The 72,089-nt window shown below is 37.4% G+C and overlaps 5 protein-coding genes across 13 annotated transcripts; 3 read left to right on the top strand and 2 right to left on the bottom strand.

Moving 5' to 3' along the window:
- Positions 1 to 29,877: 29,877 nt before the first annotated feature.
- LOC110898833 (histone-lysine N-methyltransferase, H3 lysine-9 specific SUVH1) lies at positions 29,878 to 32,943 on the top strand. Its single transcript, XM_022145679.2, has 2 exons — positions 29,878 to 30,072; positions 30,332 to 32,943. Exon 2 carries the CDS (start codon positions 30,516 to 30,518, stop codon positions 32,697 to 32,699), a length of 2,184 nt encoding a protein of 727 aa, XP_022001371.1. The 5' UTR covers positions 29,878 to 30,072; positions 30,332 to 30,515; the 3' UTR covers positions 32,700 to 32,943.
- A 2,537-nt stretch (positions 32,944 to 35,480) lies between these two features.
- LOC110898834 lies at positions 35,481 to 36,910 on the top strand. 2 transcript variants are annotated; one of them, XR_002569653.2, is made up of 4 exons: positions 35,481 to 35,639; positions 36,206 to 36,422; positions 36,511 to 36,668; positions 36,750 to 36,910. XR_002569653.2 is itself a non-coding variant. In XM_022145680.2 (3 exons), exons 1-3 carry the CDS (start codon positions 35,516 to 35,518, stop codon positions 36,581 to 36,583), a joined length of 414 nt encoding a protein of 137 aa, XP_022001372.1. In that variant the 5' UTR covers positions 35,481 to 35,515; the 3' UTR covers positions 36,584 to 36,822. The 2 variants fall into 2 exon arrangements, 1 of the variants encoding a protein (XP_022001372.1); XM_022145680.2 differs by having other exon boundaries at positions 36,511 to 36,822.
- A 2,172-nt stretch (positions 36,911 to 39,082) lies between these two features.
- Positions 39,083 to 42,295, top strand: LOC110898835. Of its 8 annotated transcripts, none has more exons than XR_002569657.2 (5): positions 39,087 to 39,813; positions 39,997 to 40,161; positions 40,243 to 40,300; positions 41,513 to 41,838; positions 41,937 to 42,295. XR_002569657.2 is itself a non-coding variant. In XM_022145682.2 (4 exons), exons 2-4 carry the CDS (start codon positions 40,072 to 40,074, stop codon positions 42,186 to 42,188), a joined length of 315 nt encoding a protein of 104 aa, XP_022001374.1. In that variant the 5' UTR covers positions 39,084 to 39,813; positions 39,997 to 40,071; the 3' UTR covers positions 42,189 to 42,295. The 8 variants fall into 8 exon arrangements, 1 of the variants encoding a protein (XP_022001374.1); XR_002569661.2 differs by having other exon boundaries at positions 39,088 to 39,813; positions 39,997 to 40,076; XR_002569655.2 differs by having other exon boundaries at positions 39,089 to 39,813; positions 41,499 to 41,838.
- An 8,790-nt stretch (positions 42,296 to 51,085) lies between these two features.
- LOC110898837 (fructokinase-like 1, chloroplastic) lies at positions 51,086 to 54,401 on the bottom strand. The gene is made up of 2 exons (XM_022145683.2): positions 53,625 to 54,401; positions 51,086 to 51,959 (listed from the first exon to the last, which is right to left on the bottom strand). Exons 1-2 carry the CDS (start codon positions 54,285 to 54,287, stop codon positions 51,264 to 51,266), a joined length of 1,359 nt encoding a protein of 452 aa, XP_022001375.1. The 5' UTR covers positions 54,288 to 54,401; the 3' UTR covers positions 51,086 to 51,263.
- Positions 54,402 to 62,830: 8,429 nt separating this feature from the next.
- Positions 62,831 to 63,330, bottom strand: LOC110901409. Its single transcript, XM_022148240.1, has 2 exons — positions 63,108 to 63,330; positions 62,831 to 63,033 (listed from the first exon to the last, which is right to left on the bottom strand). The coding sequence occupies exons 1-2, from the start codon at positions 63,328 to 63,330 to the stop codon at positions 62,831 to 62,833; spliced, it is 426 nt and encodes a 141-aa protein (XP_022003932.1).
- Between the last annotated feature and the right edge of the window lie 8,759 nt (positions 63,331 to 72,089).

Below are 72,089 nucleotides of genomic sequence, written 5' to 3' on the forward strand. Positions count from 1 at the left end.
TTTCCTCAAAATCTTGTTTAATTGCTGAATTGTCAATCAACTCAATTTTATCGGTTTTCAAGTGGAAGCACAAGACATAGAAGTGGTCACCTTGACGTACCGGAATAAACACGAGGTCAACCGATTCAAGTCTTTTTACCTCATATTTCAGTAATATGTCTTCAAAATTTGAGGTAAATACGTTTAGCCGTTGGTTGTCTGTGTAACCATCCTTTTACATGGCATCCGGCTGTATGTTAAGTAATTACAAACAATGTTAAGTAATATATTACAAGGTAATTATACATGTGAAATTATTACATGCAAAATAATGCCTAAAAATATATCACATGCGGATTGCTTATATTTTGTATGCGAAATCTCTTAGTATGCATTTTTTTTATTGGACATGCGAAATGCTTAATTGTTCATGCGAAATGTTATTTTGTTCATGCAAAATGTCTCAACTGTTTTACATGCAATTTGCTTATATTAGTATGCGAAATCAGTGAATATGCATTTTTTGTTTGATATCAAATGCGAAATGTTTAGATAAACATGCAAATGCTAAATCATATTGTTCTAAATTCAGAAACATATCATCATTGTGCTAAACAAGAAGAGTCTGTATGGTAATGATTTTCTATCCCTCTTCTTCTCTTCAAGGTTGAGCACATCCACAAATGCATCGATTCCATTTGATTCTACATACTGACCTCTGAAGAAGCTTTCGAAGATACCTTTGAATGTTCAAACCTCAGTTTTTGATCGGTAAAATACTTCTCTGCCAGGCAAACATTAAATAATTAAATATTTTGAGCAGATATATAGATGTTTTTTAGTTGATCTAATTGTTTACTTACTCTATTCCCTTAAATGTAGCGAATGTGTATCGAATCACACTCAATTCACGATCTAGTAGTGCCTCATGCATATTAATCACTTTGTTGCAGAATGGGGAACAAAATGCATCTCCAAGGTCTACATACCTTTTCTCATTTCGAACCTTTGCCATTTCTATTGTCTTATAAAGAAGTTTATTTAACCCCTTTGGTTCCATTTTTTTTTTGTTCTTCACCTTCTTTTTACCGCCTTTTTGTTTTGCAGGGGTTGTTTTTGAGCTGGTTTTGAGTTTTTTCCCCTATCTGGGTTCCTTCCCTTATGTACTACCAGGCTGGGTGCCAGGCTCAAAAGTGACTCAACCGATTGCAATTCTTCAGCCGTCACCTCAGGGCATACCATTTCTGGCTCCTTTTCAATTTCGATACCTGAATCGGTTTGTTGTGGTTCCTTCTGTGCAGTTTCTTCTAAATTAACTGCTTCCACTTCAGTTTTAGATTTATCCTCATTGTTTGGCCCAGAATCTGCAAGTGTGTTTTCGAATGCTTTTTGTCACACCCCAATTTTCCACGTGTCACCGGTGGGCCCGGTGGGGAGTATAGTGACGTAGTTGGCCTCATCATAGACAAACAACACAATATATAAATGCACAGCGGAAGCAAAAGATAAATATATTACATTCCGAATATAAGTAATGTCAAAGTATTACAACGGATGGTAAAGGATCCACAGGCGGATCAATAAAAGAAAACTGTTCAATAGACTTTAGGCATCTAGAACTTGCAAGATTCCTTAGTGACGCCCTGAGCTCCCAGCCAATTACGCATAGTACCTGTCACTTAACCTTTTTGGAAAATACGTCAGTTTACACTGGTAAATACAATTAACTGACTCATTTTGGAAAAAGAGTTTGAAAAGTGATTCGAGTGCAAACGGCACAAAATATCTTGACACATTGATTAAAATGCACAGAGGCAAAATTAATCTTTATACTTGGGACAATTTTATTAATAAAAATCTTGTATCCGATTTACATGGTTGTCCAACATTTAGGGCCGGTGATTATACAATACAAGCCGGACAAGATTAATCGACACACCACAAATATAATCTCACAAGAAGATAATCTCACGAGTGAGTATACGTTATACATATGCAACAGGAGGTGTTTTGCCTACACCTTGTGCTTACGTCGTGGCCATTCACTTTTTAAAATGAGCCAAGGATATCCAGGACACGATCATTAACCCCCAATGTTATTTGTTATCAATCAACGCAGATTAAAACGGGATTATGCAATTTAATCATCTCCGATTAAACAGTTTCTACACCCGACCAAGCGGTATTTTTATAATACCGTATCCCAAGCCCGTATAAGGGAAAATAAGTTAAAAGTATTTACCTGAGCTAGCTCCTGTCTTAAATAGCAAGAATAATAACTCAGCCGTATTCCTAAGTAAGCGTAGGTACAATTTACCGGAAAGCTCTAGTCTGGAACGATGGTATAAATAACCAATTAGAATACTAACGGGTCTTTAATTAAGCCTAAGCTTAGACCGGTTAGTTTTAAGGAAATATACGGTTCAAGCGCACGATTAAGCGAAGACCGGATAGAACGTGATCTAGACCCGACAAGTTTGAATACTTGTATAATATGGGTATACTAAATACATTCTGGATTTTGAGACCAAAAATGATAACGTTTGGCACGATTCGGTTAATTTATGCAAACTAGTTACATAAACCGAACCGAGCGCTAAAAGAGCGTTACGGATAGGCAAAAGAGTCATATGCAAGTTCCCTGAGATAATACGCTTTAAATATGATATAATATCAGTAAGTTATGTTCTATTATGCCCCGAATAAGTTTAAACTCAATTTATGCCTTGGAAGGGCATTTTGGTCATTTAAGAGATTATAAAAGAGTTAAATTGGAAATCTGAGTTATAGGTCTGATTTATACAGTAAATATACTTACTTTGACATATTATAACAGTAGGGTATGACCCATATACCAAATTTGTCATTTAGAATCAAACTATGCACCGTAGGGGTATTTTGGTAATTTCACAAGGGCTAAAAATGCCAAAACTGGAAATCTGAGCTCAAACATTTATACTTACTGTTATTATATGAAAATATACTAAATACATCAGTAGGTATGAGTCTTATATGTTTAAAATGAGTATAACGCTTACTATGCGTTAAAAATGCTAAAAATGCGGTTTAGAGCCGTTTCCGGGTTTTAATAAGAAAGCTGAGATTTTTACATTTTCAGAAGGCTCAAAATAATTTAATTAACATATAAAATCAATAGAAAAAGGTTTCGGGTCAAAAGAATGTATAAAACTCATTTTATGGCTTAAACGGTCAAAACCGGCATTAACCGAATCGACTTAGCGATCTATGATCCGATCAGCCAAAAATTAAATAAAAACCATCAAAATTCCCAAAATAATATATAACATCAGTGGGTAAAAAGTTTTGTATCAAAACGTGGCCTGAAATGGGTTATACGCGAAGTGCGCCGTTTATGTAATAATAAGATATAGTTTTACGATATCGGTCATAACTCAAATTCTGGACCACCAACTGATCTCAAATTTTCGGTGCAAGTTTATATATTAGAAATAAAGATTTTTACTCTTTCACTTTTCCAAAAATCACGTTTTATATCAAAAAGGGCAAAATAGTCAACTTTAAGCATAAATCGGAAACATGCAAATGAATCGGCTAAGTATAGACTCAAGTAATAAAAATTCCAGGGAGTTTTACCAAAATAAAAATGGTTCAAAATATGCTCTAATACAGATCTCAAACATGCATGTACAGATCCGAATCGATAGTCTACGAAAAAGTCGTTTTACAAGACTTTCGGTTCCGATTCGTATTTATACTATAGATTGTCGAGTTGGTGATGATAAAACTCATTCTTATATGTATTACAAGTTATTTATGATGATCAAACAGATTGCATGTCTATTATATTAACATTCAAGCTTATTTTCGCAAAAATCACTTCTGTTGACTTTTTAGAATCACGTTTGACTCGACAATTAACATGCATTTAGTGGGAATTAGATAATACCCTTTTGAGGGTTTGTTCCCCACATAATTACCAACATATTTGTGGTTTTAATTCGAGAAATGACTGAGAGAAATTCGTTTAATCAGAAAGTCAAAGCGTAAGAACAACCAGTTTGACTTTTACTAATAATCTATGAAAGAACGAATTAAAGATTGAATTGGAAGCTTACAAAGGTCCTATAGATGCTTAGTTACTTCTAGGAATCGGCCTTGATGTTCAGAAATGCTCCAGGAAGTTGTCTTGAGAGTTTTACAAGTTGGATGTTCTTGATCACAATGTATGAGCTCAAAGAAATGAGCCTTTGATCTTGTTTTATGGATGAAATCAGAGGTTATAGAGAGCTTACTATTGTCCTAGGCATGCAAGGGATTTAATTGGTGCAAAAGGAGGTGTTGCAAGCTGTTATACACTCACCAAACTGACCCAAAGTGCAAAATTCGCATTTTTCTGTTACTGGGGGTCTCACGCGGCCCGCTTGGGGGTGCCAGGCGGGCCGCCTGGCTTTGTCTGATCCCCAAAACTTTGTTAAATGTTGCAGTTTGGTCCCTGCACTTTGGTTACGAGGTTTTGGCAACTTTTCTTGACTCGTAAACCCCCAAACTTGGTTTCTAGGAACCTTGGGACATTTACCAACATGGTAATGTCCTCGGATAACTTTGCGCTCAATCCGAAAAGCCATGAAATTCGACATTGACGCTTTTAGTCCCTTATGTACGGTTTTGGCCATAACTTTCTCATACGTTGACGAAACTTCATGAAATTTTAACCACATATTCTAGTGAGTATATTTTAGCTTCTCAAAGCTTCGGGTCGGCCAAAAGTTCACTCAGAGGTATAAATTAAACATGTTGACACTTTTGGCCCCTATAGTTTGCAATACATCACTTTTGTGCAATTTCCGCGTCGTATGATCCATGAACCATCCGTTTAAGGTTATAAACATTATGTGGGGTTATCATAGAGCCTATTTATCCATTGTTGACACTTTGGACCCTTACGTTCCATAGTTTTCACTGTTTGTCACTTTTAGTCCCTCTAAAGTATGTTTTCACATACCGGAACCTTATGACACGTGTCAAGACATTATTGGACGAAATTTTTCGAGGTGTCACATCCTCACCCCCTTAAAAGAAATCTCGACCCCGAGATTTACTGAAACAAATGGGGATATTTGTCTTTCATCGTGGATTCCACTTCCCACGTGTATTCAGGTCCTTTACGGGCATCCCACTTGACCTTAACAATAGGCACATGCTTCCTTCGAAGCTTCTTCACCTGTCGATCCTCAATCGACAAAGGTTTTTCCACAAACTTTAGACTCTCGTCTATGTGTATATCTGTATGCGGTATAACCAGTGATTCGTCAGCGAAACACTTCTTCAAATTACAGATGTGGAACACATTATGAATAGCGCTAAGTTCTTCAGGCAAGTTTAACTTGTAAGCAACTGCTCTGGCACGTTCGACAAATCTCGAAAGGTCCTTCGTATCTCGGGCTTAGCTTGCCTTTCTTACCAAATCGCATCACCCTCTTCCGGGGCGATACCTTAAGTAACACTTTTCCACCTACTTTGACGTGAAAATCTTTGCGCCTTGGATCCGTATTCGATACGGGTTTATCATTATATCACAAGTCTTCCAACCGTTATGTGATAGTGCTTCTTGGCTCATTGGCGAAACATATCCCTTAATCCTTAGGGTGTAATACATTGCGAGTTCCACCAAGCTCCTTAAATAGGCTTTTAGCTCATAAGTTATATGATCTATGATACATTCGATTCCTTCGAATCATTTTTATATATAATCAGAGTTTAACTAGCCTGATACTTATTAATTTGGCACACCCTTCCAGAGTGATGTCTTTGATGAACCTTATTTCTTAACAAGGACTTAGGAGGGTTGCTATTTTCACAACTCTTTGATTTTTCTGCCAAAACCGGCAAGCTTACAGATGATCATGGATTTGCCTGATCTTATTCGTTGTTTCCAAGGCAACTATCAGACCGGATGATTGGACTTACCAATCTTCTATTTAGCAATAGATAATTTAACATCCCATCTAAGCAAGGTCTCCAAAGGAGCAGCCTTGATACTTATACATCAACTATTATAGAAAAGCTTATCTTAAATGCAAAATGGTTATTCCAACCATTACTTAAATCTAATCTTAAGGGATAGTTAATTCTCACAGTTAGTCGAACAATCGACGATCCTGGGCAGCTGATGGAAATTCTTAATTGTTGCCTAATTTGGGTTGCGGTATTCAATGCATAAGCAGAATGAACCTTCTTTCTTAATTAACAATACCGATTTCTTCAGGATATCGAGTTAGGCTATATGAATCCTTTACTTTAAAACTTACTTAATCGGGGTTTCGATTCTTCCAATGATGGTACTAGCTACCTTGAAGGTTTCATAATAGAATAACCCGAAATGGGATATAGATCTTAACTCTACTTGCCTCTCAAGAGGTGAACATGGTAATTCTTATAAAGAAGCTAATTATGACACATAAAGATGTCAGAGATTTCCGTATTCTCAGGCTTTGGCTAATCTATCGCTGACGGTGTCAGATAATTGACACATTCCCTTTACCATTGCAAAGATGCCCTAAGTAGAGATACTTATAAGGACATTTTTATATAGGATATCTTCTTTGAATACTACTAGTCGACTTTAGTACAATATGACTATTGGGATATCTTCGGGGATCCCATGCATTAAACCTCCATACTGATCAGGCATGGAAGCAATCTATGGGACACACCAGGATACGCAAATCCTCATATGGCACTTTTATCAAACATAGTTTGGCATTCGCAGGCGATATAAAACAATGAGAAGAAAAAGAGAAAAATAATAATTAAAATAACATATGTTGTCGTATTCTATGCGAAGAAAGAGTACTCTTAGATCTTTCGGAAGGATCCCTTGCCGATACGAGAAGAATCGGTTACTAAGGTTTCCTTGGTAATTTATACCTTGTGGCTAATATAAGGTTTACCAGGCTTATGGTTTATGAAGGTTTATTATTATACAAGTGCTTATATTTAATCGAAATGGAAGTTTTCACAAACTAGGCGTCTAGCTCGGTTGGCTATGCGCGCGAAAGGGTGCGGCCTAGACCCAGATTCGATTCCGGGGACGACCGGTTCTACCATTTTTGCGACTTATCGATTTCTTGCAGGAACGGAAAAATAGTCCTGGTAAATTTTCTACTTGTAAGTTTTACCTTACACTTAATACATATATATATAGTCCTTATGAAGAGTTTTAAAAATTTGATATACTTATAGTTTACGAAGGATTTACTGGTATCCGAACCAAAATAAAACCCTTAGCATTTAAATTACTAGTAAAACGACAAGGAATTGTACCTGATGTCATTATTTATGGGCCAACTTAGACACTTTAGGCGCTTTCAATTTTTTTTTTTTTTGGCTCTACTTCCTCCGCCGCATTTCCTTCGACATATTTAGGGCACGTAGTCTTGATGTGGCCTTTCTTATTACAGCCAAAACAAACTGCATTCTTCATGTCCTTACAGTCCAATGCTTTATGTCCCTTAGACTTGCAGATCCCACAAGCCCTGGGCTGTGATTTGGATCTTAGTTCGAACCTGCATTTCCCATAATGGCGCTTCTTGCAGGTCTCACATACTGGTTTCTTGTCAGACTTTTGTTTGTTCTTTTTCTTAGAACCCTGGGAGTTATCCACCTCCCTTTTCCTTTTTAGTTCATCCTTTGCATCCGAGGCATGAACGAGATCCTCCTTAAGAGCAAGGAAATGTGGTCCTAGATAAAACTTGGACCGAGTAGCATGGGGCTCCTTTAACTTTTTCACAGCCTTCTTCACAGCTTTTCCAACGGCTGCGTCTATCATATTTTGAAGAACATCTTTGGAAATTCTAAGGTTTACAATTTCAGCATCATTAGCATGTGTCGCGTCATCAATGGCGCGATTGATTGTTATCTTACCCGAGTTTGCCATACTCGATATTGGTTCCTAATACCAATAAAACAATTTCTTAGTTGAAATCCAACAACTGCTATTTTTCACACTAATGGCCTTAATATATACTAACCATGGTGTCAAACACCTATACAGGCTATTATAGCACTAACATTCTTAATGAACGTTATTTAAAATATATTAATATTACTTAGCCTAGGTCGCAAATTACCATCAATGGCATTAAAGGTTTGGACCTAGTCCATTACCTTTCTGACAGAGGATCAAAACGTCACATCTGTCTTTATTATATTAAAGAATTTAAGGAGCTTGAAAGCTTGCCATAGGAATATCAGAAAAAGGTGATTCCTATTTAGATATAAAATATCCATCTAAGGTTTGTTGGAGCATTTTCTAAAGTATCATCGGCCAGTTCCTTCTTCGTATAAAATGACCGAAGTCCTACTAAAACGGAGACAACAGTTCTCAACAGTGATCGTTCATTATTGAATCACATGTGTCAGTATCAATTAAATTTCTGCATAAACTGCTTGATAAGGAAAAGTACCTGCTATATAGTTATCCTTCCTAGCATTCATCCGGAAGACTCATGCATTTGCTTTTCCTGGCCTCTCCGACTTCTTTATAAGCTTTGGGCAGTTGGTTTTGATGTGCCCTTCCTCGTTACAGTTGTAGCATGTGGCGTTCTTTATCCCCTTGCAGTCTAAGGTTTTGTGGCCTTTGGTCTTGCAAATTCCACACAATTTAGCGCGTGGGTCTATTGTACATTTTCCAAAATGCTGCTTTTTGCAGTTATTGCATTTGGGTCTGTTATCAGACAGACTCGAGTTCTTCCTAAACTCGGAATCTTTCCCATGCTCCGAGCTTCCCTTCTTCTTCTTGTTAGCTTGATGAGAGTTTTCCTCCTCTCTTTCTCTTCTTCTCTCGCCAGAAGCCTTAACGGACTTAAGTCTGATTGCATCTAAGGTGAGAGATAAGGATAAGTCCACCGCGGACCTATATGTGGTTGGCCTAGATGCCTTAACATTTCCTTTTATCTCTGGTGCTAGGCCTCCAATGAAACGCGCTATGCGTTTGGGTTCAGGGGTGACTAGATAAGGAACTAGGCGGGACATAGTGTTGAAACTCGTCACATATGCCGGACAATTCAAATTTTCCATGACCAAAGTCAAGAAGTCTGATTCTATCTTTTCTACTTCATGCTGAGGGCAATAGTTTTCCTTGACTAAAGCAACAAATTGGCCCCAAGATAAGTTGTAGAGTAGAACTTTCCCCGTGGCTTGGAGCAATGATCTCCACCATGCCAACGCTTCTCCTTTAAATGATTGTGAAACAAATTTCACAACATCTTGCTCCGCACAACCGCTGATGTCAACAACAGCGTCCATCTCATCGAGCCATGTCATGCAGTCGATGGCCCCATTTTCTCCTGTAAAGTCTCTGGGCTTGCACGAGATAAAATATTTATATGAACAGGTCTTAACTGGTGCCTCTTGATGAAACACAACTTGTCTAGACGGAATACTCCTTTGATTTGACAAGTCATGATCATCGTCCTCCCTTGACTCATATGTTTTAGGAGGGGGCTTACTACGAGCCATAGATAGAGTCTTGGAGTGGGTATCATTCGATTCATCATTCTGTCGATCAAGAGCTCGAGTAACAGCATAATCTATCATTGCCTACAGTTCTGCTCCAGTTACATTAATTCCGGTAGTATCATTGCTCTCCTTCAAACGACTGTTAACTTCATCCAATCCAGCCATGTAGCTTGATTGCTACATAATTATTAACAATGTTTTATTCAGAGATTGTTATGGAATCATCGTCTTTGACGATTTATCAACCATGGTAATATAAACCATATCGGTTAACTTGTTAGTTATATTTAATTAGTATTTTCCATTACAATTTATCCTAGTTATAAAACATTAAGGATATTAAAGTGGCGCATAAGGCCTAGTCACAAGGACAGCTCTAAATTTTTGTAAGCCATAATTTCAGAGAATCGAGGCATTTAAGGTTCGAATCACGTTCATTACCTTCTATTGACAGGGAGTTGTAGACTTCAACTGTCTTTTGTCCTTTAGGATAATAGGCATAACCCGTGGGCGTTCCCCTCTTGAGGGATGGTTATAATATGATCATCTTCTCAGATGCTATTAGTCGAGATCGTATGGATCCTACCGACTATTATGCTTGGACCTGGTCCAACACTTTTAGACAGGAGGTCAAAGACCACTACTGTCGTTGTCTTATCGGACAACAAGTTTAGCCCGGAGGCACTTCATCACTATCGGATGTTTATAATGTGATCATCTTATAGGATGACACAAGCCATGATTTCTAAATCACTAGGCTAGATAAGAAAATTGGAAGAATCCAATATAAGTTTGATTGTTGTGATTTATCGAATCACATTTGTCAGGAGTGCTAACACGTTCTTAGGCGTTAACAAGGATCTGAATCCCTTGGGTAGGTTTCACCATCTTGGCCGCGTAGGCTAGATTTCACCTTTAAGATTCTTTTTTAAAAAAAAAATGCCTACTGGCAGGGAAGGAAGGATATTTATTTTATTCAGGACTTTATCATAAATCCTAATTTATAAGTTAATAATAGCACAAATGGCCTAGTCGCGTAGACAAGTTAATTTATAAGCCATGATCGTCTGGGATCGAGGCATTTAGTAATAGCACAAAAGGCTTAGTCACGCGGACAAGTTTAATTTATAAGCCATGATCGTATGGGATCAAGGCATTTAGTAATAGCACAAAAGGCTTAGTCACGCGGACAAGTTTAATTTATAAGCCATGATCATCTGGGATCGAGGCATTTAGGTGTGAATCAAAGTTCATTACCTTTTCTTGACAGGGAGTCATAGACCACCACTGTCTTCTGTCTTATATGACAATTAGTATGGCCCGTAGGCACTACATCACTACTGGATGTTTTAATAAGTTTGGCCCGTAGGCACTACATCACTAATGGATGTTTTAAATAAGTTTGGCCCGTAGGCATTAAAAGATAATTATGTCCTTATAAGGACTAATAAGGAAAACGATTTTCAGTAAAAGGAGTTTCTTCTTCATCTTATTTCTGAATGCTTTCTCCTTGGATGTTCGTTCCATTTTAGCCGCGGTACGAGACTCAGCATCACGGGCTCCAGTGTGGAGAACTCCTATTACGGCTTCTTCGCTTGGCGACGTATCCAATATAAAAATAATCGGAAGCAGTAAATTCCAGATTAGAATCGGGAGTATTCCTATGTTAAGTCTAGACTCAAGTATGTGCAATTGTGTCACTGAGATTAAACACATTAGGATAGTGTTTAATTCACTCAATGTTGGCTCTGATACCAACCTGTCACACCCCAATTTTCCACGTGTCACCGGTGGGCCCGGTGGGGAGTATAGTGACGTAGTTGGCCTCATCATAGACAAACAACACAATATATAAATGCACAGCGGAAGCAAAAGATAAATATATTACATTCCGAATATAAGTAATGTCAAAGTATTACAACGGATGGTAAAGGATCCACAGGCGGATCAATAAAAGAAAACTGTTCAATAGACTTTAGGCATCTAGAACTTGCAAGATTCCTTAGTGACGCCCTGAGCTCCCAGCCAATTACGCATAGTACCTGTCACTTAACCTTTTTGGAAAATACGTCAGTTTACACTGGTAAATACAATTAACTGACTCATTTTGGAAAAAGAGTTTGAAAAGTGATTCGAGTGCAAACGGCACAAAATATCTTGACACATTGATTAAAATGCACAGAGGCAAAATTAATCTTTATACTTGGGACAATTTTATTAATAAAAATCTTGTATCCGATTTACATGGTTGTCCAACATTTAGGGCCGGTGATTATACAATACAAGCCGGACAAGATTAATCGACACACCACAAATATAATCTCACAAGAAGATAATCTCACGAGTGAGTATACGTTATACATATGCAACAGGTGGTGTTTTGCCTACACCTTGTGCTTACGTCGTGGCCATTCACTTTTTAAAATGAGCCAAGGATATCCAGGACACGGTCATTAACCCCCAATGTTATTTGTTATCAATCAACACAGATTAAAACGGGATTATGCAATTTAATCATCTCCGATTAAACAGTTTCTACACCCGACCAAGCGGTATTTTTATAATACCGTATCCCAAGCCCGTATAAGGGAAAATAAGTTAAAAGTATTTACCTGAGCTAGCTCCTGTCTTAAATAGCAAGAATAATAACTCAGCCGTATTCCTAAGTAAGCGTAGGTACAATTTACCGGAAAGCTCTAGTCTGGAACGATGGTATAAATAACCAATTAGAATACTAACGGGTCTTTAATTAAGCCTAAGCTTAGACCGGTTAGTTTTAAGGAAATATACGGTTCAAGCGCACGATTAAGCGAAGACCGGATAGAACGTGATCTAGACCCGACAAGTTTGAATACTTGTATAATATGGGTATACTAAATACATTCTGGATTTTGAGACCAAAAATGATAACGTTTGGCACGATTCGGTTAATTTATGCAAACTAGTTACATAAACCGAACCGAGCGCTAAAAGAGCGTTACGGATAGGCAAAAGAGTCATATGCAAGTTCCCTGAGATAATACGCTTTAAATATGATATAATATCAGTAAGTTATGTTCTATTATGCCCCGAATAAGTTTAAACTCAATTTATGCCTTGGAAGGGCATTTTGGTCATTTAAGAGATTATAAAAGAGTTAAATTGGAAATCTGAGTTATAGGTCTGATTTATACAGTAAATATACTTACTTTGACATATTATAACAGTAGGGTATGACCCATATACCAAATTTGTCATTTAGAATCAAACTATGCACCGTAGGGGTATTTTGGTAATTTCACAAGGGCTAAAAATTCCAAAACTGGAAATCTGAGCTCAAACATTTATACTTACTGTTATTATATGAAAATATACTAAATACATCAGTAGGTATGAGTCTTATATGTTTAAAATGAGTATAACGCTTACTATGTGTTAAAAATGCTAAAAATGCGGTTTAGAGCCGTTTCCGGGTTTTAATAAGAAAGCTGAGATTTTTACATTTTCAGAAGGCTCAAAATAATTTAATTAACATATAAAATCAATAGAAAAAGGTTTCGGGTCAAAAGAATGTATAAAACTCATTTTATGGCTTAAACGGTCAAAACCGGCATTAACCGAATCGACTTAGCGATCTATGATCCGATCAGCCAAAAATTAAATAAAAACCATCAAAATTCCCAAAATAATATATAACATCAGTGGGTAAAAAGTTTTGTATCAAAACGTGGCCTGAAATGGGTTATACGCGAAGTGCGCCGTTTATGTAATAATAAGATATAGTTTTACGATATCGGTCATAACTCAAATTCTGGACCACCAACTGATCTCAAATTTTCGGTGCAAGTTTATATATTAGAAATAAAGATTTTTACTCTTTCACTTTTCCAAAAATCACGTTTTATATCAAAAAGGGCAAAATAGTCAACTTTAAGCATAAATCGGAAACATGCAAATGAATCGGCTAAGTATAGACTCAAGTAATAAAAATTCCAGGGAGTTTTACCAAAATAAAAATGGTTCAAAATATGCTCTAATACAGATCTCAAACATGCATGTACAGATCGAATCGATAGTCTACGAAAAAGACGTTTTACAAGACTTTCGGTTCCGATTCGTATTTATACTATAGATTGTCGAGTTGATGATGATAAAACTCATTCTTATATGTATTACAAGTTATTTATGATGATCAAACAGATTGCATGTCTATTATATTAACATTCAAGCTTATTTTCGCAAAAATCACTTCTGTTGACTTTTTAGAATCACGTTTGACTCGACAATTAACATGCATTTAGTGGGAATTAGATAATACCCTTTTGAGGGTTTGTTCCCCACATAATTACCAACATATTTGTGGTTTTAATTCGAGAAATGACTGAGAGAAATTCGTTTAATCAGAAAGTCAAAGCGTAAGAACAACCAGTTTGACTTTTACTAATAATCTATGAAAGAACGAATTAAAGATTGAATTGGAAGCTTACAAAGGTCCTATAGATGCTTAGTTACTTCTAGGAATCGGCCTTGATGTTCAGAAATGCTCCAGGAAGTTGTCTTGAGAGTTTTACAAGTTGGATGTTCTTGATCACAATGTATGAGCTCAAAGAAATGAGCCTTTGATCTTGTTTTATGGATGAAATCAGAGGTTATAGAGAGCTTACTATTGTCCTAGGCATGCAAGGGATTTAATTGGTGCAAAAGGAGGTGTTGCAAGCTGTTATACACTCACCAAACTGACCCAAAGTGCAAAATTCGCATTTTTCTGTTACTGGGGGTCTCACGCGGCCCGCTTGGGGGTGCCAGGCGGGCCGCCTGGCTTTGTCTGATCCCCAAAACTTTGTTAAATGTTGCAGTTTGGTCCCTGCACTTTGGTTACGAGGTTTTGGCAACTTTTCTTGACTCGTAAACCCCCAAACTTGGTTTCTAGGAACCTTGGGACATTTACCAACATGGTAATGTCCTCGGATAACTTTGCGCTCAATCCGAAAAGCCATGAAATTCGACGTTGACGCTTTTAGTCCCTTATGTACGGTTTTGGCCATAACTTTCTCATACGTTGACGAAACTTCATGAAATTTTAACCACATATTCTAGTGAGTATATTTTAGCTTCTCAAAGCTTCGGGTCTGCCAAAAGTTCACTCAGAGGTATAAATTAAACATGTTGACACTTTTGGCCCCTATAGTTTGCAATACATCACTTTTGTGCAATTTCCGCGTCGTATGATCCATGAACCATCCGTTTAAGGTTATAAACATTATGTGGGGTTATCATAGAGCCTATTTATCCATTGTTGACACTTTGGACCCTTACGTTCCATAGTTTTCACTGTTTGTCACTTTTAGTCCCTCTAAAGTATGTTTTCACATACCGGAACCTTATGACACGTGTCAAGACATTATTGGACGAAATTTTTCGAGGTGTCACACTTTTATTAAAAAATGTCAAAAGTTTATCCTTTTTGTGTCGAGTAGATTTGTTGTACCTGTGGAAGTATACGTTTCTGGAACTTTTTCCAGATGTTTTTGTGTAGATTCGGCTAAGTTCACTGCTGCTTCCATCCCAGTTTCAGTTTCACCACTTTCTGCAGGCCAGTTTAAGTTAAAAAAATATAAGATTTTGTTTGTTTATTTTATTTTCTAATATAAAGTGTTTACCTTGGACAGGTGGTTTGTAAGCGTATACACCGGTTCCAGACTTTGAATATTTGCAAAAAGGGTGTCTGTTATTCCTCCATCATTTGTCTTGTTAATCCTTCATCATCTGGTTGTAGTATCCCTATACACAAATTATTGAGTTTTAATAACTCAAAATCAAAATCGCATGTTATACATGACATGGCATGCGAAATAAAAAATCAATTGTATGCATGAAATCACATGTGTATTTAAGAAATCACATATGTATATGAAATCCAATGTTTATATAAAATCGCATGTTTTAGTTTGAAATCGCATGTTTGCCTTCTGATTCCATTTGTCTGACAGTGTCCACAACATTGGATATGATTTGTTGAGCTTCTTCCTTCTCTCCACATTCTTCATTTGTTTTATCTTCTTGATGAACATCAGAAGGTGCAGTTTCAGGCTCTTGAACCGCATCAGTCGGCACACAAACTGGATTATTCCGAAGGGTGTCATCCCACTGCTTACAGGCTTCCATAATCTCCGGATCCCAAAAACACTTGGTTTTTGCATCTGAAACTAAGTTGTTCATCTCTTGAATAATTTGAACCATTTCAATGTATTTTTTTGACATTGATCCTCATTCTTTTCAACAGATTTTGTAATATTTTTAAGTTAAAATACAATCAATCTAAATGTTAAAATAAATGGATAAAATGAAATTAATATTTGATGGGCTTACCTTTTTATTGATGTTCGAAGCCTCTCGTTTTTGTTGTTGGTCTGAACCGTAGACTACAGTGGGTGAAAGTGGAACAGGAGTGCTGCAATAGTCCAGCATTTTCTGTGTTTATGTCCTGAAGGGATATGGTCCCAAAAACCTTGCGCAGGCGCATAGGACCATACCACAACCTTATTCCAAAAACATCTTGAACAAGACCCTGCGCGGCCGCGCAGCGGTCCTAAACAAGATTTGGAAAGAAACATATCAGTAATGAAGTATGGTCCCCAAAACCTTGCGCAGAAGACCATACCATAGCCTTATTTCAAGAACATCTTTAACAAAATCGTGCGCGGCTGCGCAGCGGTTCTAAACAAGATGTGCAAGAAAACAGTCTTCGATAACCACGCGTCGGAGAAAAGGAGAAACAAACATTCAACTAACACCCTTGTGTGGGCTCGCGCAAGGGAACAAGTTAGGCTTGAAGATAAAATCCTAAACATCTCCGCGCGTCTGAAATCAAGACTTGAACAAAGGAACCTTTTCTGATACAACAAGAAGGACACGTGGCATAACGGTTTACAGTTGTAGATCTTCTAGAAGCCTTAAACGCTCATCGTGCATGGCCATTCGGTTATAACTAAAAATGATGTGGCATAATCCTAGACACTCATCTAAATCACGATGATGGCATTAAACTTGGAGAAGGATCTACCCAAAACCACTTTCCACGTGGCAACTCCCCAACCGTTGATCAAGATCCACGATCCATGTGCAAAGATTAACAGAAGGAAAAATAACCAACAAACTAAAAAGCACTTTCTGTTACTATCTCCGTCGCACCAGTTTCCTGCCAAAAACCGGCTATAAATAAGTCACTGCAAGTATGATCTCACAAGTTACTTTCAATTCACTCTCACTATTACTACTTCTTCTTCTTACTTGAGATCAAGGTACTTGTTCTCACGCCGGAGGATGGTCACGGAGAGAACCCCCATTCTCCCCGTGGCGAGTCTAACGGCTTTCTGTTTTGTAGTGATCACCGGAGAAGGAAACCAGCCTAACCCCCGAATCAACGAGAGGATTAACCCTTTTATGCAGAGACTAAACCCCTGATCTGATAGATTTCGGTCAATTCTGATCACTGTCTCTTCATTGGTGCCCACCGATTCTTCAATTTTCATTTTCAACTCCTCGTTTGATTCATCTCTTCTCTTCTGTTTTCTATGGCAGAAGCTCCGTCAAATCATCCACCAGGCCTTCGACCAGAGAACAGGGGCAATTTTGCTCATGCTTCCCGTGTCGAGGGGATTGTGGAGGAAGCATCCGATGATAACGATGTCCAGAACAACGTTAATCATGTGAATGATACACCGTGATGAACAGTACTCTCACAAACGTCAGTCGGTCCATTCACGTTTGGGCCCGCGTTCCTCTCAGAAGCGGGACACCCAAACCGATGAATATGACAGGACGTATAATGAAGACGACAACACCAGCGTTTTCAATCGAATACAGAGAGATCATGCAAGTTATAAACCAAAAACTCGTGCGGTCTACAACCCAGAAGCGGAGTACGATTACAACCTGATTTACCGACCAGCAGAAGTTGCTGAAAACTCAAAGTTTGTCAAAGAGATTGCACTGGCTCCCCTCGAGCAGGAAAAACTACCTTCAAACATTGGAAAGTTCAATGGATTATCAGATCCTGATGATCACCTACGCGTGTTCACTAGTGCAGGACTAGTCGGTGGATGTACACTACCTATGTGGTGCCATTTGTTTGTCCAAACCCTAACAGGCGCAGCACGTCTGTGGTTTGACAATCTACCTGTGGGTAAGTTAACATCCTAGGTCGATCTGAAGGAAAAATTTCTGGTCCATTTCAGCCAGCAACGCAGATCCATTCGAGACATCGCAAATGTTATGAACATCTGGCGGAGGGCCGATGAGAGTTTGGAACATTTCATCAAAAGGTACAACAAGGAGGTGTTAGAAATTGGTGATGTACACGAGCACTTAATCCGCGCCCAGCTTAAGTACGCGGTGAGATGCGATGATGGCAGCTGCTAAATTCTACGCTCAAACAGAGCGCAATTTGAGTTCCAACAGACCACCACTGCCCCAGAACCGCCCTCAAGACATGAGCGGAATCAGTGGTAGGAAATACAAGAAAGCTGGAAAGACTCAAATCCAGGCGCATACTCTTCAGATGACGCTCGCGCGACGATCAACAAGATCACAACGCAAAAAGAAGCCAAGCAAGAAAACCGCGAAAGGCACTGGATGCCTCTTACCAAGACACCGGCGGAAGTACTTATGTAACACCCTTACTGTTATAAAAGGGTTTTTGTACTAATAACGACAATTAAATGTGTACTTACAAATACACATACATATAAAATACACGTTTACTAAAACTTTTCTAGATTTTAATATATTACAACATAATGTAATTGAGTTCGTCGTTTAAAAGATACGACGAAACGCCACGAGGAAGCTTTTAACTTTATCGTGTTCGGTTCTTCTTCGAGCTTGATCTTCATCTGGGCACTCTTGGCATTCACCTATGATCAAAACCAACTTAAAAGTTAGTTTTGATAGTTAAATAATAAGTTTAAACAAGTTCCATGGGTCAAACAAACAAAAAATAACATTTTTCCGGAACTAGGGGGCGTCGCGTGACGCCAAGGGGCGTCGCGTGACACCAAGGGGTGTCGCGTGACGCCTAGCCCCCTTTTCAGCAGAATGCTGCTTAAAATTTGTTGTACATTCCCAGCATAACCCGATTTCACGGAAACGAGCATAACTCTCTCATTTTTAATCCGTTTTACCCGATTCTTTTTCCTACGCGTCCGTAATTTATTTCTCCATCTTATGGAGTTAAAATCCGACATCCGGATTAACAAAATTTCAGACTTTTAAGTCTTCGGCTTACTACCCTTTTTACCATATAATGACCCGTTCATGATTTTATCACACCAACATGTTTAACCAAAAGCTTATTTATACGTACCTGGCTCGGGTCAAAGTATTGACCCGTTTACATAACTTTTGCTTTAAATCTTTCTAGTTAAAGCAACGCATGCTTATGTTATTTCCTGTGATTACAAAACTCAACAAGCGATTGTCAAATGTTATTGTCAAATGGTGTTAACAACACCATTTGACCCATTTAGTCAAATTGGCCATTTGTCCGCATGAGATGGTATTTAATTACCATTTCACCCCTTTAAACCTATCCTGGTATTCCTTGAACTTGTTTTACTTAAAACCGTTTTTTTATTTATTCGTCATTACATGACTAATTTACCATTTTACCCCTTTTACCATAATTTTTGATTTCTTATCATTTTCCCTCATTCCGACTCTCATTGAATCGTGTCGGAATATCATATACCCACCACTTAGTAGCATTCATGTCAATACTTGAAATTGAGTAACTTTGCAAATAACGTAAAGGGGCGTAAGCTCTACTTACCTCGCATTCGAATACGCTTTCTTCTCGTGCTTTATTCGTTTGACTGCTTCTTTCCCAAGCCTCCACCTAGCTCGTTAGGCGACAAACTATCATCATTCACAAGGTGGTTAGATTAGTTATTTCAATTCACGACTATTCCACCTTACGTATTTTCTATGTCGAAACCACTATTCGACTTTATCATTGGCTAGTTTGACTTTTATAGGTCAACTATCTTAAATCATACAATAGGCATAATTAAGTTAAATCAACATTATGATTAGAATCCGTTTTAACCCTTATTTCACGTAATTAGTCAAACAAGGAAATTACGCGTTTCATTCGAAATTTCAACATATAAACATTCACTTAGGCATTTTAACAAACACCTTGGGGGCATAATTTCTCACAATTTATTATCAAGCCCAATATTTGTCATTTAGCCATGGTTAACATCAACTAGGCATGTTTACATAAATTTTCACATTAACAAAATCTGAATTTACTTCCTAGAACTCAAATTACACTAGAACAACAATTAAAATTCTAGTGTTTAACATGTTCCTACAACACCCACTTATCACCTTCAATGGTGATTGTGAATTCACAAGAAATAAGCATGATTTCAACTTGTATTTGTCTAGGGTTTGTCCCTATACACTATATTGTTCCTAATTCATCATAAAACAAACATGCAACCATAAATTTCAGATTTTCCTAATTTCATGAGAATTTCGAGTTGAGAGTTTTCATTAAATTTTACATACCTTGTAATCCTCTTGTGATGAGGATCACTAATCTATGCTCTAATTTCGATTTCAGCCTGGATTGAGGCTTCAATTTGAGAGTTTAGTGATGTTTAGGGTTTTGAGAGTGGGGAATCGCCCCTTCCTGCTTCTGTACGACCAGACATCTCAATTGAGGTGTTTGGTTTTGTTTTTAATTAAAACTAATAATACCACTTTCAATTTTAACAACATTGGCCCTCCTACTTTTGTTTAACATATAGTTTTGGTTATTTTAACCCTATTTCAGTTATTTCTAGACTTGTAGTTAACTAGGTTAAAATTCCTAGTTAGTAAATTCTTGTGTATTTATACTTAATAATTCTAATATAAAGTTTTTTTATATTTTTCGGGGTAACTTTATCGGGTTAATTTTTACCACTAACGGTATTTTACCCGTCTTTACTATACGTGGTTTGATTACCAAACCCATTTTTGGGATGTTACAAGTCTACCCCCCTTAAAGAGGTTTCGTCCCCGAAACCTTATTTACGTAGTTCTTTTAATTTTAGACTAAACGAACTTAGCTTCGTTTTCTAGGCATTCTTACATTCTTTTTGGATCTAAAGTTTTCGTTTACATTGACCCGTACGTCTTCCATGTGTAAGGCCTCGCGGGCCGTTACTTTTAGCTTATATCTTTTATCTTTATTGACCGAGTTGTTACTTGACCACTCTTTCGCTTTAGTCTGTCAACATGTTTATTTCGCGCTTGTCTTATATTAACAAGTGCTTTGTATTTGTCATGACAATATCTTGACTTCAAATAGTTTTACCGGCTAGACTAATTAGTCGTCGTCACTTTATATCCCGTCACCCGGGTATACTATTTTGCCATCTCCGGCCTTATGTGTGTATAAGATTTTCTAAATCACTTCATACCACTAATTTTTTGTTAAAACGTTGTTTTTGACCAAAAACTGAATTTTTAGTTTACGTTTCCTCTTTGTCTCACATCTTTCTCTCATTTCTAGGAATGTTACTCCCGAGGATCTATTGCTTTCCGTTAGTATTTAATGCGGGGAATTATAACTAATTCCCTCGCTTAACCCATATGATCCGTAGGTTCTTTCACTTAGCCTCATATGCTATTTCTTTAGATTTCCACCTTTTAAGGTGAGACCCAACAGTTTGTTTCTTTCTATTTATGACCCAAGGGTCTTCTTGGTCTTGTAGACCTTAACACTATGTTTAATCCCGTAGGTTATGATAATTCCGTAGATCATCTTTTATTCAAGTCTTTATTCAACTGTGTGTATATATATATATAGGGTAAGGTTATTGTAAAAAAGACCAAAAGTGTGAGAAAGGTAAGAAAGAATCTCAGCCATTAGATCTAAATTAATTGAAAAGGGTAAACAAGTAATTTTATCATTAATTCAATTAATTAAAAACTTCCCATAACCGCCACCTTAATTATAGGAAGTATATAACACCATTCAGCAAGTATATAACACCATTCAGTAAGTATATAACACCATTCAGCAAGTATATAACACCATTCAGCATTCAGCAAGTATATAACACCATTTAGTAAGTATATAACACCATTCAGCAAGTATATAACACCATTCAGCAAGTATATAACACCATTCAGCAAGTATATAACACCATTCAGCAAGAATATAACACCATTCAGCATTCAGCAAGTATATAACACCATTCAGCAAGTATATAACACCATTCAGCAAGTATATAACACCATTCAATAAGTATATAAACCATTCAGCAAGTATATAACACCATTCAACAATTATATAACACCATTCATTGACTAAACATCTGATCGAAACATATTTTTTCTCTATATAAGTGTAGCAATATGGTACTCATATTAAAGATAAAAAAACGCTCGTTATTATGGTGTAATTTTTTTTTAAAAAAAGTTACGTATAAAAAGTTATTGACGTTTGAAAAAGACGGGGGAAAGTTACATGTGCATTACCTAATTTCTAGTGGGTTTAAAAGACTATATTGTCCCTAGATATTTCAAATCAGTCCAAATTAATGAAAATATTTTACAATTTGGTCCCTATTGATCTCAACCATTAGATCAAAAGATCTAATGGCTGAGATTCTTTCTTACCCTTCTCACACTTTAGGCCTTTTTTACAGGATCCTCTACCTATATATATATATATGGTGTCAAGGCACCCCTTTTATGTCTAGAATGATTTACTTTTGCTTTTTGGATTTCATTTGACCTTGACCGTAGTCTAAGGCTACATTTGTTCTCTTTCGAATTATCTTTCTGACTTTATGACTTCTAACGTCATTTACACGTCGGTTTGTCCTACACTTACCGTTGCCCGGTTCTTACCTATACTTCTTTACGACCCATTACCCGGGTTCTTTATCTTAGTGTTTTTAACATTTTTGTTTCGCTAGTTTGCATTTTTTATACCTTATTCATCTCGTTTGACTTGTTCGTGTGAAATTTCATCACTTGTGAACATCAAACTCCATCCTTTATTCGACCCGTTCAACTTTAAAATAGTTGAGCGTAGTTATTAACATTTCTGTTTGTAAATTCTCATTGTCTTTTAGTCATGACTCATATTCCGAGTCTTTTGACTTTCTATTTCGCCTTCCCGTCTCTTAGTTTACGCATTCTTTCCAAATCCTACCCATTCATCGGGTATCTTTACCGTAATCATTTTCAAGTAACCATTCTTATATGGTTTTAGACGTTATTTTAATTTATTTGGTCGTCTTAGCGAGATCCATCGCTTTTATTCAATCATGTCCTTTATTCTTTATTCAATTCGTTTGACTTGTCCATGTGAATTTCATCACTTGTGACAGTCAAACTTTTATCCCTACGCCTTAGCATTCCTATTGGTCGGTCTATATTTTCTTTTTACTTGATCCTTGTCCCTTCTCTCGGACTCGTTATTCTAATATAATACGCTTCCGTTACTCGGCTGTGCGTTTACATTATGATCAGATATTTTTCTTATCTGATTCATTTGGATACTTTTTAATTTGTCCCACTCACCCCGTCCTTACTACATCGGGTGTAAGCATGTCCATCATAAAAAGTTCATGGTATCATGTGTTCACTACCTACTTGGCCAGAGTAGGCGATCAACACATGACATACATGACCCTTTTATAACTTCCACATCACACCCCATGTAAGTAACACCTCTATTTATTTTTCTTGGAAACAATATCCTGGATAGGTATTCTATTCAGGTTTTTCCAAGTTTTCAATCTACATATGCAACTATCAGTTTCTACGTATTTGTTGCATATTTCTATTCATGCAATAATTTAAACGTGCACCTGGTAAATGCTTGCCCTAACGGGCTTTCTTGCCATTACTTATTTGCGACCGTTACGCGATTTAGGTCCTTGATGAGTATGCTCTTCTTGTCATATCTCGGACCGTTCCATCATCATATCCACAATTTGTTCAACTCTCGTCATCTTCAGACGCGACTGTCCTTCAATTAAAACATTCACAAGAGTTAGTAATGTCAACTTCAATAATCGCCCGTATTATAATACAAGGCTTTTTCTACTATACGCGTCAACGCGCATATTTTTGTCAACCCTATCATTCATTTTAATTGGCGTAACGTGTATCGCACGATAGCCCTATTTGTTGTTTACAACGCTTTAGCATGCTAAACTATTAACATACTTGTACTTACCGGATTTGCGATCAAGCCTCGAACCGAACACACTTTACTTTTTAACCATTAGCTCTGATTACCAACTTGTAACACCCTTACTGTTATAAAAGGGTTTTTATACTAATAACGACGATTAAATGTGTACTTACAAATACACATACATATAAAATACACGTTTACTAAAACTTTTCTAGATTTTAATATATTACAACATAATGTAATTGAGTTCGTCGTTTAAAAGATACGACGAAACGCCGCGCGGAAGCTTTTAACTTTATCGTGTTCGGTTCTTCTTCGAGCTTGATCTTCATCCGGGAACTCTTGGCATTCACCTATGATCAAAACCAACTTAAAAGTTAGTTTTGATAGTTAAATAATAAGTTTAAACAAGTTCCATGGGTCAAACAAACAAAAAATAACATTTTTCCGGAACTAGGGGCATTACGTGACGCCAAGGGGCGTCGCGTGATGCCTAGCCCCCTTTTCAGCAGAATGCTGCTTAACATTTGCTGTACATTCCCATCATAACCCGATTTCACGGAAACGATCATAACTCTCTCGTTTTTAATCCGTTTTACCCGATTCTTTTTCCTACGCGTCCGTAATTTATTTCTCCATCTTATGGAGTTAAAATCCGACATCCGGATTAACAAAATTTCAGACTTTTAAGTCTTCGGCTTACTACCCTTTTTACCATATAATGACCCGTTCATGATTTTATCACACTAACATGTTTAACCAAAAGCTTATTTATACGTACCTGGTTCGGGTCAAAGTATTGACCCATTTACATAACTTTTGCTTTAAATCTTTCTAGTTAAAGCAACGCATGCTTATGTTATTTCCGGTGATTACAAAACTCAACAAGCGATTGTCAAATGTTATTGTCAAATGGTGTTAACAACACCATTTGACCCATTTAGTCAAATTGACCATTTGTCCGCATGAGATGGTATTTAATTACCATTTCACCCCTTTAAACCTATCCCCGTTTTCCTTGAACTTGTTTTACTTAAAACCGTTTTTTATTTATTCGTCATTACATGACTAATTTACCATTTTACCCCTTTTACTATAATTCATGATTTCTTATCATTTTCGCTCATTCCGACTCTCAATGAATTGTGTCGGAATATCATATACCCACCACTTAGTAGCATTCATGTCAATACTTGAAATTGAGTAACTTTGCAAATAACGTAAAGGGGTGTAAGCTCTACTTACCTCGCATCCGAATACGCTTTCTTCTCGTGCTTTATTCGTTTGACCGCTTCTTTCCCAAGCCTCGACCTAGCTCGTTAGGCGACAAACTATCATCATTCACATGGTGGTTAGATTAGTCATTTCAATTCACGACTATTCCACCTTACGTATTTTCTATGTCGAAACCACTATTCGACTTTATCATTGGTTAGTTTGACTATTATAGGTCAACTATCTTAAATCATACAATAGGCATAATTAAGTTAAATCAACATTATGATTAGAATCCGTTTTAACCCTTATTTCACGTAATTAGTCAAACAAGGCAATTACGCGTTTCATTCGAAATTTCAACATATAAACATTCACTTAGGCATTTTAACAAACACCTTGCGGGCGTAATTTCTCACAATTTATTATCAAGCCCAATGTTTGTCATTTAGCCATGGTTAACATCAACTAAGCATGTTTACATAAATTTTCACATTAACAAAATCTGAATTTACTTCCTAGAACTCAAATTACACTAGAACAACAATTAAAATTCTAGTGTTTAACATGTTCCTACAACACCCACTTATCACCTTTAATGGTGATTGTGAATTCACAAGAAATAAGCATGATTTCAACTTGTATTTGTCTAGGGTTTGTCCCTAGACACTCTATTGTTCCTAATTCATCATAAAACAAACATGCAACCATAAATTTCAGATTTTCCCAATTTCATGAGAATTTCGAGTTGAGAGTTTTCATCAAATTTTACATACCTTGTAATCCTCTTGTGATGACGATCACTAATCTATGCTCTAATTTCGATTTTAGCCTGGATTGAGCCTTCAATTTGAGAGTTTAGTGATGTTTAGGGTTTTGAGAGTGGGGAATCGCCCCTTCCTGCTTCTGTACGACCAGACATCTCAATTGAGGTGTTTGGTTTTGTTTTTAATTAAAACTAATAATACCACTTTCAATTTTAACAACATTGGCCCTCCTACTTTTGTTTAACATATAGTTTTGGTTATTTTAACCCTATTTCAGTTATTTCTAGACTTGTAATTAACTAGGTTAAAATTCCTAGTTAGTAAATTCTTGTGTATTTATACTTTATAATTCTAATATAAAGTTTTTTTTATATTTTTCGGGGTAACTTTATCGGGTTAATTTTTACCACTAACGGTATTTTACCCGTCTTTACTATTAACGTGGTTTGATTACCAAACCCGTTTTTGGGATGTTACAACTTAGCACTGAAGATTACCAGTTCAAAACATGATCACTGTTTCTTCGTGTCCCAACTCCCATCACAAGGTTCAACTGAGACGTTTTCGGAATGTCAAAACTGAAATCCATGATATCATTAGTGTGCTCGTTAGGGTCCTCCTCGGTTTCTACGTTTTCTATTGCAGGTGCAGTTCTTCTTCTGTAGCTTTTTGTGATGTTAACGCGTCGTATTGTATACTCCTCCGTCGAACGACCCTATTCATTTTCATTTTCATTTGTCCATAGAGGTCCGTTATCCAAAATATGTTCTTCGACTTTATCAATCTCCATAGATGTGATATAACGAGTAACAGGTATCTCCACGACTTTCTCGAACAGTCGATGCCTCTTGTTGTACTCATGTGTGTATAGAAGTTGTTTAAATATAAAAAGGAGTTAATTTTTACTTAGAATATGTATTTATTTTATCTTCTTATATATATGTTAACAAATGTAGTAAAGCATACCGTAAGAAAGGCAACAGGTCCCACGTACTGTATTTTTGTGTTCTTCCAGCCTGCTCTTGTTCGACGTAACGTGTCCAGTAGAAATGAGCACCAATCTAGATGCGGTATATCCTCAACAACCTCTACCCCAAGCAAACATCTATCATTTGCGGTTGTAGCTTTTGTAATCTCTGCAAAAAATGTCATCCAATACACCAGGAAATTGATTCTAAACAGGCTTCCCCTATCTCTTTGATTTTCCATTGCTGTTGCAATTAAGCCATGTGTAATTCCGCGTTGTTTCCCCATTGACCGATGAATTTATCCATAACACTCTCTCCACTTTTTGGTTCTTTACTCTTTTCAGTCTTTTCAACCTTTTTAATTTTTATTTTATCGACTATTATGACAACTGGCTTAGGTTCTTTTGGTATTCCAAATACCTCATAAACTGTGCCCGATGTAATTTTGATTTGGTGTTTACCTATGTTTAGCTTATCAAACATCTCGTCAAAGTTTCTGACTAGCCAATATCCCAAACGTGTCGAAATATGGTTGATATTCAAATTTAGAATAGCCCCAAAGCCCATATTTTTCACCTCATCAACTTGTTCTTTTGATAAATTTTTCACACTTTCCATATATGATGTAGGTTGACATCTCAACAGTATTGCTTCGTTGTGGTATTCAAAAAAAGCCCTAGGTTCTGTTCTAGGTGGTTCAGGCTGGCTTGCTTTTTTTCCCTTTTCCACTTTTTTTGAAGGATTATTTTTCTGTATTTTAGATCTCTTGTCCTGCTTCAGTTTCTCACCCTTTTTTTTTCTTTTTTGGTAGTGGCTCAACAAAGTCATCATCATTAGAACTTTCTTCTACAACCCTCCTTTTTTTGTTCACATTCTTCAACGTTGATATAGGCTCTTCAAAGTCATCATCGGACCCTATTTCTACAAAATCGCATGTTACACAATTAAGACTTCGCATGTTATCGGACAAAAATCTTATAAGTTAACCATTATCAAAACTCCTTAATCTTATAAAATCGCATGTATCAGTTAACCATTACCAAAACTCCCTAATCTTATAAAATCGCATGTATGAGTCAAATCCCTTATATAATCGCATCTATCAGTTAACCATTACCAAAACTCCCTAATCTTATAAAATTGCATGTATAATCATACAAAATCGCATATGTCATACAAAACCCTTATAAAACCATTATAAAATCCCTGATCTTATAAAATCGCTTGTACCAAACAAAAACCTTACCAAAATCGCAGTTAACTATTACCAAAACTCCCTAATCTTATAAAATCGCATATGACATACAAAACCCCTATAAGACCCATTATAAAATCGCATGTATAAGCAAATACCCGGATTCATCTTCTTTAATTGTGGTCTATCGTTGTTGGCCTTGCTCCGTTGCTCAAAACTCATCAATCCTCGTTGAATCACACCGGTAAAGTCGAACGGAAGTTGGGGGAAGAAGAATGTAATGTTTTCGAATTTTGGTTTTACGGTATGATTGTGAATATGTTTGCTGATTTTCAGGGATTATGATTTCGCAATTGACGATTTTAACCTTGGCGGTTTGATATATATATATATATATATATATATATATATATATATATATATATATATTTTAATTTGATTAATTTAATGACGTAAATTAGTTAAGCACAAGGTTTAAATGAGGATGATCCGACGGTTGTGGGTATAACGTACATAATGTACGACTAGGGCTATTATACAATAACCGCCCTCTCTCTCTATATATAACACAAAACATATTAGTTAGTTATTTTAATCATGATTTTATATGTAATAATAATTATTATATAATTATAGATTAAATAAAATCATATAAAAATAACTTGTTTAGGTTTGTGAGCTACTCAAGCTTGATAAATAAAATTCAAATTCAAGTTTTTTTTAATTAAACAAACTTATTTTTAGGTTTGGTTTCAACCTTTGTTTAACCTAACTTAATTCAAACTTCTAATACACCGCTCTCGAGTAACCCAAAAACTTTTTTTTTCTCATTTACATTAAAAAAATTTTATTAAACAAACTTATTTATTTTTAGACTTGATTTTAACCTTTGTTTAACCTCAACTTAATTCAAGCTTTTAACACACCAAATCTCGAGTAACCCACAAACTTCTTTTTTTTAACGGCTAATTTCTTTCAGTTTGTTTCGTCTGTAAGACTTGAACCCAAAACCCACTCCTTCTAAACCAAAGTGTAAGGGTCTGTTTGGTATGGCGTAATGGAATAGATGAGGGAATGTAATGGACGAGGTAACGGAATGGACAAAGGAATGAAATGGATCATTACATTCCATAGTCTTATTTGGTTACCATACCGGAAAGGAATAAATCATTACCTTATGTTGTTTGGTAGGTAAGAAAAGAGGAATGAATTAAATTGGCGATGGGTGGTGATCGGTGGTCGGTGGTAGCGGTGGTGGGTGGCGGTGGTCGGTGGGTGACGGTTGTTAGCGGTGGTGGTGGCGATGGTCGGGGTTGGCGGTGGTCTACGGTGGCAGGTGGCGGCGATGGCGGTCGATGGTGGTGGTGACGATGGTGGGTGGTGGTGTTCGACGGTAGCGGGTGGTGGTCACGGAGGATGGTGGTCGGTGGTGGTGGCGACGACGACGGTGGGGTGGTGGTCGACGGTAACGGGAGGTGGCCGCGGAGGATGGTAGTTGTCGTCAGGGTGGCGGTGGTCGGTGGTGGCGGGTGGCGGCGATGGTGGTAGATAGTGGTGGTGGCGACGGTGGGTGGTGGTGGTCATCGGTAGCGGGTGGTAGCGGAGGATGGTGGTGGTGGTCAGCGAAGGGTGGCGGTAGCGGTCGAGGTGGCGGTGGTTTACGATGGCGGGTGGCAGCGATGGTAGTCGATGGCGGTGGCGGCGGAGGACGGTGGTGGTGGTGGTTGGCGGAGGTTGGTGGCGGGTGGTGACGACGGCAGGTGGTGGTGGCAAATGGTGGAGGTGATGGGCGGTGTTTGTGACGTCGGCTGAGAGATGGAATGGAATGGAAAAAAAACATGGGGAGTGGATGGAATGAATTTGAGGGAATGGAATAACTTATGTAATGGGTGATTCCATTACGTTAACCAACCAAACACACTTTTTTTCATTCCCTTGCAATAGTTAATTCTATTCCACCTCCCATTCTTACATACCAAACAATACCTAAATCTTTTGCCTTTACCAATAAACCAACGCGATATTCACATTAGTAACCTAAAACTTCTTTTTCTCATTTCCATATAATGATAGGGTGTATCACAATTAGTAAAATGGGTGGTGATTTTCTCCATTTTTATATTTTATATCTAGATTAGGTTGTGACTCCAACTCTAGATTAAATGTAAAATTGTAAACAACAATCGATGTAAAATCAAAATCACTTTCCGAACAAATTCTCGCCGGAACTCACTCCTTCAACCGCACAAATCGCAGGTAATCTCTCACTTCCGGATCTCACCACCCTTTTCTTCATTTCATACTTCAAATCTGTCACTCAAATCACACTTTTTCATCCTTTTTTTCCCACGTAATTTCCCCCTTTATTCATTCATTTCAGATCTTTAGGGTTTTATTGTTTTAACTTGTGTTAGGGCTTTTTTTTCATGATTTTTAGGTTAATTTCTGTTTGGGTTGTTAAAGTTTTAGATCCGAATTGGGTTTTTAATTTTGGGTTTTAACGTGCATGTTTCAGGACAACTTCAAGATTTGATTTTTTGGCGGTTTATGGGGGTTTTAGCAGACAATTGTGACTTTGAAGGCATAAATTAGGTTAAAGTTTGAATCTTTTTTGTTTATTAGTTGGTGGGTGTGCTTTTGTTTGGTGGGTTTTGGTTAAAGTTTGAAGACTATTGTGTTTGTTTGAGAATTTGAGATTGATGGAAGGGAATTTAGGTTCGGATTCGGTTCCGGTTGTTTCGACCCCTTCGGGTCCGATTGATAAATCTAGGGTTATGAGTGTGAAGCCATTGAGGTGTCTTGTTCCGGTTTTCCCGCAACACGCAGGTTCGTCTGGTGCACCGCAAGCTCCACCATTTGCATTTGGTGCTCCGACCGGCCCGTTTCCACCTGGGACTGCTCAGTTTTTCCCGTTTGTTGGTTCAAGCGAGCCGCAGAGGCCCGCTAGTGTGCCGGACCAAGGAAGGCCTACCCCTACCGTTACCGCTACCCCTACCGTTACTGCTACCGCTACCGCTACCGCTACCCCTACCGCTAGTGCTATCCCGTCACCAGTCCCTTTGAATTCGTTTAGAACACCACCCTCAGCCCCGCCCCCTGCCCCAGCGCCAGTGACTACTAGCGGCAGAGGGAGGCCGAGAGGGAGCACGAAAACTCGTGAAGTGTACGATGATGGGTATGCGCAAACTGATAGTTATGAGAACGGGTTCACTATTGATACGGATGACAGTAGTGATGTTGGTAAGCGAAAACGTAAAGCCCGGAAAATTGTTAAGGGCCCACAAGCCGTAGCGGTTTCTAATTCTGAAGTTGACATTGATCATTTGGTTAACGATATTTTACGATCTTTTAACCTTGTGGATATCAACACATCTCTTCAAGCTGATAGTGATCATGATTTGGTTCAACGTGTGGTTATGGTTTATAATTTACTTCGGCGGAAAATCATGCAGCTCGATGACGCAAAAGGTGTTATTCCTGGTATATCACGACGGGCTGATTTACGGTCGGGTACAATCTTGATGAATAAAGGTGCTCGGGCTAATACGAGACGACGTGTTGGTGCAGTTCCCGGTGTGAACATTGGTGATGTTTTCTTTTTCCGAATGGAGTTATGCTTAGCGGGACTTCACGCACCGATCATGGCTGGAATCGATTATTTAAGTTTCAAGGTTAGTGGCGATGAAGAGCCGATTGCGGTTAGTATTGTTTCATCTGGAGGATACGAAGATGATGGAGATGACGGTGAGGTTTTAATTTATAGCGGTCAAGGTGGTGTTCAACGAAACGACAAATTAGTGATGGATCAAAAGCTCGAAAGGGGTAATCTCGCGTTAGAAAAAAGTTTGCATAAAGGTAATGAGGTACGGGTCGTTCGCGGTATTAAAGATGGAACGAGTTTAACTGGGAAGATATATGTTTACGATGGTGTTTACAAACTTCACGAATCTTGGATCGAAAAAGGAAAGTCGGGTTGCAATGTGTTCAAGTATAAACTGATTCGGGTTCCGGGTCAACCCGAAGGGTTTATGTTATGGAAGTCTATTCAACAATGGCGAGACGGTGTTACTAAACGGGTTGGTGTTATTCTACCTGATCTTACTTCCGGTGCAGAGAATACACCGATTTGTCTTGTGAACGATGTGGATAGTGAAAAGGGGCCCGCTTATTTTACTTACGCTTCGAGTTTGAAATATTCAAAACCGTTTCGTCCGGCAAAATCTTCAAGCTGTAAGTGCTCTAACGGATGTCAACCCGCCACTAACTGCCCTTGTGTTGAAAGAAACGGTGGGTATCTTCCGTATTCGAGTGGTGGTGTTCTTTTAAGTCATAATTCGGTAATTCATGAGTGCGGGCCGTCCTGTTTATGCCCTTCTACGTGCAGAAACCGTATTTCTCAAACGGGCCTTAAACTCCGTTTGGAAGTATTTCGAACAAAGAACAAAGGTTGGGGACTTCGGTCGTGGGACCCGATACGGGCTGGAGCTTTTATATGTGAGTATGCAGGTGAAGTGATTGAAAGTGGTAGCGATAGTGACGATGATTACATACTGGATACAACCCGTTCGTTTGACCCGTTGGAGCCCGTTCCGACTGACGAGTACGTTAAGCCTCCATTTCCGTTAATCGTCAGTGCGAAGAACAAAGGAAACGTCGGTCGGTTTATGAACCATAGTTGTTCGCCTAATGTTTATTGGCAGCCGATTTTGCGTCAAACCGAGGAGGAAGCACATCTTCATATTGGATTTTACGCAATCAAACACATTCCTCCGTTGCATGAACTAACGTTCGATTATGGAACACCACGGTCGGAGAAGAAAAGTGGGCCCCAGAAGAAAAAGTGTTTGTGTGGATCGACGAAATGCAAAGGTTACTTTTACTAGTTTATTCACATGAAGGTGGTGAAGATGATGATGCATGTCATATGTTGTTCTGTAAAAGGTTAGGATTCTGTTTTTTTAACCTTTAGTATGATGTTATTTAGAGCATGTTTTTTTGTGGTTTTGCTATTTTTGTGTGTTCTAATTGTAGGTGATCTGAATTTGGAACTTAATATGTTGCCAGTTATTCCTAGAGCTGAATTCTTCTGTAATTTAGTTACTTTTTACAGTTTGTTTTTTTATGCTGTGATAATGCATTTACTATAGTTTGTTGCGGTGGAATTTGGGTGTTCACGGTCCGGTTTGGCCTACTTTGACAAGAAGGGTCGGCTGAACTGCTAACTATGGTTTCGAGAGACGGTTTGACAAAAAGGGTCCGGTTTGGCCTACTTTGATAAAAAGGGTCGGCCGAACTGATAACTATGGTTTCGAGAGACGGTTTGACAAAAAGGGTCGGCCGAACTGTTAACTATGGTTTCGAGAGATGGCAAACTAAATTGTCTAGGTTGTCTTTAATGCTCTAATGTAGTGTATTGAAACGTGCCCATGACATTATAGCCTTGTGGCATTTGGAGGTGTGATTAGGGATCATTATGTCCTGGGTTCGATTCTCACAGGAGGGGTTTTTCTAGATTTATTAGGTTTTCTGCTGAATTGGTGAATATACATTATTGCCTAGTGGAGATGGATATGATCGGATGGTTCTGCTAGGGGTATGATACTAATTCAATGGTGTGTCAATTATTAAAATTTGCCGTTAAAAAAGTGTATTGAAACATTTAGGGGTGTTTGGATTAATAGTGTGATGGTAGGTGTTTGGTTGGACTTTGGAATCACATCCATGCAATTGAGATTCAGATTTTATTTTATTTTATTGTAAATTTTAATTTTATTTTAAATTTTATTTTAAATACAAACAAAGTGCAACTGTGTTTATAAATGTGACTTCCCAATAAATTACCATATCCTATCATTTATTTTTGGTGGAATGTAATGATGACTTCTGTGAAAGCAAGTGGGATTCTACTACACGCCAATTACGTTAGAATATAAAAGTTAAAAAGCAACCTAACTAAACATTTATTATTGTTTTGAGCTAAATGTCATTTTACCAGTTTTTATGCTAGTTTAGTTCAAATGTTTAATTTTTCGTCTGTGGGTTAAAAAAAGTTTCATCATTGCCATTTTAGTTCATTGGGTTAACTTCATCTGTTATTTCTGTTAACAAGAATGATAATTCAGCCATTTTATATGAAAAAGTTTTAAGTTTTAATGCGACTTCCCAATAAATTACCATATCCTATCATTTATTTTTTCTGTTACAACATTATATAATATTATTATCTACTATAACAAAATACAGGCTGGGCAATAGTTCTTCAATTGGATTGGTGGAGGTGGGCGGCCACCTGCCACCATTTGATTTTTTTTTTAAATTACGATTTTGTCCCGTTTATATTTATAGTCATGCATGCCACTCTCTTATTGGCCCAACAAATTTACGATTTTATCCCGTTTTAAAATTACGATTTTACCGTCAGTTCAAAATTATGCTTTTACCCTCACTTAAAAATAAATTTATGATTTTGTTACAGTTTTACTTTTCTATATTCGTTTTAAAATTACGGTTTCGTCCTTAATTTAACATAAAATTATGTTTTTGCCTCTAGCTCAAAATAAAAGTATATTCTTTTCACTCGCTCAAAATTACGATTTTACACTCGGTTCAAGATTATGATTTTATCCCCATATTACACTTTTGACCCCACACACACACACACACACCACCACCACCACCACCTGCCTCCACCACTTTCCACCAGCTGCCACCACTTGCAACTCCACCAACATCAACATCTCCGCCACCTGAACTCCCTCATCCATCCAGATCCCTTCATTCACCACAGTTAGAGAGAGAAACAATTAGAGAGAGAGATTCACAATCTGTACTATTCAACACAAACATAAAAAAAGCCAACCTTTTCACATCTACTGTTAGCACAACCACCGCCAATATCATGACCAACAACATGACCAACACAATCATCTAATCAATCTCAGAAAGCAAAACGAAAATACCAACACAAATCGACTCAGATCTGTAAAAATCATCATCGTCGTTGAACCCTTTGGTCAACGCTCCTCTATGTTCTCTCTCCCCTTCCCTTTCTATCTCTTCCCGTTCTCTCTCTTCTTAGGAAAAAATCCCCAAACAACAAAAACACCACTACAACGTGGCGGCAGGGGCGGCGGTGTCACGGTGGTGACCCTCCGGTTGAGTATTGGAAGATGGAGAGTGAATTGGAGGATTGGTGTTTGATTGAAGGGATGAACTGGTTGAAAAATGGAGCTCGGGATCTGCAGGTGTTCATGGTGGTTTTTTGTGTTAGTGATATGGACACGACAGGGATGAAGATGATATATTAACTATTTAAATTATTTTAAAAAATGTGTAGATATATTAACAAGTGTTTTATATTGTATTTAATACTTAATAATTAATTGTGGGGCCCAATTGATATTTTAAATAATTAATTAGTTCCTTCTTATATTTTAACAAAAGCAAGGAGTAATAATGTCATTTTACATAGATTTAACGGAGAAAACTAATAGACATCCACTCTAGGGACTATCCAAGTAATAAACTGTCAAACCACAAGAAGCAACGGTGTAATTTCCAAAAATTAAAGACTATAGGTGTTATTTTACAAAACCTTAGGTACTACTATCCATGCATTTTACTTAAAAAAAAAAAAAAAACCAGTAGGGGGTTAAAATCAAAAACAGCCCGCGTGTGTACTGGTTTTCAATTTTGCGCTATGAATAGGAAAAGTACGATGGGTGGTGACACGCTGACTTACGTCAGACTTCCGGCGATCCTCCTCCTCTTAACCGTCGCTAATTCCGCCGGCGTCAGTGTTTCCGGCGAGTTGCCCGCTCTGAGTAAACTTCTCTCTTCTCATCTCTCAACTTGCGATACTTTCAATTTCAACTTTTCTCTACTTATTTGACTAATTAGGTATTCTATTTCCTTCTAGATAGTTATGAATCAGATTGAAACACTAGAAAGGTTGAGCCTTGGTGCAGATTAGTGACTAAATACTGTTGGATTTTGTGTGTTTCTATTTATTTTGTGATGTTAGGTGTTACAGTTGAATAAAGTGTTTTAAATTTGTTTGATTTAGCATAGTATTGTGTTGCTTATTGATAATATAGTTAGTGAACAAAGAGAAATTTGTAGTATGGTATGAAGTTCAGTTGACTTCTTGATAGTTGAATGTGATAACTGATAATCATTTGTAGCATAGGAAATCCCTGTTTATAGAATGTTAGGTTTAAATCTACATACATTCTGTTGGTAAAAGGAAGTAATATGAAGGTCTAGAAGGCTTAGTAAAGTTTATCTGTTTGTGTGTGTGTGTGTGTGGGGGGGGGGGGGGGTGCATGTTATGTCTAAAGCTCTAAGGAACCCTTCCAACAATTACTCCTTTCGTTTTTTGCATCTGCAGGCGTTGCAAAGTTTGCTTCATTGCAGCTATCCCCAAGCCTGGTTGTGGAGAATTCCCCAGGTTCAAGACCTGGATCTCACGTCGTTTGTGAAAGAGTCGAAATTATCGGCTTGCCAAGGCTTACAAATCTCACAAGCTTCTTCTCTTCTGTAAAAGTTAAACTTACAAACGTAAATTCCACAGGCCGTCCTCCAAGTATCACCGTTTGTTTCCATAGGTGACTTACTGACTTCTAAGTTTTAACCCTCTTTGACCCTTTGACCTTTAAAACATATTAATAATTGTATGTTTGTTTGATTTTTCAGGAATGCATCTCTTGGGGTTGGTATGTGCCCTGAAGGTCTGTGGGAGAAACTTACTAACGGGTCCTGGGTTTGATCCATGTCCCCATTTGACCACAAGCTCTTGGATATACGTTCAGTGGGCCCTTCTGTGGGAACCGTTGAGGTTGTACTGAACGAAGGTCAGTTATACTTCATTAAAATAAAGTAAATTTTCTTCTGTTACATTGTTACTATACCAACATTTATCTCAACTGTTGCAGAATTTTATCTGTATCGTGTTGTATTTTTTATACTGGGAATAACAATGATGACATTTGCATCGTCGTTAAGCAACTCGTTAGCAACCTACTACGGTGGTGCTATGACATTAGGGGTTTTGCTTGTTGTTTTGGTGATCCTCTTTCAGGTAGTCATGAATTAAATCAAAACAACTGCTTGATATGCTTATTATCATACAAAAATTTATTTTGAACTGTGGGTGAAAAGGTAATTTTGAGCTGAGGGCAAAACCAAAATTTTATTTTGAATGGAGGGAAAAATCGTAATTTTGAGCTGAGGACAAAAGCGTAATTTTATTTTGAGCTGGGGGCAAAGCCATAATTTTAGAGAGGGACAAAAACGTGATTTTAGAATGGATATAAAATAATAAATTGGTTGGTCCAATGGGAGAGTGCCAGACAAAGTCGTAATTTTGAATTGAGAGCAAGATCGTAATTTTGAGATGATGACAAAAATCGTAATTTTATTTTGAGTTGGGGTAAAAACGTAATTTTATTTTGAGCTGGGGGCAAAAACGTAATTTTATTTTGAGCTGAGGGCGAAACCGTAATTTTAAAACGAATTTAAAACGGATATAAAACATTAAACGTGTTGGTCCAATGGAGGAGTGCCAGGCAGCTGCCTGGCACTATTCCCCCATCTTCTGGGTAAAGAAAATAAGTGATGATGTTGAAGGATATGAGTTGGTTAATGACGAATTTGATGATGATATGATGATGAAACACAAAATGAAGAAGACGTTGTTGCTTAAGCTAAACGTGTTAAATTATACTTAATGCATACCCTACTAGAAATACACGGTGTAGGTATTGAACAAACAAACGCTCTTTATGTGTCGTTTAGACACATCAAACTAATGGATATTACGATGACAAATACATGCTTTTGAAAATTTCTTCATCTTTAATGTCAAAGAAATCATGATCATGGATGATGAATACCAAAAGAAAAACTTAAATGGAGGAATGCGACTTATTAAGATGTAATGTTAGGATGTCTTTTCTTTCTAACATACTTCAAATGTTTAAATCATTAATTTCTATAGTATAATTATATAAATTATGCAGAATTCTCCACATAAGCTATTAAGTATTATTAACTAGTTGGATGCCCCGCCCGCGTTGCGGGGCGCTAAACCGAATATTTCTTAGTTTAATAACATGTACGCATGCATTTTAGTTATTTGTGCATACTACTCATAAGACGACCTCAAAAAAATTACATCGACTCAACCAATTAAACCAAAACACTGCCATAGTTTTGCTAAAAAAAATATGGCAAGCCTGAGCTGGGGACAGAATAGTAAATTGTCATAAACAATGAGCGAGTGTCAGACACCTGCTTGACAAAAAAAGTTAGATTGAGTCAACCAAGTAAAATAAAAACTACTATAGTTTTGAAAAAAAAAATTAAAACGATGGCAAGAGTATAGATTTTAAGTTGGGGCAAAATAATAAGTTTTTAAAAGAGGGCAAACTCATAGTTTTAAACTGAAGGCAAATTCGTAATTTTTAGCTGGAGGGCAAAACCAAAATTTTGTTTTGAACTGGGGCAAAATCGTAGTTTTGAATTAATGACAAAATTGTAATTTTTATCTGTGGACAAAAGAATAAATTTATTTTGAACTGAGGGCAAAAACGTAATTTTGAACTGGGAGTGAAATCGTAATTTTTAAAAGAGCACAATTATATTATATTATACTAACATTAAAAAAAAGAAAAAGAAAACAAACTTCTTTCCGCCACTAGATTTGCCACCTAGGAACATGAATGAAATGCTACACCACCCCTTTGATTGATCCACAATGGTTTGCATGGATTAATCCATGGCAACCATGGTCCTCCTTTCCATTTTTCAACAAATTATTTCCTTTTTCTTTAGACAAAGATAAATTAAAATAATAAGGGGCTAGTGGTTTGAGTCATGACCACACCCTTAGGGTAGTGGTTTTGGACGGTGAATTAGAGGTGGATTACATGGCACTAACATGGAGGGTCATGGTGGTCATGAGGGTCATGACCACACCCTATAGCCTTAGACGTCATCGGAATATCTGGGGTGACGCTGGAGTTTCCAAATCGGAGAACTGACATGAATGCTTGGGCGGCTTTTTAGATTAAAGATGTTTGGGGTCTTGGTCATACTAGATGTTTTGATCGGGGGCGGACCCAAGCCCAACCCTACATACACATGTTATGAGTTGGACGTATAACGATAAATATTTAATTCAGTAACATTGATTGACCGGAATGGGTGCAATTGTTAAATATTATTGTTTATTAATTTTATTATTAATATTACCTATATATTTATAACAAAACGAAATGAACAGTAAATGCACAATGAACAGTACAAGGGTTCTTCACCGCATAAAAAAACACCGGCGGTAGAAAGAGAAAGACAGAGAGTGCACGACGGAGGGAGAGAGAGAGAGAGCGCGCGACGGAGGCAGAGAGGCCCGGCGGTCATGGAGGAACCGGCTATGGTCTCCGGCCGATGGTAATGTTGTCGATCGTCGCTGAATGGGGAACTTGACGGCCTGGGGTTCTAGGGTTCCGGCGGCAGTGCCGGAACCGACCTGCATCTGCCGCTCACTACCATCAGTAGGTTACACACATGTCAGCGCCCGCTTCCCGCTTATAGGCTTAATACCACCGATAACCACCGCCCTGCCCCCAAACGCGAGAAAGGGGTGTCAATGGTGTTCTTTGTGGTTTGAAAGGGGGGATCGGGGTGGCTATGGTGGCAATAGCGTGCGACGAGTACTATAATTGTGGCCAGAGAAAGAGACTGTGCTGCTCCACCGGCTTCACCGCGACCTCCATCACCATCGCCACGGCTGCCATATCTCCGACTGCAACCTTGACGGTGGTGTTGCTACATGAGTAATGGCAACGAAGATTGAGGGTTTTTAGGGAGAGTAGGTCGACGGCTAAATCGATGAACCCTAAATCGATAGTAGGTCTCATCTCACTAAATTTCGATTTGCTTGCTGTTCTTCAATCAATCACCGATAGGAACTCTTCACAGTTGTTTTTTGCCCAGGTAAGCTTCAAGTTTTTGACAGTTTTTTTGACCATTTGCACTCACTACGCTCCTGTTAGCCAAAGTTTGAGTTACCCAATTCTTACTTATTTACAGGAAGTAGTTTTAAATATTACTCTTATGTCATTTTGTGTACTTAAATGATGAAATTGAGTCTTGATATTGGTTTTGGTATTAATGTAGAGCTCTTAAATTCCCCTGCAACTTTTAGAGGTATAGCGAAGAGAAGGACCATTAAGAAGGACAACTAAAGCTCAAATGGGGTTACTTTTTTTAATCACTGAAGACTATTTATGTGCAATTGGTTTTAGGGCTCCGCCGGTCAACTTTCAGCCACCACTGTTATCTGTATCTTCTTTTTGATGTGATGATTTCGATCTATTTAATCGGTTGAATATGTTTTTAACGTGTACTTGGATTTTGCTCTAGGATTGAAGGAGCATATAGGATGATTTTGGAGATTAAGGGTTTGGACGACAGTTTCAAGGTAAGTTGTCTTTTTTACTAGAAATTGGTTTCTGTTTTACGATCTATGATGTAGAAAGTAAATAGGTTTAGTTTAGGATTAACGTTAACCATATATGGATGCTGATTTTTAAGAATAGTGAATTAGGTTCTAAATTGTTTTTATTGAATATGATTGAGAGTGATTGTTCATGGCCATGCTGCTATGTTTTCAAATTGGTTGATAGAAAATCGTTGTCACTGTGAATTAAGAGTCTAAATAAAACGATTTATACAAAGTTTTTTTTGTTGATAATAAGAAAATCATCTTCAGATTATTCACTTACGATGTTAATTTATATGTGACTGACTTCAGAGTTACTATGTGTTTATGGGCCGGTGTTCAATTCTTCGGTATGCTATTAATTGCGCTGATATTTGTGCCCGTAAAAGTTGATACCATTACACCCGTTATAAGATAATGCCCTATATTGCCTGAAAGCTGACTGGACCGCCACATGGTGGATAATGCCCAAGGGTGGGGCATTATCTTCTCCCTCCCACTACACATGGTCTTAGCTTTGGGTTTTTTTTGATTTTTTTCTTTGGATAACATTAATATGAGATGCAACCATTGAAATTTCATTTTTGTTTTTGTGGAAGAAGATTTGCTTTTGTAAAAAAAAATTTGAAACCTAACCCTAGGGCTTGTAAATAATAATTGTAGAGCTCTCCCCTGTTTTAATAGTTTTCATGGGTCATTGTTGCTTTCTAATAGCAAAGGTTAATTTTGCATTTACAAATTACACATAGAAGACTTTAAAGATTTTGCTGAAATCTATGTGTGTTAAGGTACAAAACAGTATATTTCAGATCCAAAATTTCTAGGTTGCTTTGAATTATGTCTTGCAAATTGCTAATTTTGGTCTTTATGGTTATTAATCTCATATGGTTCATCACCTATAACATAAAGAATTAGTTTAATAGGTCCATAACCTTCATGCTCCATATCCATTAGTTAAGTGTTGAAATAATGTGCACTAGATTTATAGCAAAATGCACCAGTCCATTAGTTATTATTATTATTATTTTTTTTTTTTTACTTCAGATGTATTAAATTAAGATTTGTACTTTAACAGTTTTGCTTACATTGTTACCTATTAATTTGTTTTAAAATTTGTAGAATGTCTTCTTTCAAACCATATGATAAACCTCATATTGATTTAAATTTCCATTGTTAGGATATCTAACTCAGAAAGAAACAGAGGTAAAGCTTCCCCGACCAACTAGGTTAAGAACAAAACCCCAGCCCCGATACAAATCACTACCTAACAGAGTCTGCTTGAAGCGAGGGAATGCCAAGAAGCTGAAACCCGACCAACAAAACTGATTATCACCGCTTATTAGGAGAGTAAGGTGGAACAAAAGTGTGTGGATGAAGTATGCTAAGAAGGATTTCAATTGTGCTAGGAGTGTTTGGGAGCGTGCACTTGATGTCAATTGAAGCAACTAAAGGGTGGTGTTACAGCATGTCCAAGATGTGGTCAATACCAAAGGTCGATATTGAGTGGATTTGTACAGGTGACGGCACAAAGAAAAAGCGAACACAATGCAAGTTACATACCATTTAAATCCATTATCCAAATTGATATTGAATACGCTGACACATACATGTACAGGTACCGAATCATTGCGACAATCTCGGACAGCACGGGAAGCATCTCAACAATTATTTTCGACGGTGCAGGGAGACAGCTGTTAGCATGACATGCGATGAGTTGGCTGCGACTGAGGACCCCATGAAAAAGTTGTACTCAGTTATGGAAAAGGAAGCATTCATGATTATCCAGCTGCTATACGACAAGAAAATGCGCACATTGAAATCTGTTGTCAACAAAGCAGCGCAATGTGCCAGCTTTGTCAAAATGTAGTCAATGGTCGTATGCTATATGCTGGTAATGTATGCCTGAACGTACCATATTTTGTACGCTACGTCTGTTAATAGCAGTGTCATAACTTGATAACAGTTACTTATGAACTTATAGCTCACACCCATAACTAAATTAAAGCAACACCTTACGTCGCGCAACGCGCGAGGGTTTGAATACCCCTAGTTAATATTAATATTAATTATAAATGTAAATTGAATCATTGATTCTCTCCTTCCCCGGATGTCACCTGTTTATCAAAATATCCAAGATAACTTCACTTTATATTAAGCAAAATTGCTGATGTGCGTACGCGTACATTCCCTTCCTTCTTCTCGTTAAAAAAGTTGTTTATGCACCCTCTGTGGTTGTGAACCGGACAGGAGAGATTTGAAGCTTGAAGAGAATGAAGGCAATGCGGTTTACCTGTTTCTGAGATGCGGTTCAGACCAAAGAACAACGCTGGTTCTGAGTATCTGACACACCTGTACGGGCTCGTGTGTGTCATCTCCGCATATTCCACGTGTGCTCGTGGGTATGTGCGGATATGTCTATACCCCCTTAACCATGGAAAGATATAATTTTTGGCTATTTTATGGGGTATGCGCCAATGATGAAACAATGGTTAACCGGGCAGGGTCAAAACCCATACCAGCCTCCTCAGGATGTACCTGGAAGAGACATGCCCCCTGCAGCTAACTACAAATGATCATTTATGTCAAATGGCCACTTTGTTTCAGTTAAAGAAATTGGTCATTCACTCATTTGGTTTCTTTTATGTTTTGTTGGCAAAGCTGTGAATGGTATTTGCAGTGTCATCTGAGAATCTAGTATCGGCAAATAATATTGTATAGTTTTACTAGCATTATTTGTGATGCATTTATGTCATCTTCTATGAGCGTACGGTTATGCAGACATTTACTATCATCTATTTAGTACCAAAAGTTATAAAGTATTAGTGTTTTAGTGCAGAAACGTAGTTTTCGTTAGATAAAAATAGTAATCTAGGTGGAATCTTGTCAAAATTTAGAGAATTTGGCTGGAAACTCTCCGGTTCTAGGAATCTCGCCTGAATCTGCACCTTGACCATCACCTGAAGAATTAAATTGTAATTGCCTTGTCTCACCTAGAAATTGGATATAGACGCAAGAGGCGATTGCTTTTAACAAATATGGTTAACAAAATAATTCAAGTGCGAGTAATAAAAAACCAAAAAAAATATTGTAAAAAAGTTCATGGGGTCCGGATAAATTTTGGAGTGATATGAAGAATTCTTGGGACATGTTCGATTATGTACCTAAAACTAGTAGATGCCCCGTCCGCGTTGCGGGGCATGACCGAATAATTCTCAACCAATTAAAAAAGACTACTATAATTTTGCTAGGGGGAAAAAACAAAAACGATGATAAGACCGTAATTTTGGGCTCTAGGCAAAACTGTAATTTTTCAGGATTAATGAGCTAGTGTTAGGCAACTCCTTGAGACAAAAAAAAAATTAAATCGAGTAAACCAATTAAAAAAAACCTTTATAGTTTTGGTAAAAAAAACTAAAACGGTGGGAAAAACGTAATTTTTAACTGAGAGCCAAATCATAATTTTAATTCGGGGATAAAGTGTAAACTAAATGGACCAACGGGGAGTGCCAGGAAGTTGCCGGCACGACTGTAATTTTACACTGGGGGCAAAATTGTAATGTCAACAGGAAAACAAACAAAAACAATGGGCAAAATGTAAAGTTAAGTTGACGGTAAAATCGTAACTTGGCTGTGAGAAAAAAAAAACTAATTGCAAAACTATAAATTTATACGGGGCAAAATCATAATTTTGAACCAAGGGCAAATTTTCCCTCGGTTCAACATTATCATTTTGCCCCGATTAAATTTACAGTTTTGCCATTAGGTTTTTTCCTTATAATAACGATTTTGCCATCTGTTTAAAATTATGTTTTTACCCCCATTTTAAAATAAATTTACGCTTTTTTCCCAACTAAAAATTTCAATTTTGCCCTCGGTTCAAAATTACGATTTTGCCCCGTTTAAATTTACAATTTTGCCATTAGTTTTTTTCTCACACAACCAAGTTACGATTTTGCCCTCAACCCTATTGGTCCATTTAATTTACGATTTTATCCCTGAAACAAAATTATGATTTCCCCCTTAGTTCAAAATTACGTTTTCCCCATCGTTTTAATTTTTCTAGCAAAACTATAAAAGTTTTTATTTAATTGGTTGACTCGATTTAAATTTTTTTCATCTAAAGGAGCTGCCTAACACTCGCTCATTAGTTCTGAAAAATTACAGTTTTGCCCTGAGCCTAAAATTACAGTCTTATCATCGTTTTAGTTTTTTTTCCTAGCAAAATTATAGCAGTGTTTTTTGAATTGATTGAGAACTATTCGGCCATCGCCCCGCAACGCGGGCGGGGCATCAACTAGTATATATATGTTTTCGAGTGACGATGAATAGTAACTTTATTTTTATAATAATATATAGTTTTTTATTACTTTATTATTTTAATATATTATAATAGTTTATTATTATATTTACTTTTAATAACATATTTTCCTTTTTTTAAACATATATTTCCTTTACCTTTTTTTAATAGTTTTTTTTTTCTTTTTTGAACATATATTAATTTATCGATTAATTTGATACTTCTTTAATAAGTTACGTTTATAACTTTTTTTCTAAAAACTTAAGTACGTAATTGTGCTTGATTTCTTTCCCTGATATTTCGTTAAAAGTTTTGTTAAAAACGAGGTTATAAAAATAAAGTATTTATTTGTTTTTATAAAACGGTACAATGATAAACTATATCGTTCTAATGGTTTGACTTTCTAAACAGCATGCTTTATTTTCAAATCACGTTTGTTTTACATTATTATTTGCTCGGTTTCGCCGCAACACACGATGTAAAAAAACTAGTTCACATTAAAATCCCTGCATCATTCTTATTCCTATAATCATATTAAAATCCCTGTATCATTCTTAAAGGAAAAGTTTTAAGTTTTAATTTATTATTGCATTCCAATCTGCAAATAGGAGAATAAGTATATGGAATTAAATAGTGATTCCCTATATATAGAGATTCACTGTTCACTTTATATATTTTTCGATTCTCTATATTTTTTTACTAGGTTATAACCCCGTGTATTACATGGGGTTAAATAAATAAATTTTATATACTAAATAATAAAACAATATATCTTTAAAACCTCATTTATTGTACGGGTTGAATAAATATAATTTTATATATTAAATAATAAAAAGTTATATCTATAAGAACCATATTGTACGGGTTGAATAAATGTAATTTTATATACCAAATAGAAAAGTTATATCTTTAAAACCACGTGTATTACACGGGTTGAATAAATGTAATATTGTTTACCAAATAATAAAATAATACGTCTTTAAAAAACCTCATTTGTTACACGGGTTGAATAAATGTAATTTTATATACCAAACGATAAAAAATTTACATCTTTAAAAATATGCGCATTACACGGTTTGAATAAATGTAATTTTCTGTACTAAATTATAAAAAATATATATCCTTAAAAAACCCCGTGTATTGTACAAATTGAATAAATCTAATTTTATATATGAAATAATAAAAAGTTATATCTTAAAAAACCTCATGTGTTACATGGGTCGAGTAAATGTAATTGTGTATAGCGAAAATAAAAATATTTAATATATTAATACAAAGTTTGGTTTTCGTGATAAAATAGATTATTCTGTTGTTGCAAAATTTGTTAACGAAGTCTCAATAAATTTAACCCTTTTATTTAAAACTCCGTAAATGTATAAATGATAAATAATATTAGTTAATATTATTTTAAGTTTCGTAAAATTTATTTGATACCAAACTAAACAAAATGTTCAAATATAATTAATTCAAATAAATAATATTATAAATAAGGAGGAGATTAAACTAAATAATAATTATCCATAAGATATTAAACTAATAATATTTAGTAGGAGGGTTATCTATTATTAATTATAAGAGATTAAATTAAAATAATAATTATCTATAAGAGATGGCCTAATATGATGACAAGTGTCCCTAAAGTGGTTTCTTTTATTATATAGTAAGATGAGTGGTGGTGGGTAGAGAAAACATACAAAAAAAATAAAAATAAAGAAGTATTATTTAATTAATTGAGATAAGATATAGGGGATCAAATGTGGTGGGTTTGAAAAGTGATCAAATTTAGAGATAAGGGTGTAAGGGATACTCCCTCGTTAGTGGCGGATGCGAGATTTTTTTCCTGAGGATGTGGAATATTTTTAAGGATTTTAGGCCCCTGGCTATATAAAAAAAATCGGTTCATAACGGGTCGGATCGGGTCGGGTCATGTAAAACAAAAAAAATCAAACTAAAATTTATATAATCATTAAAAAAATGTCAAACATCATTACAAACATATTTAAATTTGTGCCCTACGGATTTTCATTTAAAATTTATCCAAAACATTATCTAGAGATACTTTTTTAAGCAAGTCTTTCTCTATACAACATATACAACTATCACTTAAATTCTTATCGCCAATCCAATTATGCAATTCAGTCTTCACGTTCTTCATTGTCGAGAAACATCTTTCAACGGTTACGGTTGCGACAGGTAATATGAAAACAAACTTCAATAAATGATACACAAAAGAAAATAAGCAAAACACACGATTCGATTTTGAACTATACTCGAACCATCCCTTATACTCCTTTTTATTATACCATTCTTCCTTAAATTTTCTTAACTCATTACCTTGAAATACTGATTGTGGGAATTCAATATCTCTTGGTTGAGATGGTTCTCTTAGTAGGCATGCCCTTCTAATCTCATCTCATTGATTCACATTATATGATATATGATACAATTGGCTTGCGATAATGAGGATCCGAAGGAAGAGTATCCACATCAATGTATTTGGGAGTTTTGGAAGATGATTCACCTGTTTCCTCTTGAGAAATTGCTCCATAACATCCCCACTCATGGTTTCTATTACATTTAAAACAACACTAAACACTTAAAGTCTTACACAATCATCTACGATCTACCATAGTACATAATTCTTAATTTTAATTTTCAAAAGTTCAAACATCAAGCCCTCATTTTAAATGTGATTACTTGTAACTAAACATTTAAACAAACAAACCTTTAAATAAAACATCAAAATTAAACCACTCAAAGTCTAGAATAACCAAAAAAAACTTCAAAATAAAAAAAATCAAACCCTTATATCTCTATTCTCCTAATCAACACATAAAACAACAAAAATACAACAAATACACAAATCATACCGATCTTATAAGGGATTTCGGCAATGTGAAGGTCCTTTTGTGGCCGGAATTTAGGTTTCCTGGCAAAAAAATGCCCGATCGTGGACTGCTCAGTTGCATCGCTGGGGATCAGGTCGTTCGGGCGAAAGTATCGACCGGTATTGTAAAGGGTGGTTGGGTTGGGTTATTTTAATAACTTCCAATTTGTTTTGGGTTTGGGCTTGGGTAGTTGGGTTAATTACAATGGATTCCATTGGGCTTCTATGTTATAATAGTGTTTGGGTAATTGGGTTAATTGGTTAAATACTTAAGTGTTAAATAAATCAAGAATAATTATATAAATTATGTTATATTTTAATAATAATCAATGTTTATAATTTTTTTTATAAATTCATCATTTTTTTTCTAAAGGGTGCGGTTTGAAAATTTCGAAAGGGTGCAGTTGAAAAAATCCAAGGGGTACGGTTGGGATTTTCAACGAAAATTAACACTAAAAACTTTTTTTTTCAAGGGGTGCGCCTGCCCACCCACGGCTATGGATAGGTCTGCCCCTGCTCCTTGTGGGGAGTGGTCTGCACCACAGTCAATCACATCATGCCATGTCAACTCCTCTCTCTACTGCTCATATTGCATTCAAACATAAGGGGTGCTTCCCTCGTGAAGAGTAGTTCATTTATTTTTTTCTTTTTATTTCTAAAAATTAAGCATTAATAATTGAAACATATTTTAAACAAAATAAAATTACATTAAAATAAAAAAGACATCACATTAAATTAAAATAAATAGAGTTACATTAAAATAGAATACGACATTATATAAAATTAAAACTAGGAGAATAAAAACATAAACCATAAAACTAAAAATTAGAAATTGCATGGCTAGTTATATTTTTTCGTGATCTTACGTTTTCGGGCTAGAGTGAATGGCAACATCTCAGGTGGAACATTGCCGTGTGGCTTAGTGAACGTCTCCAAATCCCGATCATACAAAAGTTGTCTCACTGCCTCGCGTTGTTCCTCAACTAACGCGAAAGTGTCTTCCTCTCGTTTCTTTCTTATTTCCACAAACTCCATCCTTTTTACTTGTTCTGCTTCTTTCATATGGGTGTATTGTTCGAGCTTCTCGAACAAACCCGTTGAGCAATCGGATGTTGTTGCGGGTCTCTTATCTTTCTTTTATGGTCATCTTGGTGAGGGGTCTTCGTTAATGTCGGGTATAGAACTAGTGAGTTCAGTTCCAAGCATACCCGTTTGGTAGTTATCCGAATCTGATGACTTTCTTTTTTGGCTCGAACTACTACTTTCTTCACCCAACAATGATACTTTGGCCCATTTGTCATGTTTTCTAACCACCTCCCACGCCTCAACATGATGAAAACCACTCAGATATTTTGATCGGTAATCTTTTAAAGCTTGTTTCATGACCGCAACATCGCCACACCCGCTACCACATACACGATCGTAAATATTATAACAAATATAAACTTAAAAGATATAAACAAAAATAATGGTTTAGAAAATACGAAGTTAAAGATATAAACAAATTTATAATGTTAAAAAATTAAAATTATATTTCTTGTTGCCAAAGGCCGTTGAAGTAGTTCAACTTAGTCAACATAGCTCCCCATTTTGAACATACTTGATGAACAGTTCGGGTACTTCCGCCAACCGTCGCCTTGTAATGCTCGAGAATTTTTCTCCAAAACCGTCCGATTTTTGTTGATTGTCTTTTCTCTTGTTTAAAGAACAATGAACCCATGCCTTGGCTAAGACCTCTTCCTGTTTTTTCGTCCAATTTTGATGCTCCATCTTTCCTCCCTTGACTTTCGATTCACTTGCTTCACCAACATCTTCGTCTTTGTCTTCATTTTTATATTCTTCTTCGCCAAGACCCTCATCTTCATCCAAATTTTGCATTTCGGGGACAACAACTTCGTCTTCATTGTCATCGTAGATCGGAAGCGAACGTTCGACATTTTCTCTTGGTGATTGAATAGGTGGGCTCCTATATGCAAAAGGGTCGAATGCGTTTTGAGCTTCCAATAAATATTCGTACCGGCCAGGTGCGACCATTGTTGGACCGTGTGGGTGTGAATATAATTGTGGTGAAAAATTAGGTTGGGATTGTGTGTTGTAAAAAGTCGGTTGTGAAGCTTGGGAGTACAAAAGTTAAGGTTGCGAGTGTGGTGAATACCCGAGTGAAGGTTGAAATGGTGCACTCGGACCGCTCAAACCACCTCACCTCATTTGCGAGACGCGTCCCCTCGGGTTCGAACCCGATCCTCGACTAGTCGTACCTTTTTTTCATGGCATCACCCTTGTTTTGTTTATCCATGGTGTGTGAGGTTTGTAGTTTGGTTATTGAATGTTTTTGAGTCGTGAGAAAATAAAATGTGAAAGTGGTATTTAAATAAAGAAAAGAAATTAATTTTTTTTATAAAGTAACGGCTATATAGCCGTTGGACCCCACAATGGTCGAAAAAAGCATGATTTTGTTAGGTGACTACTACCCGAGTTGACAAATTTACCGCGTCTTTATAGGGGACGACGACGGTGTTCCTGAGCGGTGAAAGGGTCACCGCGTACACCCAGTTCACGCTAAAAAGGTTTTCTTTAACTAAATTATAGGGATGGAGATTAGTATTCCAATGTGAGACATAGTATCACATTAAGTGAAAACCTTAAATTTTATTTAAGTTGTAGGGACTGGGTTGAGATATGGAACGGGATGGTCTATTACTATTGTCAATTTTTTTAGGAATATTGGATTTTAATAATCTAAACTATTAGCCGTCAACAGTCACAACTTCAAAATTATCCACTAACAGTCCCAACTATTAACATATTGGCCTCCAATGAACCCTGACTAACAGAAAACCCTAACGCCGTTAGTCTCCAGTCGCCGGAAAAACGTTTTTAGCCGGAAAACTCAACTTTTTGGCCGGAAAACTTCTTTTTGGCCGGAAAACTCAACTTTTTGGCCGGAAAACTCCACATTTTTGTCCTAAATCTCTTCGTAACCTTAGATCGCACCGTTAGAAACCTTTTTCTGGCCAGAAACGGTTTTTCGACGACCGGAGACTAACGACGTTAGGATTCTGTTAGTCAGGGTCCATTGGTGGCAAATATGTCAATAGTTGGGACTGCCAGTGGTTATTTCTGAAGTTAGTACTGTTAGCGGCCAATGACGAATAGTTAGGATTATTAAAATCTAATATTTCATTTTTTTATAATTGTTTAAACTGAATGACACAAATGGAACAATTACACAAATTTGGTTTTTATTTACTGAATATGCTTTTGGGGTTATATAATTGAAAGGAATAATCATTGAATATTAACAGTTTTATTATATCCAGTCCAGATAATTCATTTGATTTTAACATTTATAACAAAAGTTCAGCAAAAGAACAATATTGGAAGTTTGGAACTTGAGTGATTTTATACTGTAACCATGTTTCATATATGTCAATGTTACATATATGTTTCACAGTAATTCATCTTTTGGATTAATTTTAAATAATTTCACGGGTATGGTACTATGTGACGCCTGATTCCCCGAACTTGTGGTTTCTTATCAAATCCGAGGGTGTTTTGAAAGTCTTATCAAATCCGAGGGTGTTTTGAAGGTCTTATTAAATCCGAGGGTGTTTTGAGGCTTCTCATCGCAAATGCACATCAACAACCGAGACATCTACTTTTAAACATTAAAACATATAACCGTACAACAACCTAAACTAACTCCAAACAATAACCAAAACTGTCGGTCTGGCTTTTACAGTTGTTCATCAAGAATCTCACCACATTGAAGGCACATAAACCTGCTCTTTCAGATTCTGAGTAGCACTCTCTGTCGGAAAACCTCTAACCGCCCCAATCGTCCACTGCGCTATAATCCCAGCAGCAATAGCAAACCGAAGCTGCCTTTCTAAAACATCTTGATTCTCAAAAATTTCAGGTTGACTAGTCAACTTCCTCAAAATACCCGCAACAACCGCATCACCAGACCCCGTTCTATCACAAGTAAAAGGCGTGATCAACACATCCTCAGTCCCCACAACCACCCCGTCAAACAACGGTGAGTAATAATGAAGCCGAAGAGTGCCATCTGTCACGAATAAAAACTTGAGATTATCGTGCCATAACGGGGCGATTTCTTCACGTGTGTAATGATAATAATCTTTCCCTTTTTCTTTTGTTTCTTCGAAAGATTCTGCAAAGTATTGAGGGGTGTAGTTTCTTCGTCTTTCGTGGTAGTGTTCGTCTAGAAGGAATTCGAGTTCTTGTTTGCTGACCTCGATGATGTCAGCCTGTTCCCATGCTTTGTTTATTATTTTCCGTGTCTCGTGACGGGATTTCCACAGCGGTAATGGGAGATTCATGTCGAAGAATATAAGGCTGCCGAACTTTTTTGACCACGCGATTGCTTTATATAAAGTGGCTTCCATTGTGTCGGATAACAAGACTTCTGAATTGAAGTGAAATATTCGAGCCTGTAAGAAAAGAAAAACACATATTACAGATATTATTTTGTCAGATTTAAGATTAACAATTAATCAATTTGAGACTATCACATGTACATTATAACATATAAAGAACCACCTTCAATCATCTAAAATCAACGGTTAACAATCTAACATTATATTGACATACATATCACTAATATAAACCACAACATTTTGTATGATTCAATGATCTTTTAGACAGAAAAAATCTTGGTTTAAGAAGGCACGCCAGAGGCGCCCAATAACGTATCGGGCATATTTGTCAATAGCAGTCACTATAGCGAATAGCGTAGCGTATAGGTCGAAGATCGCTACAGGGTATACATCCATAAATAGTGGGATTTCAATTTATTTTTCTAAATATAAACAGCAATTAAATATATTTATAAAATAGCTGGATTTTAGGGTTTTGTTAAATATACATAAAAAATAGCGTATATACCAGGGTATTTTGATATAATACACATACAGTTTTTTTTAATTTTTTTCTAGTGTATTGCTATTCGCTATGTAGCATATAGGTACCTTATCGCTATTTGTCGCTATTCACCGTTAACAACTATCAGGTGCAAGATAGCTAGCCTCATGTAGTTCCGGATCAAAATTGGTAGATAATAATGGTCTGTAGGTGGTTTACAAGTAAAAGTAAAGAAATTTGGAACGTTTACTTGATATATAGACCGATATGCAAAACAAATGAGAGTCTCTCATTTCAGATAAAACTTATTTGCTATGTTATCGAAAGCGCACTAAGCGCAGAAGCGAAGTGCAGAAAAGTGCCTCGCCTGTATAGGCGCAGTTCGGCCAAGTTCTGACCAGAAATCGTCTGAACCTAGTTGTCAATAGTGAATAGCAGTCAGTAGCGACAAGCTACCTATACGCTACGTAGTGATAGCGACGAAATAGCGCCTGCTATTTCATGTTTAGCGATAATACAGGGAAACAAAAAAATACATGTTATCGAGTAGTGGCATAGTTATTAATAGTGAATAGCGACAAGGGACCTATATGCTACGTAGCGAATAGCGACAAATAGCGACCGCTATTTTATAAATAGCGATACACTAGATAAAATTTTTGAAAATTTTGATATGTATATTACATCAAAATACCCTTGTATATATGCTATTTTACATGTATATTTAACAAAAACCTATAAATCCAGCTATTTTATAGCTATATCTAATTGCTATTTACATCAAAAAAAAAAAAAAACTAACTGTCGCTATTCACGCTATTGGTCGCTATGACCCAAATAGCGACACTTGGTCGCTTCGCTACATAGCGCGCTATAGCGGTCGCTATAGCCGCTATTGACAACTATGAGCAGTGGAGATGAGAAAAATACATGCTATAAGACCAGACTTAAAGGTATCGAGCAGTGGAAATGAGAAAAATACGTGTTATAAGACCAGACTTAAAGGCATCGAGCAGTGGAGACGAGAAAAAAAGTCGCTATTTATCGCTATATACAATATAGTGACATATGACCTATACGCTACGTAGCGTGCTATAGTCGCTATTGATACCTATGCTTCTATACCAGTTTGAACACATCTAAGACCCCTAAACAAGGTATTTTTATACGTCTCGCTTTTTTTGCGCCTCGGCTTTTCAAACCGAATAAACAATATTATTTCAAACAAACAATACCTCTTTAAGCACAGAAAGATTCAACTCATGAGTATCCAACAAATCTTCAGCAGCATCTTTGACCTTGTCAGCAAGCACCTCCCCCTTCTTACCAACCCCAATCTTCATAAAACAACAACCAGTCCTCCCACTTCCACTTCCACCAATTTTAACCCCTCTAGTCTGCACTTTCTCCTTATTCATCATCTCCACCAACTCACGCCCAAACTCATCATCCCCAACTTTCCCCATCACCGCCGCTCTCCCACCCAACCGCACGTGGGCTACCGCCACGTTTGACGGCGGCCCTCCCGGCGCACGTGCGAACTCCGGTGGGTCCCATTGTAGCATCTTCCATTCCGAGTACATGTCTGGATGCATTTGCTGGTCTGAAACCCGAACTGTTGGGACGAATTCTTTTTGTATGGCACCGAAACAGCAGATTAGAGGTGGGTCTTCGTATGGGAAGTCGATTCCGTCGTCGAAATCGGGTAATTCGTCTGAGATTTCAATGGTTTTTGGTGAGGGTTTTTTTGAAGGTGAAGGTTTGGTTGTGGTGGGTTTTTTGCGGGTGCGGCGAGGGGGTTTGGGGGTGTGGTCGCCATTGATGGAGGCTTTGGGTGTGAAAATTGCAGGAAAGGAACGAAAATGGAGAGATGGAAGAAACTGATGAAGAATAGCCATAGTTATGGTTAGGGTTTAACCATGAGTGTTGTGGATTTGTGATAGGGTTTTCCTTATCAGGAAACAAGGAGATTCAAAATCAATTTTGTTGGGTTTTATTATTTTATATAACAAATCGATGTTAAGTTACAAAACCGTTTTAAATAGCATCAATGTTAGATTGTTGTTGGCGATCACTAAAACTGGAAAAGTTCGAAAATAAAACTGAACGAAAAGTATACGTAAAAACGTTGAATCATGCACGTCCGTTGCGGCGTGTTAATTCGGAAAAATTAGACCGAAATGTAAGACACAATGAAACTGTTAAACTGGAAAAAATAGAGGTGAAAATGTTGATACGCATACGCATGTTACGGCATGTTAACTCGAAAAGTTTAGACTGACATGTAAAATGAAATATTTGTAGAAGATGAAAAGTATAGGGGACAACGTTGAAAGTGAAAAAGTGTCCAGGTTTAATGTAAAAGATAAAAACTGTTAGAGTTAAAGTAAAAACAGTAAGGAAAAAAAAAAGTATGGTACAACCTAAAAAGGATGATGTACAAACCATGTATATAATATGATATTATATTATATTATATGATGCAATTACGTAAGCATTCAAATGGCTAAAGAACAATTAGGTAATCAAAGACAACAAATAGAACCAAAGTTTTAAGAACACAGTTCTTTTATATAAAAATTCAATCAAAGGTGGTGTTTGGAATTCCTTCTCAAAAACAACTTATTAACTTATATAAGTTATAAGTTACAAATACTAACTTATCATTTTTTAACTTCTCATCACACAAAAACCACTTATATAAGCTAACCCAAATACTATGAAACAACTTATTCACTTTTATAAGTCAATAAGTTATAAGTTCTTCCCGATTTTGTAGGTGCGAATCATAACTTTTATATGAAACGAAATAAAATAAAATAGGAAATCCAAATTTAAATAAATATTAGATAATTTCATTTCTATGTTTTCAAGGTTGGTTGATTATGCAATCTGTTATTTGTCTTCAATGTTTTTTAAGGTGTTTCAAGTCTTCTAAATCAAGTACTACTTCATCTTTTGGTTGTTAAATCCTGAAAAAGAGTCTAGAACACAATTGGGGTCACTTGAATGATTGTGCAATGTTCTTATTTACTGGTCAAAGTTTCCCTTGATGCACCTACACCTACTGTTATTGAATAATTAAGTCGAGTAATAATTAGAACTTAGGTTCTAGAATCATAGAATATTTTTTATTTTATTCCACTTGGAACCATAAAAACAAATTTCTTTCCTGGTTTGTAGGAATTTTCAGTCTGCAATTCTTAGGTAGCCTATAAAAGGCAAGCATTATCAGTTTTCTAGATTGTGATATCACAGCCACGTTGCAACCTAACCTTGTGATACTCTCTTAATTTCTTTCGCAACCATGGTTGTAAAAGTCCCGTCTAGGCTCCGAGTACTCCCCGAGTACTCGCTACAAGGTAGGTCGCCAAGGCCCGAGTACTGTTCGTCTAGGCCAATTACTCCACGAGTAATCTCCACCTAGGCCGAGTACTTCCCGAGTACTCCCGAATCCGACTAGGGAGCGCCTAGCGACTTTTGCAACAAGAAACTTAAAAGAGTTCTATTTTTTTAACAACCAGCGAAAAAATTTTATTGCTAAAAGACGGGGTTAGCTAGACGCTGAAAGTCTCAACATACAAAGAAAAAGAAACCAACATTACTTTACCAGATCTCTGATATTAAAATCACATCAACGGTCCTAATTAAGGTTTTCGAGATCACACCAACTTAAAGAGTTCTGATACACTTATATAAGGGCCAAACTATCCACACACCAATTTTGCCTATCTACACACCTAAAAGGTGATTTTTGTCTTTACATGCACACCCTGCAGTGTCGAACTGTGGCCAAAACGGGGCGTTTTGGTCCGATTAACCAGACAAAGACTGACAGGTGTCTGACGGGTCTGTTGTCCGGACCAAAACGCCGAGCTTTGGCCGTGTTTTGGTCCTGTCAACCAGACCGGATATCAGTCTTTTGTCTGGTTGACAGGACCAAATCGCGGCCAAAGCTCAGCGTTTTGGTCCGGTCAACAGACCCGTCAGACACCCGTCAGTCTTTGTCTGGTTAATCGGACCAAAACATCTCGTTTTGGCCACAGTTCGACACTGCAGGGTGTGCATGTAAAAACAAAAATCACCTTTTTGAGTGTGTAGATAGTGAGATAAGTGGTACATGATTATGTGGTACATGATCTTGTTTTAAAATCAGTAGATGTTTGAGTATCACTTTGTTTCTCTTCAAGCTGCTTGCACTATAATAGTAAGATGGGTGACAAGATGTTGTCCTCCTCACAATTGGAGTGCCACTTATGTACTAGTAATATTAAATAATCATCCTTGTCAGGTTTGTGATCTTATATAAAATATGAAGTCCTACATCTTATACTCATAGGAATTTATTGATCTAGATCCCTTGCCTAGTAGAGAATAGGGTTTTTTGCTACCGCATATAAAATGAAAATAAAAATGTGGTGTACAAGTCGTTAAAACTTGTAATATACAACTTATTAATGCACTTAAAAAGGAAAAACTAAATATAAAACTTCTTATGGGTCGCGTCATCTCACTAAATACACCATCAGAGGCGGACCCACGTTAAGTGAAACGGGGTCCCCGGACCCCAATCTTTTTTTAAAAAGTAGTAGAAGCCGTATATAAAATTTTCTATGAACCCCATAACAATGAGATTAAGCCTGGTGCAGTGGTAAAACCCCTTGTTTACACACGAAAGGCCCTAGGTTCGATACCTATTTGCTTCATTTTTTTGTGTTTTTTTTTTAAACCTGATTTTAAATTAATCACTCTATTTTTTTCCCTATTTCAATTTTTTCTCACCTATATTTAGCTGAATGTGTAGTAAATGAAACTTGTAATTTAGTTATGATATTGTTTTCTATTATGTTTCTTGACCCGACCCGAACAACGACCGATCCAAAAAATTTAAACACCAGAAAAATGGGACCCCATTGTCCAAAAATCCTGGATCCGCCACTATATACCATCCTTTTCCAACGCAATTCACACAAATGCAAACTCTTTCCACGTAAGCCAAATATAAGTTAAATGCTTTGCATGGTGTTGATAAATATGAGAATTTATCGTAAATACACTTTGATTTAGTTTAAAATTTAATTGTGCTATACGAAGCATACAAAGTGTGCTGTATTTGCTGTGATTTGGCAACTTATGGCAAATAATTGGTAAGGTGCTGTTTGTTTTTGCAGATATAAATTGTCTGCAAGCTGATTTCATCTGTTATGTCTGCAACAGAAGATGTGGTCTAAAGATCTGCAAGCTGAAAATATAAGACTGTTTGTTTTTATAAGTTGATACCGGTCTGAAGCACATCAAAAATGACAAAACATTCACATTCCGCTTCGATCTAACGGAGGAGAAGAGAGAGGTCGGAGAAGGAGCTGGTCACCGGAGGAGGAGGGAGGTCGCCGGAGAAGGAGGTAGGTCGCCGGAGGAGGGGGAGGTCGGAGAAGGGTAGATCGCCAGAGGAGGTAGGTCGCCGGAGGAGAAGAGGGAGATCGCCGGAGGAGGAGGTGGGTCGCCGGAGGAGAAGAGGGAGGTCGGAGAAGGAGGAGGAGCGGCGGTGGGAGAGGCTGATGTTTGAGGGAGGAGAAGAGGGAGGTGTGAAGATGTTTTAAGTAAGGAGTCCATAGCTTATTTTTTAAGATGAAAAAAGTTGAGTTCAGATCTGTTGAAAGAAAAAAAACAAACAGTCTTCAAGGGTAACGTCTGCGCGCCTGTAGACATCAGCCCCCTTGAAGATGCTTGAAGAAAAAACAAACACCTCCTAAGTAGTGGAAAAAGATGATGTAATGATGATGTAAAGGAGAGTAATGTTATGGCAAGCAGGCCCGGTTATTGGGCTGGGCAGCCCGGGCAATAGCCGAGGCCCAAAATTAAAAAGGGCCCAGAATTTAAAATTTTTGTTCACTATTAATATGTATATTTGGGGCCTGCTTCTATTAATATATAAGTGTCTTCCAGCTGGTTAGTAGTTCAGTTTAGTTGTCGAAGGTTTTGTGTTCGATTCTTAGTTTTGCCTTTTCTTTTACCTTTGTTTTTTATTTTTTGTAGCCGGTCTGTCGAGCTTTGACTTTTTTTTTATTTATTTTCTAGTTTCATAGTTTCATAAATTTTTGTTTGTGATCCATCTTTTTAGATTCTGTTTTATACACATTAAATTTAAGTTGCTCCTGAATTAATACTAGAGTTTTATGTTCATGCTTATTTGTAAATTAGTAAATCTTGTTGGTGTCAACATTGATCTTGGATGTTTGATTTTTCTTTTAGTTATTGGATGTTGATAGGTGATGTAGCTACTGCAAACGGTTTTATCAAAAAATGTTAGGAGAGTCGCACGATTTTGTTGAACTACTTTTGTTTTGTTTGTTTTATAGAAATAATAACCGTATTGTAGTGTTTTAATATATAACTGATGATTTTATATTATAAGTAGTGGGTCCATTTTTGTCTCGCCCGAGGCCCAAATTTTTTTTATAATTTTCAGAGACGGGCCTGATGGCAAGTGGTTTAAGTTGGACATGCATTCCTTGTGCCCTAAACAACTTGTAATTTACTCCATAAACGGGTTCTAAAAACCACTTCATTTTGTATATAGTGACGAAAGATTATCTAATATTTATTTAAATTTGAATTTCCTAATTTATTTTATTTCGTTTCCTATTAAAATTATGATTCCCGCCTATAAATTGCGGTTTAGGGTTTTATTGTTATTTAGTTTTTGACTGATTTTTTATTGAAAAGAATTGTGTTCTTGGATCCTTTAGTTGTATTTATCATATTTGATTAGCTAATTGTTCTTGAGCCGTTTGAATGCTTCTGAAATTGCATCATCAGTTGGTATCAGAGCTTTGGTTTTTTAAATGGCTCCACGTGGAGGAAAATGTTTGCTCGATCATAGATTCGGCGACAAAGGCGACATAAGTATGTTCATTTCACGTGCTCGTGGAGAAGATCGACGTCCTATTCGTAGAACCGCAAACCAAGGCAACAACAGAGTTAATTCCGTTCGACGGGATCAGAAGATCAAATGACTCCGAAAACGAGTCCAAAATCTTGTAGAGATCAAACGACTCCAAAAACGAGTCCGAGATCTTGTATAGATCAATTAAACTGCTTCAACAACGAGTCCGAGATCTTGAACAGATCAAATGGCTCCATCAATGAGTCCGAAATCTAGAGTTGCAATGGGAGATGCACAAGATGGAAACCGAGTCGAGCACCTTCTTCTGGGACGAGTGTGGCGAAGGAGAGGAGCATCCATTCATCAATCACCCACCCCGGTTCTACAAACAGATCTATCAAGTGTGTTTGTTGGATGACGAACAAAGATTCGACAAATACGGGATTAAACCTGATTCAAACACCATCATTTGGGACAATTTCGAAATCTCAAATTAATGTGAATGATGTGATTGCTAAAATTATGGAACTACTTTGAGAAAATTCTGATAACATTTCATTTGACGAGCAAATTAATATGAAGACTCAAAATGGTGGGTCCAACCATATTAATGGAATAATTGAAGTTCTACAGAATCTTGAACATAATAATTTTGTTAACGACTCTCATGTTTGCATGGTTATTTTAGGCCATGTGGTATGGGGCTTAGGTTGGGGTGTGGGTTGTGGTAAAATGTTCAAGGCATCACCTCGGGTGGGCTTGGGTTGGGACGTGGCCCCTTGGGGCTTGGCTTTCAAGCCGGGCGTGGAGCGGTATGGCCAAGCGAGCTGGCGGAATATCATTTGCTCACCCCGCCACGTCAGGCGGTCACAATTCAAATTTTGAATTTTAAAATTCAAACCGCCCCCCCCCCCATACCACCAAACCGCCACCCCGGTCTCCCAACAACCCTCTATATATTTGTAACCCCCACCCACTGGTCCCCCCATCCCACGAACCGAAACCCCACCGGCTACCCCTTCTCTTGAACCCGCTACCCCACTGGTCCCCCCATCTCACAAACCCGACACCGTTATGGCATCGTGGACCCATGAAGAAAAAATGACACTCGTCACTAGCGTCGTCAACGCTATGAAGGGACGGCCACCGGGCCAAACAAAATACTGGGTGGAAGCATTCGCGGCCTACCGACATGATGTCGGTAACGACCGCCACAACCTCAACGCGTGCCAACATAAATGGCGCGAGCTACGGCCCAAGCTCGACCATTTCAAGGCTTACTACGAAGCGGTTCCGAGCGGCGAGTTGAGCCACGAGGATCAGGTGGCGGTGGCGAACATAGAGTTTCAAGGCAAGGAGCGACGGCCCAAGCTCGACCTTTTGAAATTTAATTAACGCTCTAGGTTTATTTTGTAATTTTTATAAATTATGTAATTTTTAGGATTATGTAATTTTTAGGATTATGTAATTTTAAATTTTAATGAAGTTGTAGGTTTTTTTTTTTTTTTTTTATAAATGTTGTGTGATTTTTTATAATTTTTTTTTTAATTTATGCCACCGGTGCACCCAACCCAAACCCAACCCACGCCCCGCCATACCCCGTGGACACGTAACCAGGCGGTGGGGAGCTCCAATTCCACATGTCAACCAATGCCCAACCCAAGCCCCACCATACCCCACGGTCTTAACGAATCATGAATGCATTGGTAAATTAATTTAGGTCATGGAAAATTACTTGTGTATTCATGCTACAATTCCATCAGTAAGTAGAGTAAACAGTCAAAATGATCCTTGAGATTTGGTCATTTTTGCTATTTTAGTTCAAAATTCAAACCTTTTGAATCTGGGTCCATGTGGTTTCATTTTTGCTGTCATTTTCATCCGAAATCAAAATTTGATCAGATTTTTCAGCTAATATCCAGTTTTTTTGTATTTTTCCTCCCTTATAATGAAGGGCAAAATGGTCTATTAACGTTTTATTATAAGAAATTAAAAAAATCTGACCATTTTGCCCTTCATTAAAAGGGAGGAAAAAGACAAAAAACTGGATGTTAACTGAAAAACCTGATCAGATTTTGCTTTTGGATGAAAATGATAATAAAATTGAAATCACAGACACCCAGATTCAAAAGGTTTGAGTTTTAGACTAAAATGAAAAAAGTGAACAAACCTTTGGAACTATTCTGACAGTTTACTCCAATAAGTAAGAATTAGGGGTGCAAACGAGCCGAGCCGAGCCCAAGCTCGGCCAGGCTCGAGCTCGAGTAACTTATGAGAGCTCGGGCTCGAGCTCGGCTCGATTCGAGCTTTGTTTTCAAAGCTCGAGCTCAGCTCGTTTGTATTTTATCAAGCTTGAGCTCGGCTCGGGCTCGGCTCGTTTATTATCAATTAATTAGTATATTAAATAAAAATAATATAAATAATAGACTTCTTAGGCTTATGAGCTCGATAAATAAAGCTCGGGCTCGGGCTCGTTTACTAAATAAGCTTATTTTTAGGTTCGAGGTCGGCTTGTAAACAAGTTTAAATAAGCTCGGCTCGACTCGGCTCTTTTACACTAAGGCTCGACGAGCCTAACGAGCTTCACATCTGAGGCTCGAGCTCGGGCTCGATAAATAACGAGCTTTGTTTTGAGGCTCAAGCTCGGCTCGAGCTCGATAAGGCTCGGCTCGTTTCGAGCTTTTTCTCGAGCCGATCTCGAGTAGCTCGCGAGCCGCTCGGCTCGTTTGCACCCCTAGTAAGAATGATAGGAATTTGTAACTCTAGTGGACCTTATGTAGTGGAACAAATTGGTGATGGAGGAATAAAAAAAGATGGGCCAAATACTAGTTAGTTCTTGGAGAGTAATCGGTGGTGGGTGAACAACTTAACGGGCCGAGAAAACAAATCTCGTTTGGATGTATCCCCTTAAACTTTAAAATCCAGTTTAGTTATCCAATAAAGTACCGTGAGCATTTTGACATTTCCAAAACAAAGACACAAGTAAGCATGAGACGATCCAATTCTCCATTCAACCCAGGTGGTACAAGTCTAGAGTCGGGTGAGACGATCTCTTAAGTTGGATTGTTTAGGAGGGTCATGATAATAGTGCAAAAGAATCGAGTTGATTTTCCTTTTGATCCATGTGGTTTTGGTCCGAAAGAAGAACTCGAGGAAGAGTTTTGTTTAAGAAGGAGTATGATGCAAGATTATCTAATATTTATTTAAATTTGGATTTCCTATTTTATTTTATTTGGTTTCCTATTAAAGTTATGATTCCCACCTATAAATTGGGATTTAGGGTTTTATTGTATTTTTAGCATTTTATTGAATTTTTATTGAAAAGAATTATCTTCTTGAAACCTTTGGTTCTATTTATGGTCTTTGATTAGCTAATTGTTCTTTTTGATTGCTATCGAAACTGCATACAAAATTCAAAATTAAATAAAAACTATTATAACTAAACAAATTCAAATTTCATTCCAGATAGGTTGATGATCCATCCTATAATTTTCTCAAATTGCTTGGTAGGTCACCGCGCCTTCGACTAGAAAAAAAAAACACTCGCACCACCACTTAAGGTTCATCGTCACCATTTCCGCCCTTGCCATCACTCTGCTCATCATCTTTTCCGCTGCCCATCCCTACTCGTGACATAAGATCAATAGTACCATCACCCTCATCAAGTTCTCTTAAATTACTTTCATCTTGAGAAACTCCAAAGAAGTTTCTAACCACACCTCTACTAGTGCCTATGGTTGATTGTGAGTATTGTTTAGCTGGAAAACCAGACATATCATTAGAGTACTGAAACGGTAGTCTTGGGAGAGTGGTAAATTTGTTGGGATAATACAAAGGAAACTTATGGTGACACTGTATCTAGGGTAAAGAGGGTGCCCTTGCAATATCGCTCTATTAGCTAGCTCTCGCTCATACCTATGAGCGTTCTGGTGGCCACCTAATCCATTTATAGTTGAGAACATCTTTTTGCAGTGCTTGCAAGTGTATGATGAAAGTTTCTTTCCTGATGTCTCACCATCCTTTTCCACCCTTGGGGATGGATTGGAAAAGCTCATGGATGCAGATCCAGTGGCGTCGTTGTCATCTGATATAAATACAACCACAATAAAAGGTTGATTATGCAAATATTGAGTACGCTTTTTGTACTTTTTGAAGACAAATGACAGACTTTGTAATCTAATGTCAACATAATGGATGATTTTTGTAATTTACTCTTAGAAAATTGATGGAGAGTGACCAACACAAATCATGCTATTACTGAATTTTAGATATTAATCACTTGGTTGTTTAGTATTCTGATTCGACTGTCAAACTCAAAATCTTTCTTTTATCCAAATAGGGATACTTGTGATTAAGGCTTCACTGTTAGAAGAATTTGGTGTTCGTTTGGTAACGTATGATCTTCCCGAGTTTGCGGAAAGCGATCCTCATCCCGGCAGGAACCTCGAGTGATCCGCAATGGACTTGTTATACTTATCGTATTCCGTGCATATAACCGACAAGTTTTGGGTGATGGCAACAGGTGATGTGAGGTGGATGGTGGATGTTGGTGGTAAATGGGAGAGAGAGAGAGAGGGGTGAGAGATATATCTAATTTTTTATTTTTAATTTTTTAATGGTTAGGTATTTAATTTATTTACACAACTAGTCCCTGAAAAGTGAAATGACAATAATACCCTCATGTGCAAGTCACATGACCAGATTTAACAGAAAAATCTAACTGAGTTAGGGCTAAAGGACATAACATTCAAGATTTTAAAACATTAAGTATAAGACTATTCAATTTGAAATATAAAAGACACCGCCTAAAATTCCTAAAACATAAAGGACAAATTTTGAAATTCACTCTTATAGTTAATTATATAAAGAATTGTTGTAGTGTGGCCCAAATCACACCTTTTAATCTAAGTTTCAAAAGTTGCAAGTTTAGAGATTGTGATTTCATTTTTGTAATATGTTTGGGTCTACTATAAATTCTATTGAAAATTTGTTAATTTTGTGTTAAACGATTATTTTACCCTTTGACTATTTTACTACACTAACACAAATCAAGGAATGTGTAAACTTAAAAAAGATATTAAGAACAACCGAAAATGCCCCCCCCCCCAAATTTTTCCAGCACTTCTTCCGCCTACCAAAGTTAATCGATGCTTTAAGAAAACACCACTACCCGGAGCACATACAAGGACATGTAGTGATGAATTCATTGAACATACCAAACTCGAAGTGTAGAGCATGTAGATAAAGATACTCTCTTTTTATAGTAAACTAGTGATATTCCCCGCGCTTCGCGGCGGGTAGGGCTGTAAACGAACCGAATGTTCAGAGAACAGTTCGTGAACTGTTTGACGGGAAGTTCGTTTATGTTCGTTCGATTAGCTTAACGAACGAACACGAACACATGTCTCGTTCGTTCGACTGCGTTCGATACTGTTCGGTAATATGTCCGGTTACGTTCGTTTAAGTTTATTCGTGTTCGTTTGATTATATTAAAAAAACCATAAATAATAAACCTTTTATATCAAAACTGTCACACCCCGATCTCCACGTGTCACCGGTGGGCCCGGTGTGGGGTACAGTGACGTGGTTGGCATCGTCATAGACAAACAACACAATATAATAATGCACAGCGGAAGCAGAATAGATACATTTCAACTTTAATTAAATGTAATAATAACATCATAAGTAGTTGAAACGGATCCACAGGCGGATCAAATAAAAATAAGATAAAATTGTTCAACAGTTTATTTTGTCGTCCGAGCTTGCGAGACTATAGTGGACGCTCTTAGGAAACAGCCAGCCTATTTCGTATAGTACATGCACTTAACCTTTTGGGAAAATACGTCAGTTTACACTGGTAAATACAAATCAACTGACTCATTTTGAAAATGATTGAAAATTTATTTAAATGCACAAGGCATAAATATTTTTATTAACTTGGGATAATTATGCAATATAAACTTGTGAACGAATTACATGTTACTCGTACATTTGGTGGCCCGGGATCTGCTGTCCGGGCTAAAGATTAAATGACACACCACATTAAAGAGTTATACACGCCGGGTGTACGCCTACACCCCGTGCTCTGGTCGTGGCCATCTCGTAAGATAATGCCAAGGATATCGGGGACACGGTCAATAACCCCCCAAAGCCTAAAGTAAGAACAAGACTGTTTAAACGAGTCGCACAAACTATTCAAGACTGTACACCCATAGGGTGCAGGATTTGTGCGCTCGATCAAGCGGTATTTTAAATACCTTACCCCAAGCCCGTATAGGGAAAATAAGTCAAAATGTATTTACCTGAGCAAGTATGAATCACAAATGGTAAGTGTAGGTAGCTTTTACTGGGCCTCCTAATCTGGAACAAAGGTTTATAATAACCTATTAGATTCCTAACGGGTCTTTTATTTAAGCTTTAGCTTAGACCGGTTAGTTTTAAGGACGATACGGTACAAGCGCACGATTAAGCGAAAGACCGGATAGAATGTGATTTAGACCCGACAAGTTTGAATACTTGTATAATATGGGTATACTAAATACATTCTGGATTTTTAGATAAAAATGATAACGTTTGACCCGTTTCGGTCAATTTACGCAAACTAGTTACGTAAACCGAACCGAACGCTAAAAGGGCGTTACGGGTAGCCAAAAGAGTCAAATGCAAGTTCCCTAAGATAATATGCTTTAAATATGATATAACATCAGTAAGTTATGTTCTATATTGCCCGGAATAATTTTAAACTCAATTTATGCCTTATAAGGGCATTTTGGTCATTTAAAGGATTATAAAAGAGTCAAATTAGAAATCTGAGTTTCGGGTCTGGTTTATACAGTAAATATACTTCATTTAACATATTATAACAGTAGGGTATGACCCATATACCAAACTTAACATTTAAAATCAAACTATGCACCGTAAGGGTATTTTAGTAATTTCACAAGGGCTAAAACTGCCAAAACTGGAAATCTGAGTTCAAACATTTGTACTTACTGTTATTATATGAAAATATACTAAATACATCAGTGGGTATGAGTCTTATATGTTTAAAACGGGTATAACGCTTACTATGCGCTAAAAACGCTTAAAATGCGATCTAGGGCCGTTTCCGGGTTTTCAAAAGAAAGCTGAGGTTTATATTTCCAGAATGCTCAAAATAATTTATTTAACATATAAAATCAGTGGAAAAAGGTTTCGGGTCAAAAGGATGTATAAAACTCATTTTATGGCTTAAACGGTCAAAACCGGCATTAACCGAATCGACTAAGCGATCTAAGATACGATCAGCCAAAAATTAAATAAAAATCATCAAAAATCCCAAAATATTATATAACATCAGTGGGTAAAAAGTTTTGTATCAAAACGTGGCCTGAAATAGGTTATACGCGAAATGCGCCGTTTATGTAACTTTAAGATATAGTTTTACGATATCGGCCATAACTCAAAATCTGGACCATTAACTGATCTCAAATTTTCGGTGCAAGTTTATATATTAGAAATAAATATTTCTACTCTTTCACTTTTCCAAAAATCACGTTTTATATCAAAAAGGGCAAAATAGTCAACTTTAAGCATAAATCGGAAACATGCAAATGAATCGGCTAAGTATAGACTCAAGTATCAAAAATTCCAGAGAGTTTAACCAAAATAAAAATGGTTCAAAATATTCTCTAATACAGATCTCAAACATGCATGCACGGATCCGAATCGATAGTCTACGAAAAAGTCGTTTTATAAGACTTTCGGTTCCAATCCGGGTTTATACTAAAGATTGTCGAGTTGATCATGGTAAAACACATTCTTATATTCATTATAAAGCTATTATTGATGATCAAACTGATTGCATGTCATCTACATTACCATTTAAGCTATTTTCACAAAAACCATTTCTGTTGACTTTTTAGAAACAACTTTGACTCGACAATTAGCATGCATAAAGTGGGAATCAGAGAATACCCTTTTGAGGGTTTGTTTTCCCACATAAATACCAACATATCAGTGGTTTCAATTTGAGAAATGACAGAGTATAACTCGTTTAATCGAAAAGTCAAATAATAAGAACAACGGTTTGACTTTTAACAATTAATCAATGCAAGAACGAATTATAGAATGTTATGAAGGCTTACAAAGGTCCTAATGAAGCTTAGTTAACACTAGGAGGTGGCCTTGTCGTTCAGAATTGCTCCAGAAGTTGTCTTGAGAGTTTTGCAAGTTTGGTGTTCTTGATCACAAAGTAAGAGCTCAAAGAAATGAATGAATAATCTGTTATATGGAGGAAATTCAGCTGATAAAGGGAGTTCTCAGTAGCCTAGGCATGCAAGGACTCTCATTGGTGATTTATGGAGGTGGCCACAGCTGTTACACACTCAAATTCAGACCAAAATGCAAACAATTCGCGAATTTCAGCATCTGACAGGGGCATGCGGCCCGCTTCAGGTATCCCAGGCGGGCCGCCTGGGGTTCTGCAGACCCAAACAGTTTACAACTTGGCAGCTTTGGTCCCTGATTTTGCACGCGATGTTTCGACTAGTTATCTTGACTCGTAAACCCCCAAACTTGGTTTCTAAGAACCTTGGGACATTTACCAACATGGTAATGTCCTCGGATAACTTTGCGCTCAACCGAAAAGCCATGAATTTCGACGTTGACGCTTTTAACCCCTCAAGTACGGTTTTGGCCATAACTTTCTCATACGTTATCGAAACTTCATGAAATTTTTACCAAATATTCTAGTGAGTATATTTTAGCATTACAATGCTTCGGGTCTGCCAAAAGTTCACTCAGAGGTATAAATTCAACATGTTGACACTTTTGGCCCCTATAGTTTGTAATTCCTCACTTTTGTGCAATTTCCGCTTCGTATGATCCATGAACCATCCGTTTAAGGTTATGAACATTATGTAGGGTTATCATAGAGTCTATTTATCCATTGTTGACACTTTGGACCCTTACGTTCCATAGTTTTCACTGTTTGTCACTTTTAGTCCCTCTAAAGTTTGTTTTCACATACCGGAACCTTATGACACGTGTCAAGACATTATTGGACGAAATTTTCCGAGGTGTTACATCCTCACCCCCTTAAAAGAAATCTCGACCTCGAGATTTACTGAAACAAATGAGGATATTTCTCTTGCATCGTGGATTCCACTTCCCACGTATATTCGGGACCTCTACGGGCATCCCATTTGACCTTTACAATAGGTATGTGCTTCCTTCGAAGCTTTTTCACCTGTCGATCCTCAATCGACAAAGGTTTTTCCATGAACTTCAAACTCTCATCTATGTGTATATCTGTATGCGGTATAACCAGTGATTCGTCAGCGAAACACTTCTTCAAATTACAGATGTGGAACACATTATGAATAGCGCTAAGTTCTTCAGGCAAGTTTAACTTATAAGCAACTGACCCGACACGTTCGATAATCTCGAAAGGTCCTATATATCTCGGGCTTAGCTTGCCTTTCCTTCCAAATCGCATCACACCCTTCCAGGGCGATACTTTAAGCAATACCTTATCACCTACATCGAAGTGAAAATCTTTGCGCTTAGGATCCGCATAACTTTTCTGCCTATCCCTGGCAGCTTTCAAACGATCGCGAATCTGAACGATCTTGTCTGTCGTCTCAAAGACGATATCTGGTCCTGATAGTTGGACATCTCCAACTTCTGCCCAACAGATGGGCGATCTACACTTTCTACCGTATAAGGCCTCAAAAGGCGCAGCTTTTATGCTGGAATGGTAGCTATTGTTGTAGGAGAATTCAATCAGTGGTAGGTTCTTATCCCAACTACCACCCAAATCGATCGCACATGCACGAAGCATGTCTTCCAAAGTTTGAATAGTACGCTCACTCTGACCATCGGTCTGAGGATGATAAGTCGTACTAAAGTTCAAACGAGTGCCCAATGATTGTTGGAAACTTTTCCAAAAATGCGACGTATATCTAGTATCTCTATCGGAGATAATAGATATAGGTATACCATGTAACGCTACAATTTTATCGACGTATAATTGAGCTAACATATCGGAGCTATACGTCTCCTTGATGGGTAGAAAATGAGCTGACTTAGTCAGTCTATCTACTATGACCCATATGGTATCATTTCCCTTTTTCGTCTTTGGCAACTTGGTGATGAAGTCCATTGTCACCATTTCCCATTTCCACTTGGGAATTTCAGGTTGTTGAAGCAAACCTGACGGCTTCTGATGCTCAGCCTTGACTTGCGCACAAGTCAAACATTTAGCTACATGCTCAGCTACTGACTTTTTCAAACCAATCCACCAGTAGTTTGCTTTCAAATCCTGGTACATCTTATCAGCTCTAGGATGAACGGAATATTTAGAGCTGTGGGCTTCCTGGAGGATAACATCCCGAAGTCCTCCATAAACTGGAACCCATATTCGTCCGTTTAGTCGTAGCATTCCATCTTTGTCGTAGGATAACTGCTCCTCAGTTACTCCTAATTTCTCTGCAGGATAGTTAGCTTCCAACACAGCTTCCTTCTGTGCAGCTAACACCCTTTCATTCAAATTATTCCTTATTTCAATGCGCTTGGCATTGATTCTGATTGGTTTCACCCTTTCCTTTCTGCTTAAGGCGTCGGCAACTACATTTGCCTTGCCTGGATGGTATCTTATCTCGCAGTCATAATCATTTAAAGTTTCCATTCATCGCCTTTGACGCATGTTCAATTCCTTCTGATTGAACAAGTGTTGAAGACTCTTGTGATCCGAATATATTATACACTTGGTTCCATACAAGTAATGTCTCCATAGCTTCAAAGCAAATACAACAGCACCCAATTCCAAATCGTGGGTGGTGTAGTTCTTCTCATGCACCTTGAGCTGTCGAGAAGCGTAGGCAATGACTTTGCCTTTCTGCATGAGTACACAGCCCATGCCAGTGTGTGACGCATCACAGTACACCACAAATTCTTCTACGCCATCGGGCAACGTCAACACTGGAGCATTGCTCAACTTCTTCTTCAAAATATCGAAGGATTCCTGCTGCTTAGGGCCCCAATCGAACTTAATCTTCTTACGAGTCAACGAAGTTAGGGGCGCAACAATTCTTGAAAAGTTCTCGATAAATCGCCTATAGTATCCTGCCAATCTAAGGAAACTGCGAATCTCGGTAGGAGTCTTCGGCTCCTGCCAGTTCATGACTGCTTCTACTTTAGTGGGATCTACTTGGATACCACGCTCACTTACTACATGTCCAAGGAACTGGACTTCTCGAAGCCAAAATTCACACTTCGAAAATTTGGCATAAAGTTTCTCTTGATGCAGAAGTTTGAGAATACAACGAAGGTGTTTCTCATGGTCAGCTTGACTCTTCGAGTAGATAAGGATGTCGTTAATAAAGACGATAACGAATTTATCTAGATAGGGCTTGCAGACACGATTCATGAGATCCATGAATGCGGCTGGTGCGTTGGTGAGCCCAAACGGCATCACTAGGAACTCGTAATGTCCATAACGAGTCCTAAACGCTGTCTTGTGCACATCTTCGTCTTTGACCTTCAACTGATGATAACCGGACCTCAGGTCGATCTTGGAGAAATAGCTTGCTCCTTGCAACTGATCGAACAGATCGTCGATCCTGGGTAACGGGTACCTATTCTTGATAGTGACCTTGTTAAGCTCACGGTAATCGATGCACAGACGCATCGATCCATCCTTCTTTTTAACGAACAAGATTGGCGCTTCCCAAGGAGACGAGCTAGGTCTAATAAAACCTTTAGCTAACAAATCATCCAACTGCGTCCTCAACTCCTTCACTCCGTTGGTGCCAATCTATATGGTGCTCTTGCTACAGGCGCAGCGCCTGGAATGATGTCTATCCGAAACTCCACTTGCCTATCTGGTGGCAAACCGGGTAGTTCTTCAGGGAATACTTCAGGGTATTCTGAGATAACAGGGATATCTTCAATCTTCGGCTTCGGCTCATCAATGGTAACTTGTGCCATATAAATGACACATCCCTTCTGTAGACATCTGGATGCCTTGAGGATGGACACTTGCTCAGGCAATCCATGCTGAGTATCTCCTTGGATAGTAAGTGACTCACCAGACGGAGTCTTCACTATCACTTGCTTTCTATTGCACAGAATCTGGGCTTGGTTATGCGATAACCTGTCACACCCCAACCAATGGTGGAAACATCGGGATGAGACGAAGTGTGAAGATTGCTAGAGACATCATAACGCTAGTTGTGACAATATTTAGAAAATCCAAATTTCATTTCATTTCATAACTTCAAATAGTCAACATTACAAGAAATTCAAATACAACAAGTTTAACGAAACAACATGATAACATAACAAAATTTGATACAACATATTAAACCCTAACGTCTATATGTGTATCTAGGCATCAACGCTATTTCTTTTCTTAGCATCGTCCTCATCAACCTGTAACATGTTTAAAATAATTCAATGCAAAAGCAAAGGCGAGTATACAAGTTTGGTACATACATAGCATAAGATAAAAGTGTGAACAATTCCTCATAGCAAGCATGCGATTCAAGATAAACATTAAATATGGCATGTGTATAACATATCAAACCAAGAAAACGCAACTTGCTCATGACATAACCAAAGTTTCAGTAGAGGCGGGTCGTTAATCCTATAGCGCTACATATGTCAAGGTTTGGCTCGTACGAAGTTAATGATAAGTTCAACACATAAGAATCACCCAAATTTAAAGTATCAAGCCATCACATATACAAGCATTGTTATAGGAATGTTCGTGTGTTTAGACAAAAGTTCATGTGTAAGTTTCAATAGGTAAACATGTTACACCCCAAAAGTG

Source organism: Helianthus annuus, chromosome 13 (assembly GCF_002127325.2).
Source record: "Helianthus annuus cultivar XRQ/B chromosome 13, HanXRQr2.0-SUNRISE, whole genome shotgun sequence".
Taxonomy (NCBI): Eukaryota; Viridiplantae; Streptophyta; class Magnoliopsida; order Asterales; family Asteraceae; genus Helianthus; species Helianthus annuus.

Excerpts from the sequence above, each read along its gene's own strand:
- LOC110898833 (XM_022145679.2), top strand. The coding sequence starts at position 30,516 with ATGGAAGGGAATTTAGGTTCGGATTCGGTTCCGGTTGTTTCGACCCCT.
- LOC110898835 (XM_022145682.2), top strand. Across the intron at positions 40,301-41,936 it reads GTTTGGACGACAGTTTCAAG|GTACCGAATCATTGCGACAA; the intron begins GTAAGTTGTCTT and ends ATACATGTACAG.
- LOC110898834 (XM_022145680.2), top strand. The coding sequence starts at position 35,516 with ATGAATAGGAAAAGTACGATGGGTGGTGACACGCTGACTTACGTCAGA. Across the intron at positions 35,640-36,205 it reads CGGCGAGTTGCCCGCTCTGA|GCGTTGCAAAGTTTGCTTCA; the intron begins GTAAACTTCTCT and ends TTGCATCTGCAG. Across the intron at positions 36,423-36,510 it reads ATCACCGTTTGTTTCCATAG|GAATGCATCTCTTGGGGTTG; the intron begins GTGACTTACTGA and ends TTGATTTTTCAG.
- LOC110901409 (XM_022148240.1), bottom strand. The coding sequence starts at position 63,330 with ATGAGCTTTTCCAATCCATCCCCAAGGGTGGAAAAGGATGGTGAGACA. Across the intron at positions 63,034-63,107 it reads TGTCACCATAAGTTTCCTTT|CTAAACAATACTCACAATCA; the intron begins GTATTATCCCAA and ends CTGGTTTTCCAG.
- LOC110898837 (XM_022145683.2), bottom strand. The coding sequence starts at position 54,287 with ATGGCTATTCTTCATCAGTTTCTTCCATCTCTCCATTTTCGTTCCTTT. Across the intron at positions 51,960-53,624 it reads ATCTTTCTGTGCTTAAAGAG|GCTCGAATATTTCACTTCAA; the intron begins GTATTGTTTGTT and ends CTTTTCTTACAG.